This window comes from Rutidosis leptorrhynchoides, chromosome 4 (assembly GCF_046630445.1).
Source record: "Rutidosis leptorrhynchoides isolate AG116_Rl617_1_P2 chromosome 4, CSIRO_AGI_Rlap_v1, whole genome shotgun sequence".
Lineage (NCBI taxonomy): Eukaryota > Viridiplantae > Streptophyta > Magnoliopsida > Asterales > Asteraceae > Rutidosis > Rutidosis leptorrhynchoides.
In genome coordinates, this window is record NC_092336.1 from 355,403,798 (window position 1) to 355,475,886 (window position 72,089).

The following is a 72,089-nucleotide window of genomic DNA, read 5'->3' on the forward strand; positions in this document are numbered from 1 at the left end:
TAAGTCCCACAACCTTGGTCACAAAACGGCTATGTGACACCATCAACACGGTACATAAATCATATACATACATATATAGATATTCCACTCACAATAATCATTATGGACAAGAACGGCTATGTCCCACCACTACGGTCACAAAAACGGCTATGTGACATCATTACTACGGGCAACTATCAATGTGAACAAAATGTCTATATCTCACAACTATGGTCACCAAACGGCTATATCCCACAACTATGGTCACCAAACGGCTATGTGACACCATTTCCACGGGCACATAAATCATATACATACATATATAGATATTCCACTCACCTTGAAGTCTTGAAGAATGCTTCCAAGTAATCCGCAACTCGCCAATGGAAAGTACCTATTCCATTACCACAATTACAATAATACACTTAGAGTGGATTTACAAATCAACCCAATTCGTAAGTGCAATTTCGACCCAAATGCACTTCCAAGCACAAACCGTGCCCAAACTAACCAATAGTCACTAACACAAGTGAGAATGGTCCTAATATGCCAATTAAACCCGAACTCAAGTGTTAAACACGTGTCATACCCATTTTGACCCTTAAACCCTAATTTTGACCCATAAAGGTCAAAATCTCATTCTTTGCAAGTTTTGACACCAAAACACATTTAACTCGGTTTTATACTTCAACTTAATCCATTTTAAGTTTATAAACTTCATTAAATCGCCAATTGGGTCATAATCACCACGAAACCCTAATTTGACCCAAAGTCAAAGTTAGTCAACCAAATAACCCTAAATGGGTTCCAATACTTCCATAATCACTAACTTAAGTGATTTAACTAAATTTCAAGTTCTAAACATGGCCAAATAGTTCACCAACCCGAAATCCGCCAACAATTAACAACAAACCCGATTACTAGCATCACTAAACTCATTTCATCACCTAAAAGGGTTTCACAACAAATTTACTCAAACCCTAACTTGAATATCAAATCAAATAATTGAAACTCGGAGTTTGAGCTTACCAATACTATCACCGCGTAGCCAAGAACGAAAGGAACAACTTTAGAACCCGAGCTTTGGTGAGAAATCGACTCCTTCTTCCCCAAATCAAGCCCTCTCTCTCTAAACCCTTACTCTCTCTCTAAAAATGGTTGAGAGTGTTTTGGTTGGTGAGAATTTGATCCAAACTGATCAAAGGATCAGTTTTGATGACCCTAAACCGACCCCAAGTGAAAAGACCAAAGTACCCTTCATTTAAAGCCTTTAAAAAGGCTGAAAATTGCTTCTGACCCATTCGGCGCGCCGCGCCACTATGTGGAGCGCCGCTCCACTCTGCAGGTCAGATTTCAGAAACTTGTTTTGGCCATAACTTTTTGTCCGTAGCTCCGTTTTCGATGAATCAAATATCGTTGGAAACGTAATAAGATTTTCTTTCCAATGGTAAGGCTTTGAAACATCAACACAAACATTATTTGGGGTTGAAAAGATACGTACACACCTTGGTACTTCAGACCACGTCCCGTTTCCTTCGACGTTCGAGCAAGCGACACGTACATGCTTCGTACACTTCACACACGCATCGTGCACCAAAAATACATTATGTACAATAAATATTTGGGTCTTACAATATGGGTTTGACAAACCCTCATTCAAACGGTTCGCTACCGTTTACGAATGGAATATATTTTCGGGAACAGTGTTGTTCTAGCACTAATTGATGGGGTATTCAACGGACGGAACGTTAAGCTTTGATAATTGGGTGCTCGTGAATATTAACTTTTAGAATGTACTATGGCTTTATCGATGTTGCAAATCTTGTGGTTCAACTTACTATTACTCATTTACTTATTTAAACCTATGATTTCACCAACGTTTTCGTTGACAGATTCTCTATGTTTTTCTCAGGTCCTTGAACTTAGGTGATACATGCTTCCGCTCATACTATTTGATACTTGCGTTGGATGTCGAGTATACTTGCATACGTGGAGCGTCTTTTTGACTACTTTTAATCGTGTCGCACGTGTTTCATACAAACTTTAAACATTGTTATGTACTTGTTATGGAAACTACTTTTGTAAACTTTGAAACACCCTTATTTATGAAATGAATGCGACATACTTTTCGGTCAAACTTTGTTATAAAGACTTACGACCATGTAATGGGACCATACGTAGATAACGCCGTCATTTGACGATTTGTCGGGGTCGCTACAAGTGGTATCAGAGCCTTGGTTGTAGGGATTTAGAGTTCATTGGTGTCAACCCCGAGTCTTAGGGTACATTGGTGAGTCTAGACTACAACCGGCATATAGATTTGACGTAGGAATTACTTGACTATTTGTGCATTTATACTCGAACTCTCTTACTCATATCTACTCTTATCCTATCTAAATCTTGCGTTGTATAATTTAATTGACACGCCACCTTGACTATATGATGTAATGTCGAATGCACATATGAATTAGGGTAATATAATTCCCGGAAATTATATTACGGTGACTCATATGAACACACCGACATTATGACATAAAGAATTTAAGGCGGGTCAAGGATAATTTTCTCTCTATCTTTATCCCATATCACGGTTAGTATTATTTAGAATACTAACCAACGGTATTCTTTTGTTTTGAAGGAACAATGGCTCCTCGTCGTGTACGCCACAACGAAACTCCCGAACAAGCTCTCGAACGGATGATAGCTACCGCCGTAGATGCGGCCATGGCCGGTCACTCTTCCAACAACAATAACAATAACAACAACCACAACAACAACAACAACAATGGGGCCGGTAACTCAAACGAGGGATGCTCCTACAAAGCTTTCATGGGGTGCAAACCTCACACTTATGATGGAACCGGTGGACCGGTTGTGCTTACTCGTTGGTTTGAACAAACCGAGGCTGTCTTTAGCATAAGCGGTTGTCGGGATCAAGACAAGGTCAAATACTCCACCCACACGTTCTCCGGTGTTGCTCTCACCTGGTGGAACACCTATGTTCAATCGGTGGGTACCGATGAAGCTCATGCCCTCTCTTGGGCCGATTTGAAGGAAAAGATGATTGTCGAATACTTTCCGCGCGAAGAAACCCGAAAGCTCGAGGAAGAACTAAGAGCTTTGAAAGCGGTCGGAAACGATCTTAAAGCTTATAATCAACGCTTCGCCGAACTATCCTTGATGTGTCCTAATCTTGTTAACCCCGAATCTCAAAGGATTAAGCTCTACATGCTCGGTCTTCCAAAAATCATCAAACAAGGGGTGATGTCATCCAAACCCGCTACTCATCAAGCCGCTATGAACATGGCTCGTCAATTAATCGAAACGGTTGACGAAATCGTAGTGCCGGCTCCTAAGGCCGAGGACAAGTCGGGTGGCAACAAAAGGAAATGGGAAGCCACTCCATCAACTAACTACAACAACAACACCTTCACCAAAAAGCCCTTCAACAACGACGGCAAAAAGGGTTATGTCGGAAACTTACCTTTGTGCAAAAAGTGCCACAAACATCATTACGGCGAATGTAACAAGCTAATTTGTCACCGTTGCCAAGGAGTTGGTCATAGGGCCAACAATTGCACAAGCACCGCCCCCGTCGCTCGAAAGGGGCCCAATCCTCCAAAAACGGTCACTTGTTACGAATGTGGCCAAACGGGCCATTATAAGAACGAATGCCCGAAAAAGAAAACCAACCCCAACAACCGAGGCCGAGCCTTTAACATCAACACCGAGGAAGCCCGAGATGACAATGAACTAGTCACGGGTACGTTTCTTCTCAACAACACTTATGTTACTTGCTTATTCGATTCGGGTGCCGATAAATGTTTTGTGTCTAAGACTTTGGCTCCTACTCTTTGCACTCCACCACACCCCTTAGATACTACTTATTCTATCGAAGTGGCCGACGGAAAACTCTTAAGTGCCGACACATATTACCGGGGGTGTACTTTGAACATTTTGGGTAAGGAATTTGAAATTGACTTGATACCCATGGAATTAGGGAGTTTTGATGTAATAATCGGTATGAATTGGATGGTCAAAAATAAATCTCACATTCTTTGCGATCTTCACGCAATTCGAATTCCTATCGAGAATGGTGAACCATTGATTGTCTATGGCGACAAAAATTGCACCGGACTCAATCTCGTTTCGTGCCTTAAAGTTCGAAAGCTACTTCGCAAGGGTTGTTTCGCGATTCTTGCTCACGTTAAGAAAGTCGAGGCCAACGAAAAGCGTATCGAGGATGTGCCAATTGTTAGTGACTTTTCCGATGTATTTCCCGACGAATTACCGGGTATTCCACCTCATCGACCGGTTGAATTTCAAATCGATCTTATTCCAGGAGCCGCACCCGTAGCGCGTGCACCGTATAGACTCGCTCCATCCGAATTACAAGAATTACAAAGTCAAATCCAAGAGTTACTTGACCGTGGTTTCATTCAACCTAGCCATTCACCATGGGGCGCTCCGATTTTGTTCGTCAAGAAGAAAGACGGATCCCTACGAATGTGCATTGATTATCGTGAACTAAACAAATTGACGGTTAAGAACCGATATCCTCTTCCTCGCATCGATGACCTCTTTGATCAACTACAAGGTTCTCGTGTATATTCAAAAATCGATCTCCGTTCGGGTTATCATCAACTAAGGGTTAAGGGGGAAGATGTCTCCAAAACCGCTTTCCGGACTCGTTATGGTAGTTATGAGTTCCTTGTCATGCCTTTCGGTCTCACTAACGCACCGGCGGTGTTCATGGATCTCATGAACCGCGTGTGCAAACCTTACCTCGACAAATTCGTTATCGTGTTCATCGATGATATTTTGATCTATTCTAAAAACGAAGAGGAACACAAAGAACATCTCCGACTCGTGCTTGAACTCTTGAGAAAAGAACAACTCTATGCCAAGTTCTCCAAGTGTGAATTTTGGTTGAAAGAAGTTCAATTCCTCGGTCATGTTGTAAGTGATCAAGGCATTAAAGTCGATCCCGCGAAAATCGAAGCCATTAGTAAATGGGAGACTCCTACTACTCCTACTCAAATTCGTCAATTCTTGGGTCTCGCTGGATACTATCGTAAATTCATCAAGGATTTCTCCTTAATCGCTCGCCCTCTAACCGCGTTAACTCACAAGGAACGAAAATTCGTTTGGACATCCGAACAAGAAACCGCTTTTCAAATCTTGAAAACTAAGCTAACCACCGCTCCTATCTTGTCACTTCCCGAAGGCAATGATGATTTTGTTGTATATTGTGATGCCTCGAAAAACGGTTATGGATGCGTATTAATGCAACGAAAGAAAGTCATTGCTTATGCCTCTCGACAACTCAAAGTCCACGAACGAAACTACACGACACATGATCTTGAACTCGGTGCCGTCATCTTTGCACTTAAGTTATGGAGACATCATCTTCTTGGTACCAAAAGTACCATCTTTACCGATCACAAAAGTCTCCAACATATCTTCGATCAAAAGCAACTAAACATGAGACAACGAAGGTGGATTGAGACCTTGAACGATTATAATTGCGAGCTTCGTTATCACCCCGGAAAGGCAAATGTAGTGGCCGATGCCTTAAGTCGAAAGGAAAGAGCGGTGCCTCTTCGTGTCCGAGCTTTAAACATCACCATTCACTCCAACCTTAATAGCCAAATTCGTGTAGCCCAAGAGGAGGCTCTTAAAGACAACAACATCGCACGCGAACTTTTAAACATTCTCGTCTCCCGATTCGAAGTTAAGGAGACCGGACTTCGATATTACGCCGGAAGAATTTGGGTGCCTAGATACGGCGACTTACGAAACCTCATCCTAGACGAAGCCCACAAATCGCGATACTCGATTCATCCCGGCGCCAATAAGATGTACCACGACCTTAAAGAACGATATTGGTGGCCGAACATCAAAAAGGAAGTCGCTACTTACGTTGCCAAATGTTTGACTTGCGCTAAAGTCAAAGCCGAACACCAAAGACCGTCCGGGTTACTTCAACAACCCGAGATCCCGCAATGGAAGTGGGAAAGGATCACGATGGATTTTATCACCAAACTACCAAAAACGTCAGGCGGTTATGATACTATTTGGGTCATTGTCGATCGCCTCACCAAATCCGCGCACTTTCTCGCCATGAAAGAGACCGACAAAATGGAGAAACTTGCACGACTATACATTAAGGAGATTGTAACCCGACACGGTGTACCTTTATCGATTATCTCCGACCGAGATGGTCGCTTCGTTTCTAGATTTTGGCGTACGTTACAAGAAGCGCTGGGAACGCGTTTGGACATGAGCACCGCATATCATCCCCAAACCGATGGGCAAAGTGAACGTACAATACAAACCTTAGAGGATATGTTACGAGCCTGCGTTGTTGATTTTGGAAAAGCTTGGGACAATCACTTACCTCTCGCCGAATTCTCTTACAATAATAGTTATCACGCGAGTATTAAGGCCGCACCTTTTGAAGCGTTATATGGTCGAAAATGTCGCTCTCCTCTTTGTTGGGCCGAAGTGGGTGACGTGCAAATTTCCGGGCCCGACCTCATTCACGAAACCACCGAGAAGATTCTTCAAATCCGAGATAGGCTTCGGACGGCCCGGAGTCGTCAAAAATGCTATACCGACAAAAGACGCAAAGACCTCGAATTTCAAGTCGGTGACCGCGTCATGTTAAAAGTCGCACCTTGGAAAGGTGTCATCCGTTTTGGGAAACGTGGGAAACTAAATCCGCGGTACGTTGGCCCTTTCGAAATCTTAGAACGTGTTGGAACCGTTGCGTATCGTTTGGATCTTCCGCCTCAACTAAGCTCCGTCCATCCTACTTTTCATGTATCTAACTTGAAGAAATGTCTTGCCGAGCCCGATATCGTCGTTCCTCTCGAGGAGCTTACTATTAATGACAAACTTCATTTTGTGGAGGAACCGGTTGAAATTGTGGACTACGTCGAGAAGGAATTAAAACAAAGCCGGATCCCGATTGTTAAGGTTCGTTGGAACGCCAAAAGAGGACCCGAGTTTACTTGGGAAAGAGAAGATCAAATGCGAAAGAAACACCCTCATCTATTCCCGGTTCCGGAAACGTCAGATTCCGAGGAAGGAACAACGACTACTACGCCTACCTAAATTTCGGGACGAAATTTCTTTTAAGGTGTAGGTAATGTAACATCCCGCCTTTTTCCGTTTACTTTTCCGTTTAACTATTTAAGTTCCGTTATATGTTTATAACACATCCCGTTAATATGCGTTGAATTATCTCGTTTAGGTAATTCCCGCACCCGGTTTAAAGTTGAGGGACCAAACTTGCCAAGGGTTGAAACTTTTGACTAGGTCAAAGAGTCAACCCTCATCCTCATCCATTCAATCTCATCTCTTTCACTCTTACTACTTCAACTTTTCTCTCAACTTCCATACAAAGATTCATCATCCAAAATCGAGCTAGCGGTCATCTTGCCAAACAAATTACATATTTGAACTCCTCGTGATCTCCTCTTCGATTCCATACCGACCTCATCAAATTTGGGTAACTTTCTAAAACCACTAATTTTATGTGTTCTTGAGATTTTTGAATTAAAAGGTTGTTAATTAGTGTCTATGGCTCAAGTCTAGTATAATTATGTGATTTGTATGCTTGTTCTTGCCATTTTGGTGTAACTAGTTCATATTGAAAGAATGCTTGCTTAATCTTGAGTTTTAGGTGTTCATATGTTGTTGAATGATGAAAGTTCATGTTTTAATTGTGTTTCTAACATCGCTAGCTTCAAATTGGTATGTAGGTTGACATGGATTAGTTTCATATGCAAGATTGTTGAATTTGTGATTTTGGGTTAGGGTTTGATAGAAGTAAATTGAATTTTTGATGCATTAAATGCTTGTTAATGTTACTTGTAAGTGTTAGGTTGTGTTGTATGCTTAATTACCTTCGAAACGGCATATCGTTCATGTAATTTGGTTGCCAAATCATTAAATTGCAATTTTGACTTGTATGCATTGATTATGGAGCATTAATTGCGGTTTTTGGTTGTTATAAGTGGAAGTTTGATTGATGATATGTGTTTAGTTGCATTCCTCGTCAAAATACCTTTCCAACGATGTATGATAGGCGCTATAAGTGTTTGCGGGTCAAGAGTTGTGTTAGAATTGGTTTTGGCTCGTGCATAGTTTGAAAGACAGAAAAATAGCTGAACTGCAGGTCGCGCGGCGCGCACCATACCCCGCGCGGCGCGCCAAATGGCCTGGACAGATTCTGACCTCCATGTCCCTTTTAACGTGAAATGTTTGACTAGCTACCGACCTCCGATTCACATGAAACTTGTTTTAATATACTTGTATATGAATAATTAGCATGGAAAATTTGTCCGGGACCCGACCCGAACATGTTGACTTTTTCGTTGACTTTGACCCGACCAAGTTTGACTTTTTGTCAAACTTAACCAATTAATTATGCAATCTTCCTAACATGCTTTTATACTTGTATCTTGCATGAAACTTGACAATTTGCTTCACATGCTATATTAATCGAGTCGTATTGAGCCATAGGACTAATTGAACATCTTTGACCCTTCGTGACTATCGTTATTGATACAACCTAATTGTTTAGGTCGAGACTAGCGTTGTTCTTTGCACGTTTACTTGTTGAAGTACTTTTTCACTCTTGCAATCAAAGGTGAGATCATAGTCCCACTTTTACTCTTTTAAACTTACTTTTGGGATGAGAAAACATAAACGATTCTTTTGAACTAAGTGAACACAAGAACAGGAAAACAAACATTCTACATACGAGTTTAGAACGAAAATCCTTAATCCGATTATCATTAGTTACATCAGATGGTGTAAGCGAGAACTTATGTTATATGGCCATATGGGTTTGACAAACCCTCATTCAAACGGTTCGCTACCGTTTACGAATGAAATATATTTTCGGGAACAGTGTTGTTCTAGCACTAATTGATGGGGTATTCAACGGACGGAACGTTAAGCTTTGATAATTGGGTGCTCGTGAATATTAACTTTTAGAATGTACTATGGCTTTATCGATGTTGCAAATCTTGTGGTTCAACTTACTATTACTCATTTACTTATTTAAACCTATAATTTCACCAACATTTTCGTTGACAGATTCTCTATGTTTTTCTCAGGTCCTTGAACTTAGGTGATACATGCTTCCGCTCATACTATTTGATACTTGCGTTGGATGTCGAGTATACTTGCATACGTGGAGCGTCTTTTTGACTACTTTTAATCGTGTCGCACGTGTTTCATACAAACTTTAAACATTGTTATGTACTTGTTATGGAAACTACTTTTGTAAACTTTGAAACACCCTTATTTATGAAATGAATGCGACATACTTTTCGGTCAAACTTTGTTATAAAGACTTACGACCATGTAATGGGACCATACGTAGATAACGCCGTCATTTGACGATTTGTCGGGGTCGCTACAAGAAGGTAGTTGTGATTTCACTAGGCTATATCATTAAGATCTTGTGGTAAGAGCATATGGTGTTTGTGAATTCTTCAAAGGGACATAAGGGTTCATAAGTAGCGGCTTATCGAGGAGCTAGTGTTGTATCCGGACACTCCACCGGGTTTGGGGTATCATAGTGAAGAAAAGTCTCAGTTCTTAGAATTAGGGAGTGGATTAAGGAGGATTAGTTAACATCCTCCCGAACCACTATAAATCTTCGTGTTTGTGCACTTACATTCTTTACATACTTGCATTAACAAACACGTACGCTTCCACACTTAAAACTTATCTCTTAATAGCTAAAGATTTCGAAAAAGTTTTAAGAAACCGTTAAGTAACTATTCACCCCCTCTAGTTACTTACAATGTAAAATACAATGTTTGTGTCCATCCGTACGGATCAAACAGTTTGGAACTGATGCATGAACATTTATACGTATCTATATTGCACCCATACGGATAGGTCGACAGATACTATAAATATAGGGTTTCGGGTTCCAAGTCAAGGTTACATACATATATACAACCCTAGCCGTTTCTTTGTGATCCTAATCGTCCAACATCAAGTTCTAATCCATTTTCAAGCTTTACAAGTAAATTCTATGTAACTCTATGCAATTAATTATTTTCCTTGGTTTTAGCGCCTTGCTAATTCCTTTTTTTATATTTATTTTTTGCACATTAATAAAATTTTAACCGTTAAAAAAAAAATTAAGTTGTCACAAACGATTTAATTTTACCCTAATGTTTTTTTTTTGTTTGGGTTAAAGAAAGAAAACAAAATGAAATATGTATTATTTTATTGGTAGTATATTTTCTTTAAAATTTGAAATAATTTTCCAATTCTCTCTTTTTTAGTTTTTTTTTTTTTCATTTCTTTTCTAAGAAAATTTGAAGTTTCTAAGAGAATAAAGCCCTCTTTCTTTTACAAATTGTGTCAGTACTCGGTACCCACAAAACACACACGCTCTATTTAGGCCGTTACACCCTCCTCCATTCTCTCACTTCTTAAACCCTTTGATAATAGTAGCACCCAATATATATATACACACACACAAAATCTGTTTTTTTTTCTTTAATCTTAATTTCCCTGTATTTTATCCGCCAAATTCAATCGCTGTCAAATACAGGTTGGTTTTTCATTAAAGCTTTAATATTTAATATTCATGTACATATAAACATTTATTCATCAGGGTTTTACTTTATTTATACTGGGTGACTATCTCATTATAGCTTTTTCATCATTTTTATATGGTCATTATAGTTCTTTAGTGTGTATATATATGTATAATATAATAATATAAAATATAAAATATATGCATGTATACAGATGACATGAGTGTAGTTCATGTAAATTTTGTGAATTGTTTTCATTAGATTATCGCTTTTGCTACAGGTTTATGAAAGTAATACTCCATTTGTGTTCAACTGATTATAATAGTGGTTTATTTTGATACAGTGATATTTTTTGTGTTTAGGGTTTAAGTGATTAGGTAGTAGAAAATATGGCTGGGAAATCAAGCCGAGGGAGGAATAAGAAAGGGACGAATCACGCGGCTGCTGCTACGAATAACACGGCCACCGCTAGTGCCAAAAATGCTACAACAGAACAAGTGGTTGTATTGAATGGTCATTCGAAAGAAATTTTGAATTCTGTTGAAGAACCGGACTTAGCAGTTGCAAGCTCTGAGAATCAGGCTAAGCAAGGTGAAGCCATTTATAGCAATTGTTTTTCTAATCATGTTGCTGCTGCACATTTGTATTAGGAATTCATTAAGTTGTATTATTGAGTGAAGATAATGGGGAAATGACAGTACGGTTCTAACACTGAATGCAGGGTAATCATGATATATACTGAACCATGATTTGCTTACAGCTACATTTGTGTATATGTATTGCAATTCTATGCATGTACTTTTTAAATGTGCTCGTGTTTATTGCTTACTTAATTTACTTATAACAATGTATTAATTATTTGAAACATTATTAAGAACATTACTCTGTAACGAATACTCACAGAGTTTCATATTTACGATATGTTCTCTGGCTGGCAGGTGACATTCATCTTTTCCCTGTTCCCGTCAAAACGCAATCTGGTGAAAAGCTCGAGTTGAAAGTATGTTATTCTTGGCTCATTTGCATTAGAGAATTCATGGTTTCAGCTTTAGGTTACAATTGCTAACATTTATCAAATTTTGCAGTTGAGTACGAGTGACTCTGTTATGGACGTGAGACAATTCCTTCTTGATACTCCCAAGACGTCTTTTATACCTGCTATGTTTTATTACTTCACGCTAAGGACGGGTCGACCCATCATTTAGAAGATTACCATGAAATTTCTGAAGTTAGTGATATCACTACCGGAGATTGTTCTCTAGAAATGGTTGCAGGTATATTACATTCTTTTACTTTCATATCTTATGGAGCAATGCATTAGTATTGTAGAGGTGTGCAGGTGGCAAGTTTGACCCATTTAGTTAAGAACTAGTTGTGGAGCCCTCGCTTCGCGCCGGGGGCTCTGTTTTGAATGCGAGTTAAAAAAAAAAAAGTCTTGATCTATTTTGTAAAAAAGAATTTTTTTCGACATCTATTGGTTTTTTTTTTTTTTTTTTAAAAAAGTTAGTTGATCTATTTTGTAAAAAAGAATGTTTTTCGACATCTTTTGGTAGCATTTAATGATTGTTTCTTTTATGAAAGTTGCCTGCTTTATCGTTGAGGAAGAAAAGGAAAAAAAAAAAAAAGTTAGTTGATTTTTTTGGTAAAAAAGAATTTTTTTCGACATCTTTTGGTAACATTGAAGGGTTGGTTCTTTTATGAGAGTTACTTCTTTTATCGTTGGAGACAGGAAAAAAAAGGTGAAATGACGAAAATACCCCTGGTTACTATTGATGAATAGTGCTACAGGGTTTTGTCTATTAGATATATAGATATTGATTGATACTTGATTCTGATGTTGTTTAATTTTAATGGGTCAAATTAAATTAAAATCTTTTTGGTTAAAAATTGATAATTGTTTAATTATTTCTTTTTTTTTTTTTGAAAAGCAAGATAATTTTATTGATAAGGAAATGATACAAAGAGAATTACAACATGAGTAACACTAATTTGAGTGAAACTCGAGGACCTATACTAGATATAAAGTAAGAGACTAACAAGATGTAGAATACCCTGATTTCGGAGCAGTATTATCGAACTTAACATCAATCACCATTACCCTCATCATCTACTAATACATAAAAAGGAATGTTTGTTTCAATTCTATCTTTGGAATATGTCTTATTATTACCTTCACCATCAATGCTCTTCCCTTTATCTCTTTTCCTTAAAACATTATAATTTCGATTTTTCTGGGACTCTACATTCCAATCTGTTTCCTCCACAGCAATATTGTCTTTAATACCATAATTATTCTTAACTGCATTTTGCTTGATACCTTTTGCTTCTGTTGACTGCCATTGACTTTTATTATTATCAAAATTCAACTTATGAAATACCCTTCCTTTCTTACCAACAACTTTAGAGCCGTCCTCAACACACTGGTTATTTAAATCAACTGTTTCACCATCATTGTTGATTTTCAAAGCGTCTTTTAACACTTGTGCAGATACTTCATCTTCTGTTTTAGGCCTAATTTTACAAGTATTAAAAGAGTGCCCAAACTAATGTACAACCGTCTCAGTTATGCGACTAGTATATGATCGAGGCTAAACAAATAACGAAAGATAGTGTGTTAAACCTTCTCGGTTTAATGTTGATGAAACCTTCACGGTCCAATCTTTATTTTATGATAACTTCAAAAAAAAAGTGCTGCCATTCTAACAGCTTACAAGAATATATATAGATATTTTAAAAGAAGATAAGTTATAAACATAAACTTGGAATTTGAAACAACTCTCTTATTTAATGATAATAAAAAGCTTCAACACTTGGTATTCCCACGAGCTGTTAAGTCTTCAATTCCCATCTCAAATTAAATCGGTCCACATCCAAGTCTTAGAAATAAACATTCAAAGTGAGAGGCTCCATCTGCAGCCCACTTTCCAAACAGCCCAGCTGGCCCGTATCTGCATCATCCCCTCCCCCTTTGGAGAGACTCGACCTCGAGTCAAAGTCGTCGATGTCATGAACGTATGGAGAGAGGTCTGCCACATGAAAGGTAGCGGAGACGTTGTAGTGACCCTGAAGATCAATTTTATAGGCATTGCCATTGATGCGTTTCAACACTCGAAACGGACCGTCGGTACGCGGGTTAAGCTTACCATAACGACCCCCAGGGAACCTTTCCTTCCTCAAATGTATCCAAACAAGGTCACCTTCCTGATATACAACTTGCTTTCGCCGCTTATCAACCCGCTGTTTGTACCCAGCATATTGAGCTTCAACACGACCATGTACCTGCTTGTGTAGGGACCTGATTTCACCTGCTCGAACAACCCCATCAGTGGGACCTGTGCAATTAGTAGGATATGGTAACATGTCCAGGGGTGGAACGCAATCTTGTATTTCGCGCTTTGGTGGTAATCCTGGTGGAATGGCATCTGGTAACACATCACAAAATTCGGGTAATAATGGGAGTACCTGTTGTGGGTTGTGTGAACTGTTGTCATTAGTTTCTTCAATGACATGTGCAAAGGTTAGTGAACTGGATTTTGTGGGGAGCTGGAAAGCAGTGTGATTGAGGAGCAATGTTGAATCGTTCAGCTCTGTCTTTCGGGTATCGAGTGGTGCCAAAACAATATTAACCCCATCTTTGTTAAAAGAGTACGTATTTCGATAGCCATCGTGTGTTGTTTTTCGGTCAAATTGCCATGGCCGCCCCAACAATAAATGGCAAGCGTCCATGGGAATTACTTCACACGACACCTCATCATAATATTGTTTACCAATGGAGAATTTAACCAAACAACGCTTGCTAACCTTCACGAAGTTACCACGCTTGAGCCAAGTGAGCTGGTAGGGACGAGGGTGATCTTCGGTTTGGAGTTCTAGCTTGTCAACCATGTCTTTAGAAACTGCATTTTCACAGCTTCCGCCATCGATAATCATGGTACAAACCTTCCCTTTCGCAGTAACTTTGGTACGGAAAATATCATTTCGTAGCCATGAATGTTCGGTAACCTGTTGATCAATAGAATTGCTAAGGGTACGGCGAATAAAAAGCGCCTCTCCCTGATCAGCATATATAACTTCTTCCTGCTCACCAGGGTCCGAATGCACCAATTCAGCTTCCTGATCGAATTGTGGTTCGTATACATCATCCCACACTGTAATGGAACGTTTATTTGGACATTCACGTGCGTAATGTCCCTTTCCCTGACACTTGTAACAGGTTGGAAGCTTGCTAGTAGGTGCGACTTGTGGTGTTGATGCTTGCTTATCCAGCGTTGGTTTTTCATTCGATACAACAGGAGGTTTTAGAGTGGCTGGGGTGCGTACGAATGGTGTTTGAATCTGCCTACGGTTGACTTGTTGTTCGACTTTTAAAGCAAGGCGACAAACATCAGTGTAGGTCCAGTAAGGTTGCAAGGTCACCACATCTGCGATTTCGGGTTTAAGATTGCCCAAAAATCGTGCTATAGTTTGCTCCTCTGGTTCATCAATAGCACATCGCATTCGAAGTTTATCAAACTCATGAATGAATTCCTCAACACCCATGGATCGTTGTTGAAGGTTATGATACTCGATAAAAGCATCTTGTCGGTGGTTTTCAGGTAAGAATTTGTCCCGCATCAACTTTTTCATCTTGTCCCATGTTTCAATTTTGGATTTGCGAGCAAGAGCTCGTTGTCGCTTAACATGGTCCCACCAAAGTGAAGCGTGCTTTCGGAGTTTAAGAGCAACCAGCTTCACTTTTAACTTTTCGGGAATATCCTTGATGTCAAACACGCGTTCCACCGTGCTTAACCAGTCAAGAAAATCATCAGGGTGTGCTGCACCAGTGAACTCTGGGATCTCTACTTTCATCCCGATATTACGTAGGGGATCTTCTCGATGACCCCTTTGGAATCCACGTAACCCATCAGCGAAAGGATTTGTCATGTCAGACTGATCACCAGAGCGCGCTGAATTACTTGCCTCAAAATCATGATCACGGTTGAATTCAAGTTCATTAATTCTTCTTTGCAATCGTTCGATTTCAGCATACGGGTCTTGATATCGATTGCCACCTCGTCCAAAACCACTGCGAGAATTATGTTCAGCCATGCCTGGAATCTGATACCAAATAATGTACAACCTTCTCAGTTATACGACTAGTATATGATCGAGGCTAAACAAATAACGAAAGATAGAGTGTTAAACCTTCTCGGTCCAATCTTTATTTCATGATAACTTCAAAAACAAAAGTGCTGCCATTCTAACAGCTTACAAGAATATATATAGATATTTTAAAAGAAGATAAGTTATAAACATAAACTTGGAATTTGAAACAACTCTCTTATTTAATGATAATAAAAAGCTTCAACACTTGGTATTCCCACGAGCTGTTAAGTCTTCAATTCCCATCTCAAATTAAATCGGTCCACATCCAAGTCTTAGAAATAAACATTCAAAGTGAGAGGCCCCATCTGCAGCCCACTTTCCAAACAGCCCAGCTGGCCCGTATCTGCATCACAAACACTTTGCAATGAGTGCATAAAGGCGGTTTCCATTGATAAGTCACCTCAAGTTTACCCACTTTGGCTGGAAAAGAACCAATCACAGGATAGGAAAATTCGACAAAGCTAGGAAGGTCATCAGCTGCATTGACTTCAGTCAAAACTCTAGCAAAACCTAGTCTTCCACTTTTACTCAAACATCTCTCTGAAGTAACTTTGTCCATCAACATAGGCCTACCAATACCACTAACAAGTTTACCTATACTTCTGCCACTCCATAGTTCAATGGGTATATTGTGAATGCAAATCCAAATTGGAACTTTTTCAGGTTCAATTTTTTCAAGCCAAACCCCAGGTTCCCACTGATTCACGAAAAAAGGAACATTATTAACTAACCATGGACCACTCTCAAGAACCTCCTTCATACCCTTTTCATTTTTAAAATTGCATAAATAAAATCCTGCAACTGTTTTGACGATTTCTTTAAGGTCATACCTCCACCACATTCTCCTTAGATGGGCATTAACAACCCTATAATCCATAGAAGTTCCAATAAAATACCCATATAATTGAAGAGAAAATGCACTACCGCCCTTCTTAACCTCCTCAGCGGAGAAAACTACTCTCTTTTGACCATTAGACATTAAAACAGGAGGAATGAACTCCATTTTTAATTCTTCTTCATCTTTGTTTTGTTTTAAGAAGTCAGTAAAAGTGATGTTTGGATTTACCCATGCTCTTGGGGTTTTAGTATTTGTATTGCCTTGCCCATCACTAGTCTCAACCCCTTCCATTGTTGTAGATTTAATCCCAGAAACAACATTATCTTTATCACCGCTATTATTATCCTGCGTATTCATTAATGTTACATTGCCACCCAATGTAAATTGGGAGAAATCATCAGGAACAACAATTGACTCTCTAATACCATCATTCTTAAATAACTTAACAGCATTCTCAGCAGCAGCCACTAGGTTTACATCAACCTCATTATAACTACCATCTTTTGAACTCTTAAAGAATACAACAGGACTAGCAGAAACAGTCGGTTTAGCAACAGCAATTGTTTCACCAATAGATTTAGCAATAATATCATCGTTACTAACTACAATATCATCAATAGAATGATCAGTTACAGCAGAATTCTTACCATACCCACCTTTCTTCCTGTTACCCTTGCGTTTTTTAATTACTTCAGGGAGTATTTTTTCATTAGCAGGAATAGAAGAATCACCAGCATAAGGAACAAATTGAGCACTCTTCTTTTCTTTAGACGGACCATCCCCAACATCAATCAGCTGGTTCACTTTACCCTTCCTCTTTCTAGAACTATAGGTTTTCAGAATCATCCCCTCTGAATCACGATTATCCTTCCCAGGTTGATCAATTGGCACATCTCCCTCGTTCTTATTTGGCTGATCAACTTCATCTACCATCAGATTGGAACGTACGAAATCATCCATAATCTGAGATGGACGATCCCCATCAGAATCAGATGAAGACACTTCTCCACTTTTAGAAGCCGCATCCGCTGTTCCACGACTAACCGATCGGTTTCGCAAAACCCTAGTAGCAGTCGCCGTTATATCTTGGTACTTTTTCTTCTTCTTGGACACCATGATACACCCAGATCAGCTTCTATGAAGTGGCAATAGCAGCAGATAGCAATAGCAGCAGGTATCTCAGAACTATAACTCAAATTTGAAAGCAACAATTCAGACCAATACTCACCAAGGTTTTGGTCGGAGATCCAAGACAGTCGTACTGGAAGAAAACGGCAGCGAACGGCGGTGGAACAGATGTTCACGCGCCGGCGCGTGGAATACCGGCAGCGGAATTCGGCGGCGCGTGGGATGACAGTGGTGGTCGGAACAGCGTGAAAATTTCAGGGTTTGCAATTCGAGTATGTCTGATTCGATTGGCGGGGGTGGTGAGATGCAAAAATCAAAAGAAAAAAACTAAATAATCGAGTGGTGGGAGGCGGTGAACAGTGGCCAGATGCCCTTTTAGGAGAGAGAAAAATTACTTACTATAATCAGATGCTTGTTTAATTATTTCTAACTTAATATATGACATTTTTGCAGCTTTATATGATGATAGATCAATCAGGGCCCAAGTCAGTCGTACCAGAGACTTACTTTCTCTATCGACACTACACTCATCCTTATCGATATCACTTGCATGGCAACATGAGATGGGGCAAAATGCGACCGCCAATTCAGGAGGTACGTTTGGGCTGTAAATTTGCATTTTATAATTCATTTTTACGATTCAGTTTTCTGACTGATTATCTTAAAAAACATCAAAATAGACCTTTCAAAAATCGAGGTCGCGGAGCTAGAAAATTTGGGTTTCATGGAAGACGTCTCGGGTTCACTTTCGAGCTTGTTATCATCTCCTCCGAAAGAGATTAAATGCGTTGAAACTATTGTGTTTTCCTCATTTAACCCTCCTCCAAGCTACAGAAGGTTTGTTTCTTACGCCTTTTATCATATTTTTTTTCTTTTGTGTAAATTATACAAACTATTAACTATGATTACAAGATTATATCTGTTTAGTTTTCATTTATTTAAGGGGGTTACATGTATCAAAAGTACACATAGTTTCTTAGCATTTTTTACACCTTAGGGATAAATCATAAATGCATAAACTGTTTCTACCCATCAGCTAGTAAATGGGTTGTAATTTCACCGCAAAAGTGAAATATGTTTTCTAGATTTTAGTGATCTATTTTTAATCATACGTTATTTTTAAGTTCAGGCTTGTTGGGGATCTAATCTATCTGGATGTGGTGACACTGGAAGGCAGCAAGTACTGTATAACCGGAACCACAACAACGTTTTATGTTAATTCAAGTTCCGGAAATACCCTTGACCCAAAACCAACTAAAGCTGCTTCTGAATCAACTACCCTTATTGGACTCTTGCAGAAGATTAGCCCCAAATTCAAGAAAGGTGAATGTATCATTTGTCTTTTTCATTACTTTTTATTTATTAAACTGGTAGAAATTTTAGTGTGTTTTTTTTCTTATATTTGATTTGATGTGCTTCTTTAGCTTTTCGTGAAATGTTGGAGCGTAAGGCTTCTGCTCATCCATTTGAAAACATTCAGCCATCGATGCCTCCTAATTCATGGCTGGGATTGTACCCTGTTCTTGGTAATTTAATTGTTTTTGTCTACTTCAAATGCCATTTGTTTATTTATTTATATTTATTTTTATCATGACTAATTATGTTTTTATTGTATGATGCAGATCATAAACGTGATGCAGCTAGAGCAGAAAGTTCACTTACTCTCTCGTTTGGGAGTGAGTTGATAGGCATGCAAAGAGACTGGAACGAGGAACTACAATCCTGTAGAGAGTTTCCTCATGCAACCCCTCAAGAAAGGTTTTTTTATATATTCAATATAGCACAAATCAGCCCATTCACAAGTTGATGGGTCATAATTGTCACCTTTAGTTTTCAGAACAAATGAAATTTAAATTGCTGTATATATGCGATTGTTTCTTTAGGCTTGGATCTGTCAGTTTTTTATTAAGTGGTTGTTACTTATAGGATTTTGAGAGATAGAGCTCTGTATAAGGTATCTTCTGATTTCGTTGATGCTGCAATAAGTGGTGCTATTGGAGTTATCAGTAGATGCATACCACCAATTAATCCAACAGATCCCGAGTGCTTTCACATGTAAGTAGTTATGCATATGTCGGTCATAACTGGTTTTGCATGTATATAAGGTTGTTTGGATTTGCATTTTAGAACTAAATATTTGATTAGTTTGACATAAAGTATAAATAGCCAGGCTTAATATTTATGGATAAACGAAATTTGTTTCTGATTATCTGATTTTAAAATAGTCAAACAATTGGTTTTGGTTTTGGATAGTCAGTTCTATACCAGTTGCCACAGAGTTGATACACAGATATACAATGGTAAATCGATACTGCACTTCACAAACCATTTCTATACTATTCTTTTCATTATCAAAATGTCATTGTTTTTTTTTATTCAAGCAGCTGATTATTTTAACTTCACACTGCAGAAGCACATGTAGACCCTACACACTTTATTCAATTTAATTACTTTTTGATTATCTAATATCACACAATCACACACCCTATTGACCCTTAGACGTTTAACAAAAGGTGACAATCTTGTGTCTGGTTTTAGATACGTTCACAACAACATGTTCTTCAGCTTTGCTGTTGACGCGGATCTCGAGCAGTTGTCTCGAAAGCAGTCGTCAGATTCAAACTTAAATTCTTGTGAAGAAGTGTTGACCAAATTGTCTACCAAGGTCAATGGTGCTGTGGAATCAATTTCTGATGCAGCGTCAGATGCACAGCTGGCAGAGAGTGAACAAGCCACATATGCATCTTCTAACAATGATTTAAAAGCCACAAAAGCGTACCAACAAGCTGATGTTCCTGGGCTGTATAATCTTGCGATGGCTATTGTTGACTATAGAGGTCATAGAGTAGTAGCACAGGTGCACATCTTTTTTTTCTTTTCACTTTTACTAAAATAACATGGTCAATAAAGTTGGTTACGATTGTGGGTTTGGGTAGCGGATCAAAATGGGTTCATGTTGTAATGGATCATTTTTATTACGGGTTGAAATGAGCATGGTCAGGTCGGACCTGTAAACATTATCTACTTTTGTTTAATTTGTTTTTGGAGTAATTAGTATGCTGGTTGTGATTTACAAGATAATATTATTTCTAAAAAGTAGTGGTTGAATCAGTGGCTATTTCAGGATTGGAACTCAATGGGGTTCCAATTTTTTTTTCCAGTACTAGTTCTATATGAATGCTATTTTAGTGATTATTTACCTTTAAAAAACTACAAATCTGAAACATATGTGGGTTCTAGTAGTTAAATTTAGTGGTGTCATATACAATTTAAAGAAAAACTATAAATTCTAAAAATATATGGGGTCATTCAATTAAATTTAGTGGTGTCCTATACAATTTGAAGAGTAATTTGTAGTAAAAATTTTCGAACTAGTGCTGTCCCGTGACCCCACGGGCTTTTACTTGGATTCGCCACTGGGTTGAATAGAATATTTGTGTGCCAAGAATATACTTTGGGCAGCATGCAATCCGTTTGACCTGTTTTTTCGTCTTTCCAAACTTTTTAGTTGACCCGGTTTATTAGCTTGAGATAAAAGACAGCCCAAATCGGCATTTATAAATAGATGGGTTAAGATTCACATTTTCGACCTCTAATGGTCATATTTATATTATATGCTAGTAGTACTCATGACTGTTGGTATAATGCTTATACTATTGATAGTAGTTGGGCTCATACTATACTATATATAGTAATTGTGTTTAGCTTGTTACTGAATTCTTAATCTTATTTATTCCTATTTTGTCCCAGAGTGTTCTGCCAGGAATTTTACAAGGCGATAAATCTGATTCACTTCTGTATGGGTCTGTTGACAATGGCAAGAAGATTTGCTGGAATCAAGATTTTCATGCCAAGGTTTGCAGTTTTTTGGATTATGCCATTCGTTTTAATTTATTTTTGTATATTGTTACACGTGCTAAACCAAATTAATCATTAGGTTTTGGAAGCTTCAAAGCGCCTACGGGTGAAGGAACACAGGGTTCTTGATGGTTCAGGAAACGTTTTTCAAATAGCTGCTCCAGTTGAATGCAAGGGCATTGTTGGAAGTGATGATAGGTAAATATTTGTTAACTATTTTAAGATTACACATGAGATCGTAATCTGGTTAGTCACTTAGTCATTACTTTAGTTTAGGGGGCATAACAAAAAAATCTCTTCAGGAGAAACGTGAGAATCAATACGTTATATTATATCTTGTTATCTATTTTGCACATGTGTATAATATTGGGTATAATTTTCGTGTCTAGGCACTATCTTTTGGACCTGACGAGAGTGACTCCCCGTGATGCAAATTATACAGGAACAAATTCCAAATTTTGTATATTGCGACCTGAATTAATCACTCCCTTTTGTCAGGTTAATTATTTTTGTAAGTTTTTTTTGATATTATTATTTTAAATATTACGGCACGTTACCCTTATAGTTTATACGTGGTATAATTGAAGGCTGAAGCATCCAAGATTTCAAAAGCTAAGATTGAGCCACAGGAAACATCTACAGATTCTTCAAAGGTTGATGATAATGGTGACCAAGAAACTCAAACCAAGACTGCAAAAACTGTACATATCTCATACTCATTAAATGTTCATTATCGATCTAAATCTGAATTATCGATTTGCAATAGTGACTGTTTGCTATGCAGAACGAGTCAGAAAATGATAAAAAGGCTGTTGATGAAGGTGTTGCCAAGACTTATGAGGTGGTTGATAAAACCGACGCTATATGTATTAATTCTAATGTATTTACAGAATTTAAGTTGGCTGGCACACGTGAGGTAACTCTTCAATGTACTTTATTTATTTCTTGTTTTAACACACCGTTAATAGGACTCTTTTACTGTAATTAATTAACAGGAGATTGCTGCTGATGAAGAAAGTGTACGGAACGTGAGTTTGTATCTAAAGGATACTGTGATTCCGAAATTCATACAAGACCTTTGCTCACTCGAAGTTTCACCGATGGATGGCCAGACACTAACTGAAGCACTCCATGCACATGGAATTAACGTTCAATATATCGGCAAAGTAAGATCGGTTAAAAAACCAAAAATCTAATAACATAATATGTATTGATTGACGAATAATCGATTTTTTGATAACTCCTAGGTAGCTGATGGTACGAAGCACCTGCCTCATTTATGGGATCTTTGTTCCAATGAGATTGTCGTTAGATGTGCAAAACACATCCTCAAGGTTAAAATCAAATGAATTATGTGTTTATTAACTGATGGGTAAAACCGTAGTTTCTGTTATTGGTATTTATATAATTTTTTTGTTACACAGGATGTGTTGAGAGATACTGCAGATCATGATATTGGACATGCAGTTGCTCAATTTTTTAATTGTTTATTTGGGGATATTGGCCAGTCCAAATATCAGAAAAAAGGTAAACAAGTAACTTGCGATTTTGATAATTCATTGTAGTATTCTTTGAACAACTGTTGTTTTCCTTGTCATTAATTTCTCTTTCCTCGATTAAAGAAATAATATGAAATTTTAACTGAGCTTAAACAACATGTAACAGGACGTTGTTGCTACTAAAAAACAAGCTTCTTGCATGAGTCTCAGTTCTGAAAGTTTGTGGTCTGATATTCGTGAATTTTCAAAAGCTAAATACAAGGTAACTTAATTGCTGCCCTTCATATAAACATGGTTGCAGCAGCCGATGCGTCGGTTTGGTGACAAAAAGTCGGGTCAAAGTCGGTCAAAAGTTAGAACAAGGTCAGACAAAAAGTCAACTTTTGACTACTAAACAGTATAAGAACACACACACACACACACATATATATATATATATATATATATATATATATATATATATATATATATATATATATATATATATATATATATATATATATATAGTGGTAGGATCAAGGGGCAAGTAACCAATCGGGGGGAAGCGGGGGAAGCAAATTTTGTTTTTTTTTTTTCGTTTTTTGAAAAAACTTTGTTCACGAACATTATAGATTAGATGAAAATATGAACATTTAGTAGAGACACTTTGTGATAAATGTTTTTATTTTGGCGGGAAAACGCTCGAAGAAGTAATATATAACAATTATCGTGTTTTTCGAGCGTATGTTGAGGTTTTAGATATTAGGGTTTAGATATTAGGGTTTATAGGGTTTAGATATTAGGGTTTAGAAATTTAGGGTTTAGGGTTTAGATTTAGGATTTAGATTGAGTTTTTAACACGAACGGTTTAGAGTTTAGGGTTTAGGGTTTAGGGTTTGGTGTTTTGGGTTTATTCCATAAACCCAAAACACCAAACCCTAAACCCTAAACTCTAAATCGGGCTAAATTTTACTTCACAAAACATGAAAAAAAAACGTTAACATTCTTCACGAACAATATTATCTTAGAATGTTATTTTTGTCGATCGTTTTCCCGCCAAAATAATAACATTCATCACAAAGTGTCTTTTCTAAATGTTCATATTTTCATCCAATCTATAATGTTCGTGAATAAAGTTTTTTCAAAAAACGACTTTTTTTTTTTTTTTTGCTTCCCCCCGCTTCCCCCGATTGGTTACTTCCCCATTGATCCTGCCCCTATATATATATATATTTTATTTTCAATTGGCGCCATCCGTGGGACACGTTTTACAAATTAAACCGAAAATTTTTTGTTTCGTGCCATCAAACAAGTAATTCGTCGGTTTAATTTCAATCGTGTTTTTGTTGTGATGATTTGCAGGTGCTTTTTGAAAACGCAATCAATTGATCTGCTTGACAGTCACGATGACAAATGCAAAGCAAACTGGCGTTTCTGCGAACGCTGATGCACTGCCTGGCGATTCGCAGAACGTCGTGATATTTCCGTTACAAACAAATGCTAGTATAACCGCGGGAAAATCGGTTCAAGAACCGATTGCTAAAACATCCACTGTAAATAACGCTAGTGATTCGCAGCCAGAAATCGCTGCTGAGAAAATGATTGCGCGCAGAACTTTGCTGCAAAACCGCGATGAAACAATCGCTGATGGGAAGCGAGTAAAAGTTTTATCTGGAAAATCTAGTCTGCGAACTGACAAAATTGTTGGTACTGCTACTGAGCAGGCTAAGAAAGATGCTAAGTGCAGTCGTGAGTCTCGCATACCGCGCACTTACTTATGGCCATTGAATGATTTAGGATCACAAGTTGATCGCTTAGTTTTTGAGCGTAATGATAGTGATAGTGATAATGCAGAAGATCGCACTCATTTAAATTCTGCATATAAATTCTGCATATAACTCAAAAATTTCGAAGACGCCAATAGAAGAAAGCGAATTTTCTGATGATTCAGACGAAGAGTTTGTTAAAAATGCACATGTTAAGCGAAAGCGACCACTAACACCTTTCCCTCATTATGGAGAAGAGGGTGAAGCATCTGATGCTGCTCGCAGAGAAAATGCCCAAAATTTTTTGGCGGATGCTTTCAGAAGCATTGCGCCAAAATCAATGCAACATAAGTTTGACCAACCAAATTTTTTGCAAGACATGCTTACTAAATTTTGTGCGGATAATACAGATGTTCGCACAAAAAAGGCAACAGAAATCACCACTGCTGCGGACAAGTTTGTCCAGCACATTTCTGATTATCCAATTGTTTCTCCGCCGATCGTGCCGGCAACTCTGGGAGTCTACTCGGGTCTAACCGATCCTTTGGATTTTCTACAACGCTTCGAAGGCGTAGTAAGCACTTATAACTGGGATGAACCAGTCGCGTGTAGAGTGTTCCCCATGGCCTTGCAAGGGTCAGCAAGGGAATGGTTTCATAGTTTGCAATCTCGCAGTATCATTAGCTTTGTAGATTTGCGCGAAATTTTTTTGCTGCAGTTTCAAAATCTATTACCGCAGAAAAAGACACACATAGAATGTCACGATATTAAGCAAGGCAATAAGGAGACTCTAAGCACACTACTTACGCGGTACGTTTACGAGCGCCAAAAAATTCCACGATTGAATGAAGATCAGAAAATTTCTGATTTTTTGCATGCTATTAACTCACAGCGACATCCTACTCTTGTGCGGAGGTTGCGAAGAGATGTCCCACTGATTTTGCAAAAGTTCAACAGGAAACATATGATTATCTCCGCGGTGGAGAGGATAGCAGTATAACCCCTGCGTGTGGATGGGGTAGAGACAAAAGTTGGCGAGATGACAATGACTCTTTTCGCGATGGTAACAGTGATAATTACCGCGGATCAGGTCTTCCGCGGAGAAATGGCGGCGGTGGATACCCGCGAAATGACAGGTTTCAAGGCCAAAATGATAACCATGGATATGGCCGTCGTGATCGCTATTCTACGTGAAAGTGGAGCAATGAATCATTCAACATCATTGAGACGCTAACAAAAACGCCCAAGGAAATTTTGTTGCAAGAAAGAGTTGCTAAGTCTTTTCTTGATCCGCAACCTTTGGGAGAAAATAGCAGGCGCGATAGATCAAAATTTTGTGTTTTCCATGACGATTACGGTCATGACACCAATCGTTGCAGAGATTTGGCGGAATTCATTGCAGAAGCATACGAGCAAGGCAAGCTGGACCATTTAATCGCACAAAACACCGCGAATGCGATTATAATGACTACAGAAGCTAACACCTCGAATGCGTCAAACGCGGTTGAGCGAAAGGCTCCCGCAGTAAAAAATCTGGGGGTAAAAATGGTGAGCAAAAAAGAAAATCAGCGCGGAATCCAGGTGATCAACGTGGTAGAAGTGCAGGGCGAAATGTCGGTACTGCAAATTTCAGAACATATTGTTAGTTGGAAATGTCCCTCTATTACATTTCCACCTGCAAGCTTGACTGCGGATGTTGATAAACCTGTAATGGTTTCATGTCGCATTGCGAATACTGGTATAATGATAATGAAGGTACATGTGGACACTGGTAGCAGTGTCGACGTCATGTACGAACAATGCTTTAGCAAGTTGCCCGCGAACATTCAAGCTTTGATGAAACCTACTGCGGTTTCACTTGCTGGGTTCTCAGGAGAGTCATCCTGGCCCGTTGGCCAGTTGGAATTACAAATGGAGTTAGTTGATGACAGCGACGAGTCGCTAAGGCGCCAAGCTTTATTGAATCTGTACATAATGTTAAATCAATCGCGATTCAATATGATACTTGGGCGCACAGCTTTGCGCATGTTTGGCGCTATACCATCTACCATACATGGTATGCTAAAATTTTCTGCCAACAAGGGCATTGAATAAAATATCAAGTGATCAACCACCCCGACCTGGTCTTGATTGTTAATTAGCATAATTCACCTTTGCGCGGTGTAAAAATCCCTTGGGCAAGATCACAAGTGGAAATTACAAAGGCTTAGGCAAAATGGTAGAGAATCAACAACCTATAAATGAGAGGCCAAGCTCCCTATTTATAGGATTCGAAATATCCGCGGTCTGCGAGTTACTTAACTATCCGCGAAAACTCAGCGGATTAAACCGCGGTCTTGCATTAATGCGAAAACATAACCGCTGTACTTATTTTTAGCGAATATTGCATAGCTTTGCCTTATAATTCGCGTAGTTCTGCCTTTGGCTTTTATCAAATAAAATATACATATACAATGCCATGTAAATGATCAAGTCCCCCTAGTTTATTATGATGCATTTTCGCGAAGCTAATGCATCATGATAAACTCTAAAAATAAAGAAATGCTTCTTAAAATAGTTCGCAAACAATATTTTATATTTTTTACCGCCCATTTATTACCGTTGTTTTTATTAAGCTCAACGCGTAATTACAACGGTAACTTTCGCCAATCTGTCAAATCAGCACGCTGTAACGGCTAGAAATTTACCGTTTACACGTTGCGGTAATTTCAGCCATTTAAATGCAATGATTATCTTTTCAACTTGCTAGCCCTAATTCCAATTATAAATAGCTGGTTATTCCGCATAAAAACTTTACGCCTTTCTCTCCCAATTTCGCATTCAATAGTATTCTGCCAATCACGATCGTACTTTGCAATTAGCCAATCCAACCTTCAATTTCATCAATTCAACCTCCGATTTAGCTTTTCTTATCATCAATGGCTTCCTCTTCATCTATGCACACTCCGGGGGGTTATGTTTCCTATATGACGGAAACAAAACTCCAAACCTTACAAGAGTGGTATCCGCCACTTGCACAATTTGTACCTACCGTACCTTTACCAGAAGAGCGAGCTGACACTCCCCCTAAGGGGATGATCACTGTATACGAGGCTGCCATCTCTCAAGGCAACCTTCGATTTCCTCTTACCACATTTTTTCGTAGTGTCTGCGAATACTATAAGATTGCCATGGCGCAGCTGCATCCGAATGCGATTAATAAAATTGTGCTGTTCGAGATGTACTGCAATGCCACCAACGTACAACCGCTGCTAAACGTGTTTCGCACGTGTAACAGTCTAATTTTATACGATGTGGGATGGTTTTCATTCCGCAGCAAACTGGGTACAATGATTTCGCCAAAAGACTCAATCGGCAACTGGCGCGGTTCTTTCTTTTATATTAACGACACCGCTAATGTGGACAGCAACATACCAAAAACATGGTGTACAGAACTTGACCCCAATCTCAATGAGAAACCTGTACTTGATGATCTTGAGCATGATATTCTCAAGACACTTAAAAACGCAGGCCTAATTTAGCGAGCTTATTCGAATGTACCGCTGTACATCGGCAGAGTTTCAATTCAGTGGCCGTGGAGCGACTATGACGCACTTTTGGTTGACCAGTCAAAAAATGGTATTTCGCTTAAACTTATCGCATAATACTTTTTATACTTTTCACAGCATATTTTTGCTTCACATAACACTATATGTTTATATTTTCGCAGTGATTGCTCTTGACCTTATCATGAGGTCTGCCGATATGAGCAGGATCAGCCCTGCTCGTCGCCTAAAAAATGGCGACGGCGAGATTATACTTATTGATGAGCCAATCATCAACACATGTTATATTACTGGTGGCGAGGACCGCGACAAACGAAAAGTTGCGGAAGGTGCCCCCACTCCACGCAAAAGATGACTTCGGTCTCTTTCTGAACAAGAAACAAGTAAGCGATTGCTAAGTTCGCAGTATTAATTGATTACGCATTTTTCACTTTCGCATAAACTCGCTATATTTATTTATCTTGTTATAGTTGTTCTTTCAGAGTCATCCGCTGAAGCCGCACCGCTCTACAATAATAGGGGGAGCATCCCCGCAGATGTTCTTGAAGAGCCCGAGCGTAAAGATTTATCTCTTCCATCTGACGCAGAAGCGTCTAATCAAGAAGGAGAAGGAGAAGCTGATGCAGAAGAAACCGCGGCCGCAGAACAGGCCAACAAATTATACCACAGACTCTATAAATTTCTCCCCAAGGAGACAAAGGATAAATATCGCAGTTTATCATACCCCGAAGCTGCAAGACAGCGATTGTACAATTGTTATAATGCTCTTTGTCTTACTGTTGACAGCATGGAGCGATTCACCGAAATGTCGGATGAATATGATGAGGCAGTGAAGGCTGCCAACGCTCAGGAGAAAAGAGCGCAAAGAGCTAAAGCAAAGCTTAAAAAGGCAACTGAAGAGATCGCCAGGCTTAATAGAAAGGCGAACACTGCAGAACATGAGTTCGCTCAGCTTGTCAAGTATTTACCCAAGTTCGCGGACAAAGTAATGGATTCAAAACCTGTTACTGAGAAATTTCAGGCGTATGCCCAAGCCGCAAAACTTGCAACACGCTGTGAATGGCATGATCTTTTATGCAAGCTTGGCGACCTTTCTCAACCCCTACCTTCTGACATGGCGAATGAAATATGCGCCACAGACGATGCTCGCGAAGCGCTTGAAAAGGCGAAGAAGGAGGTTGAGAAGGTGAGCATTCCTGCCTTGGAGGAGCTTAGCCAGCGTGACGGCGTTTCGTTCGCAGATATTAAAGCATTAGAGCTTTAAGTTTATTTTAGCTATTTTTTGATGTATGCTCGCAATCTTAAATTGCGTTTTAATGTAATTATTCGCTACGCGTTCGCTCTTAATATCAATCACTTATTTACAATTCGCAGTTGCAACTTCTTTTATTTATATAGCTCTTCACTTTAACATTTATCCATAATTCAGACTTGTCCATTGCAATTTCCGCATTCGCTATTGTGCACATAACAAAGCGTACTTTATGCGAAACAATCTTTTAACATTATGAATCTTCTAAGTCCGACACATCGATCCTTAGGCAAATTTTAGCATTGCGAAGCATCTAAGTGTTGGCAAGATCAGACACTTAAGGAAATTTTATCCTTTCGCAATTATTTTCAAATTAACACAAGTGGGCAATTTCATCACCTGGTTTTTATCAACTTATTCCGCAATGCATTTTTGCATTTTCATAACACTTAAGCAGGCTATGCTTAGCGAAAATCATGCCACCTTATTTAAAATATCCGCAGAACAAACATTAACTTAGTGTTGTAAAAGACAAGTAATTGCATTCTGCGAAATAAGCACTACGCGTGGCCACACGCAGTGTTTTCGCTTTGTAAAGAAACAATTACTAACACTGAAATTAACTTTGCTTTATTCCTTATTATTTCGCATTACAAGATTCGAAACATAAACACAACATATCACGCATTAATGAAATTTGCCATAGTATCTTATTACAACTTTTTACTGCAAATTTTCGCACTATGCAGGGTGAATTGAATGCCCCTCAATACCCATATTTGCACTTGCCATAACCATAGCGCAGAAAGGCTTCACTTCCGCAGAAATCAGCGTACCAATGCCCTTGTTGGCAGAAAATTTTAGCGTACCATGTATGGTAGATGGTATAGCGCCAAACATGCGCAAAGCTGTGCGCCCAAGTATCATATTGAATCGCGATTGATTTCGCATTATGTACAGATTCAATAAAGCTTGGCGCCTTAGCGACTCATCGCTGTCATCAACTAACTCCATTTGTAATTCCAACTGGTTAACGGGCCAGGATGACTCTCCTGAGAACCCAGTAAGTGAAACCGCAGTAGGTTTCATAAGCTTGAATGTTCGCGGGCAACTTGCTAAAGCATTGTTCGTACACGACGTCGACACTGCTACCAGTGTCCACATGTACCTTCATTATCATTATACCAGTATTCGCAATGCGACATGAAACCATTACAGGTTTATCAACATCCGCAGTCAAGCTTGCAGGTGGAAATGTAATAGAGGGACATTTCCAACTAACAATCTGTTCTGAAATTTGCAGTACCGACATTTCGCCCTGCACTTCTACCACGTTGATCACCTGGATTCCGCGCTGATTTTCTTTTTTGCTCACCATTTTTACCCCCAGATTTTTTACTGCGGGAGCCTTTCGCTCAACCGCGTTTGACGCATTCGAGGTGTTAGCTTCTGTAGGCATTATAATCGCATTCGCGGTGTTTTGTGCGATTAAATGGTCCAGCTTTCCTTGCTCGTATGCTTCTGCAATGAATTCCGCCAAATCTCTGCAACGATTGGTGTCATGACCGTAATCGTCATGAAAAACACAAAATTTTGATCTATCGCGCCTGCTATTTTCTCCCAAAGGCTGCGGATCAGGAAAAGACTTAGCAACTCTTTCTTGCAACAAAATTTCCTTGGGCGTTTTTGTTAGCGTCTGAATGATGTTGAATGATTCATTGCTCCACTTTCGCGTAGAATAGCGATCACGGCGGCCATATCCATGGTTATCATTTTGGCCTTGAAACCTGTCATTTCGCGAGTATCCACCGCCGCCATTTCTCCGCGGAAGACCTGATCCGCTGTAATTATCACTGTTACCATCGCGAAAAGAGTCATTGTCATCTCGCCAACTTTTGTCTCTACCCCATCCACACGCAGGGGTTATACTGCTATCCTCTCCACCGCGGAGATAATCATATGTTTCCTGTTGAACTTTTGCAAAAGTCAGCGGGACATCTCTTCGCAACCTCCGCACAAGAGTATGATGTCGCTGTGGGTTAATAGCATGCAAAAAATCAGAAATTTTCTGATCCTCATTCAATCGTGGAATTTTTTGGCACTCGTAAATGTACCGCGTAAGTAGTGCGCTTAGAGTCTCCTTGTTACCTTGCTTAATATCGTGACATTCTATGTGTGTCTTTTTCTGCGGTAATAGATTTTGAAATTGCAGCAAAAATTTTTCGCGCAAATCTACAAAGCCAATGATACTGCGAGATTGCAAACTATGAAACCATTCCCTTGCTGACCCTTGCAAGGCCATGGGGAACACTCTACACGCGACTGATTCATCCCAGTTATAAGTGCTTACTACGCCTTCGAAGCGTTGTAGAAAATCCAAAGGATCGGTTAGACCCGAGTAGACTCCCAGAGTTGCCGGCACGATCGGCGGAGAAACAATTGGATAATCAGAAATGTGCTGGAGAAACTTGTCTGCAGCAGTGGTGATTTCTGTTGCCTTTTTTATGCGAACATCTGTATTATCCGCACAAAATTTAGTAAGCATGTCTTGCAAAAAATTTGGTTGGTCAAACTTATGTTGCATTGATTTTGGCGCTATGCTTCTGAAAGCATCCGCCAAAAAATTTTGGGCATTTTCTCTGCGAGCAACATCAGATGCTTCACCCTCTTCTCCATAATGAGGGAAAGGTGTTGGTGGTCGCTTTCGCTTAACATGTGAATTTTTAACAAACTCTTCCACGCTGTCCGAATCATCAGAAAATTCGCTTTCTTATCTTGGCGTCTTCGCCATTTTTGAGTTATATGCAGAATTTATATGCAGAATTTAAATGAGTGCGATATTCTGCATTATCACTATTACTATCATTACGCTCAAAATCTAAGCGATCAACTTGTGATCCTAAATCATTCAATGGCCATAAGTAAGTGCGCGGTATGCGAGACTCACGACTGCACTTAGCATCTTTCTTAGCCTGCTCAGTAGCAGTACCAACAATTTTGTCAGTTCGCAGGCTAGATTTTTCAGATAAAACTTTTACTCGCTTCCCATCAGCGATTGTTTCATCGCGGTTTTGCAGCAAAGTTCTGCGCGCAATCATTTTCTCAGCAGCGATTTCTGGCTGCGAATCACTAGCGTTATTTACAGTGGATGTTTTAGCAATCGGTTCCTGAACCGATTTTCCCGCGGTTATACTAGCATTTGTTTGCAACAGAAATATCACGACGTTCTGCGAATCGCCAGGCAGTGCATCAGCATTCGCAGAAACGCCAGTTTGCTTTGCATTTGTCGTCGTGACTGTCAAGCAGATCAATTGATTGCGTTTTCAAAAAGCACCTGCAAATCATCACAATAAAAACACGATTGAAATTAAACCGACGAATTACTTGTTTGATGGCACGAAACAAAAAATTTTCTGTTTAATTTGTAAAACTTGTCCCACGGATGGCGCCAATTGATCAATCCTTAATTAGCGATGTTACTTAATTACGGATTGAGTGCAATAAGATTATAATGGAGGATGGAATGTTTGATGATTATTTTGGGCCCCGATGATCGTCTTTCACTTTAACTATCAAGTGATCAACCACCCCGACCCGGTCTTGATTGTTAATTAGCATAATTCACCTTTGCGCGGTGTAAAAATCCCTTGGGCAAGATTACAAGTGGAAATTACAAAGGCTTAGGCAAAATGGCAGAGAATCAACAACCTATAAATGAGAGGCCAAGCTCCCTATTTATAGGATTCGAAATATCCGCGGTCTGCGAGTTACTTAACTATCCGCGGAAACTCAGCGGATTAAACCGCGGTGTTGCATTAATGCGAAAACACAACCGCTGTACTTATTTTCAGCGAATATTGCATAGCTTTGCCTTATAATTCGCGTAGTTCTGCCTTTGGCTTTTAGCAAATAAAATATACATATACAATGCCATATATATATATATATATATATATATATATATATATATATATATATATATATATATATATATATATATATATATATTGTTTAAACTAAAACCATATCATCTTGTATCTAAAATTAATTATTGAAAACTCAATGTTGGTTGACGTCCGTCAACCGACTCGACCTTTTAAGGTCCTGACCGACTTGTCTTTTTCAATCTTGTATATAAACCCTTTATTTTTTCTTTGATTACATTAATGACATTATTATTAATCTTTATTCTCATTTCGCAGTTTGAATTACCAGAGGATGCAAGGTCACGTGTGAAGAAGATTTCAGTTATTCGTAACCTTTGCTTGAAGGTAATTACTTTATTTGTTATTTTATACGATTAATAATATCTGCATTTTCTATGACGATGAAACTGATTGTTCAAATTGATAACAGGTAGGAGTAACCGTAGCTGCGAAGAAGTACGATCTTAGTGCCAAAACACCTTTCGAAACATCAGATATATCGAATCTTCAACCTGTAGTGAAGCATTCAATACCCGTATGCAAAGAAGCAAAGGAGCTGGTGGAAACAGGAAAAGTCCAGTTGGCCGAGGTTTGTAACATCTAATATATCTGATTGGTTCTAGTCAAAACGGGTCAAGATGGCCCAAAACACTTCTTGGTCTTGTTTTAAGTTCTTTTGAATGCAAGTTCTTTAAATATGAGCACATACAAATGATGTAACAAAAATATCTAATATATGAATTAACACACCTTTTGAGATAGTGAACGATGTGTATGTTTGATGATCAAAGTAGAAAAATAAAATAGTACATTGTATAGGATTTTTCTAACGTCAGGCTGTCGTTCATAAAAGTATTGTACATTGTGGCTAACTTTAAAGTGTCGGTTACAATATGTACAACGATGTTATGCATGTTAATGACAGCTCAGAGCCGTCGTTAGAAAAATCCTACTTTATATGGTTTAAACTGTAGGATTGATTATTCTTTATGTAATCTGCTATCACGTTTTTGCAGGGAATGCTTAATGAAGCGTACACTCAATTTACAGATGCTTTTACAATACTTCAGCAGGTATGTTTTGAATCTTTTAGTTTCATGGTGGGTGTAGTTTAAAATCATTTTATGCTCGTTTAGTTGACTTTATATTCTTATTTTTTATTTATTTATATGAAATTCAGGTCACAGGTCCAATGCATCTAGATGTTGCTAACTGCTACCGGTATGATATTTACTCAAACATTAAAAAATATGATATCTTGATTGATTTTTTTTGTAAGTGACCATTTCAAGTTAGTTACTTATGATTAGTTAATTTGGGTTATGTTTTATCGGTAACGGGTAAAATCGGTAAAATCATAATGTTAACTAAAATGGAAACGGGTGAATTGTACATACCATCTTTTAAACTACTCAATATAAAAAATCAGTTTTTGTTTATGTTATTATAGTTTAAGTGACCAAATTTGAACTCTTTATTGTTTTTTTTTTAATTATTATTTTATTTTTATTTGGATAAAAAAGTGTTTACAAGTCGATCCATCCTGAAGGGTACAAAATGGTCCTATTTGACCGACCTTTTTGAGTCTTGCAATTTTTTTTTTTATTAATTTTTTTTCCTTCTGTGATTTTTTCTCCCCTCGTGTAGTAACTTAGCCATGGTTCTTTACCATGCCGGGGACACGGCTGCAGCCATTATGCAGCAGCACAAAGAACTTATTATAAACGAACGGTGCTTTGTCTTGACCACCCAGACACAGCTCACAGGTACCAAATTTTACATCTTTTTTCAACGTTCAATACATCAAAATAAATTCACGTGTCTAAAGTTTTACTTATCTGCAGTTACGGGAACATGGTGTTATTCTATCACGGACTTAACCAATCAGAACTTGCATTGCGATATATGTCACGTGCACTGTTCCTATTAAGCTTGTCATCTGGCCCAGATCATCCTGATGTTACTGCAACTTATATTAATGTTGCAATGATGTATCAAGATATCGGAAAAATGAATACGGCTCTTCGTTATCTACAAGAAGCGTTGAAAAATAACGAGAGGCTTTTGGGTGAAGAACATATTCAAACTGCTGTATGCTATCACGCACTTGCAATCGCCTTTAACTGTGTTGGTGCCTATAAGCTTTCTCATCAGGCATGTTATACACACCTCTAAAAGTTAATAAATTTTGTTTAATTATATTGTTATTTGTTTAACGTCATGAAACATATATATATTGTTTAACAGCATGAAAAGAAGACGTATGATATACTTGTGAAGCAACTTGGTGAGGATGACTCGAGAACTCGTGACTCGCAGAATTGGATGAAAACTTTTAAAGCAAGGGAGGCGCAGGTATAATTACGTTTTGTGTCATTTTGTTGGACGGTTTCTAAATGTAGTGTCAAATATGGTGGCTTGGTAGGTGGATTTGTGGTCAAATACTCACATGTATTTGATGATATATGTGATACAATTAAGACTTTCATGCCATGCAAACTTCACCAACCTCAATCTCATTTACTATAAATAGAGGTATGAGATGGTTCATTTTATTCATCCCAAAATTACAAGATTACTTATATACTAAAAGAAATAATTAGAGAGTTTGTGAGTAATCTCCTAATTACAAGAGATATAAAGATTAGTATTTATCCTTGTAATTAGAGAGAAAGTGTAATTCCTATTTTTCTTATTAGTGAAACGTTTCTTTCCTTGCCCGTGGTTTTTACCCTATTGGGGTTTTCCACGTTAGATCTTGGTGTTCCTTTATTGTCATTATTTCGAGTATTACTAGCGGTTTGCTATAATTCGGTGTCGCTTTTCTCAACAAGTGGTATCAAGAGCTAAGGTTCTAATATCTAGTGTGTATTAATCTACTTATCGTATGCTCTGTGGTTGCCACTGGAGTGGATCGTCCACATCAGAAAATAAGTAAGATTAATTTCACTCGATAAAAGTTCTCGGGTACTATTTCTCAAGAAAAATAATATTGTCGAAAAGAAGATTGTAATTATAGCAATGTCTACGAAATTTGAAATTGAAAAGTTCAACGGGAGTAACTTCTCGTTATGGAAACTAAAGATGAAAGCTATCCTGAGAAAGGATAAGTGTTTGGCGGCCATCAGTGGACGTTCCGCCGAAGTCACTGATGAAAAATGGGAAGAGATAGACGGCCAGGCTATCGCAAATCTTCATCTGGCACTAGCAGATGGCGTTTTGTCTAGCATAGAAGAAAAGAAGACGGCGAAAGAGATTTGGGATCACCTCGTAAAATTGTACGAGACCAAATCACTCCACAACAAGATATTCCTTAAGAGGAAACTTTATGCGCTACACATGAATGAATCTACTTCAGTTAATGAGCACATTAATTCTTTGAATACTCTATTTTCTCAACTCGCTTCATTAAGCTGCAATATAGAGCCAAAAGAACGTGCTGAACTTTTACTTCAGAGTCTACCTGATTCATATGATCAACTCATTATTAACTTAACCAATAATGTTCTCTCGGAGTATCTAGTCTATGATGAAGTTGCGGCTGCTATTCTAGAAGAAGAAAATCGGCGCAATAACAAGGAGGACAAACAGGCCGGTTCACGACAAGTGGAGGCCTTATTGGTGTCAGGAGGGAGATCAACGGAACGTGGCCCAAGTGGGAGTCACAATCACGGTAAACCAAAGTCTAAAAAGAAAAAGACCTATACATGCTACAATTGTGGCAAGAAAGGTCACCTGAAGAAGGATTGTCGAAGTTTAAATAACTCAAATCCTCAAGGAAATATTGCAAGCACTTCAGATGATGGGACTGCTTTGATTAGTGAGGCAGTGGTAGCAAATGAAGGCAGAAAGACATTTGTTGATGTCTGGTTATTTGACTCGGGAGCTACTTTTCACATGACCCCTAGAAGAGAATGGTTCAAACAATATGAACGTATCTCAGGAGGATCTGTATACAGTTGTAATGATCATAAACTAAAGATCATTGGAATTGGAGATATCATTTTGAAGATGCATGATGGTACAGTTCGTACTATTCAAGGTGTGCGACACGTGGAGGGTTTGAAGAAGAACTTATTGTCTTTAGGACAATTGGATGATCTTGGTTGTAAGATGGTGATACATGAGAAGATCATGATAATCAAGAAAGGCGTGGTTGTACTTATGAAAGGAGAAAAGGTGGGTGCTAATTTATACATTCTGAAAGGCGAGACGGTACAGGAATCGGAAGCATCTGTTGCTTCGAATAGTTCAAGTGATAAAGTTGCTATGACATGGCATCAAAAGCTTGGACACATGTCTGAACAAGGTATGAAGATTCTTGTGGAAAGAAATCTTATTCCTGGTCTTACAAAGGTATCGCTACCTTTCTGTGAGCATTGTGTAATCAGCAAGCAGCATCGCCTGAAGTTTAACACATCAAATTCTAGAAGTAAATTGATTCTAGAATTGGTTCACTCTGATGTGTGGCAAGCACCAGTTCAATCCCTAGGAGGAGCAAAGTATTTTGTATCATTTATTGATGATTACACTAGGAGATGTTGGGTGTACCCAATCAAGAGAAAGGCGGATGTGTTTGAAGTTTTCAAAGTTTACAAAGCGCGGGTTGAACTTGAATCTGGTAAAAAGATCAAGTGTTTGAGGACAGATAATGGAGGAGAATACACTGGTGATGAATTTGATAGGTTTTGCAAACAAGAAGGTATCAAAAGTCAGTTCACGACAGCATACACTCCTCAATAAAACGGAGTGGCAGAGCGGATGAACAGAACCTTGTTAGATAGAACAAGGGCGATGTTGGCAACTGCAAGCTTGGGAAAATCATTCTGGGCAGAAGCAGTAAGTACTGCCTGTTACGTGATAAATCGGTCACCATCAACTGCAATTGAGTTGAAATCGCCGATGGAAATGTGGACTGGAAAACCAGTTAATTATTCTGACCTTCATGTATTTGGAAGTCCTGTGTACGCAATGTACAATTCTCAAGAAACGACAAAGTTTGATCTGAAGTCCAGAAAGTGTTTGTTCTTGGGGTATGCTGATGGAGTTAAGGGGTATCGCTTGTGGGACCCCACTGCCCACAAAGTAGTCATCAGCAGAGATGTTGTCTTTACAGAAGACAAAGATCTTGAAGATGTTAGCACTTCAAAAGAAACTATACCGATACAGGTGGGTAATGAATTTCATAAAGATTCTTCTGAAGCAGTACCAGAGCACGATGAAAATCAAGTAGTCGTTGATGAAGCTCCAGCGACTCGTATTTCTAATCGGGAAAGAAAATGTCCAGGGTGGCACTCGGATTATATTATGGAAAGTAATGTTGCATATTGTCTTCTAACAGAGGAAGGAGAGCCAACAACTCTTCGCGAGGCACTAAATCATTCAGATGCATCTCAGTGGATGACAGCTATGCAGGAAGAAATTGAAGCTCTTCATAAAAATAAAACATGGGAACTTGTGACATTGCCGAAAGGTAGAAAACCTATTGAAAATAAATGGGTGTATAAGATCAAGCGAAATGGCGATGATCAAGTGGAGCGGTATCGTGCAAGACTGGTGGTTAAAGGATATGCTCAGAAAGAAGGTACGGACTTTAATGAAATATTTTCTCTTGTGGTTCGACTTACAACAATTCGAGTAGTTCTAGCGATGTGTGCTACATTTGATTTGCATCTAGAGCAGCTAGATGTGAAAACTGCATTTCTTCATGGAAATCTTGAAGAAGAAATTTATATGCTTCAACCAGAAGGTTTTGAACTACAAGGAAAAAAGAACTTGGTTTGCAGGTTAAAGAAATCTCTGTATGGTCTCAAACAGGCGCCGAGATGCTGGTATAAGAGATTTGATTCTTTCATAATGAGCCTTGAATATAACAGACTTTATGCAGACCCTTGTGCATATTTCAAGAGGTTTGGGGACAATGATTTTGTCATTTTGCTGTTATATGTAGACGACATGTTGGTTGCAGGCCCCAACAAAGATCGTATTAATAAGCTGAAGGCTCAATTGGCTAGGGAGTTTGAAATGAAAGACTTGGGTGCCGCAAACAAGATTCTAGGGATGCAAATTCACCGAGACAGAGATAATAGGAAGATTTGGCTTTCTCAAAAGAATTATTTGAAGAAAGTCTTGCAGCGCTTCAATATGCAAGATAGTAAGCCAATCTCAACCCCACTTCCTACTAATCTCAAGTTATCCTCCGTTATGTGTCCTAGCAGTGAATACGAGAGAAAGGAGATGTCTCGCGTACCGTATGCATCAGCAGTGGGAAGTTTAATGTTCGCAATGATATGTACAAGACCAGACATTGCACATGCAGTGGGAGTAGTTAGTCGGTACATGGCGAATCCTGGTAAAGAGCATTGGAATGCGGTAAAGAGGATCCTTAAATACATCAAGGGAACCTTAGATGTTGCATTATGTTATGGGGAACCAGACTTTATTGTCAAAGGGTATGTTGATTCAGATTATGCAGGTGATATCGATAAAAGTAAATCTACCACTGCATATGTTTTCAAACTTTGTGGTGGAACAGTAAGCTGGGTTTCAAAACTGCAGTCAGTTGTGGCAACGTCAACAACAGAAGCAGAATATGTAGCAGCTACTCAAGCTACTAAAGAGGCAGTATGGTTGAAGATGTTGTTGGAAGAACTCGGGCACAAACAGAAGAATATCACTTTATTTTGTGACAACCAGAGTGCCTTGCATCTTGCAAGGAATCCGGCATTTCATTCGAAAATAAAGCATATACGAGTTCAGTATCACTTCGTTCGTGAGAAAGTGGAAGAAGGAACCGTGGATGTGCAGAAAATTCATACTGACGACAATGTGGCCGATTTTCTAACAAAGTCAATCAACCGTGACAAGTTTATTTGGTGCCGTTCCTCATGCGGCCTAGTAGAGACGTAAGCAACATCATTGGCAAGGAAGAATTATCGTGTGAAGATTGATTGAGCTTCAATCGAATCTTCAAGTGGGAGATTGTCAAATATGGTGGCTTGGTAGGTGGATTTGTGGTCAAATACTCACATGTATTTGATGGTATATGTGATACAATTAAGACTTTCATGCCATGCAAACTTCACCAACCTCAATCTCATTTACTATAAATAGAGGTATGAGATGGTTCATTTTATTCATCCCAAAATTACAAGATTACTTATATACTAAAAGAAATAATTAGAGAGTTTGTGAGTAATCTCCTAATTACAAGAGATATAAAGATTAGTATTTATCCTTGTAATTAGAGAGAAAGTGTAATTCCTATTTTTCTTATTAGTGAAACGTTTCTTTCCTTGCCCGTGGTTTTTACCCTATTGGGGTTTTCCACGTTAGATCTTGGTGTTCCTTTATTGTCATTATTTCGAGTATTACTAGCGGTTTGCTATAATTCGGTGTCGCTTTTCTCAACAAGTAGTTTATGTTTTTTCTTAATTAATTGTTATTGATTATTGATAATAATATGATGACAGATGACTACACAAAAGCAGGAAGGACAAGCTGCAAATGTTGTTTCAGCTCAAGCAACAATTGATCTTTTAAAGATACATCAAACCACATCGTCAAAGGTGTTTTAAGATTTTAAGTTATAATTGATCTATTACATTACGTAATACTTGTGGTTGTTACTTTAAAGTTAGTGGTATTTATTAAAAAAGCCTTTTAGAATATTATTTTTTGTAAAACATCTTTTCAAAGTTTTTAAAGGTATTTTTACTTCAAAGTTCAAACTGTGTTGGTGTGTGTACAGGCTCACCCTGATTTGATACAAGCATTCCAAGCAGCATCTGGCGGTGGAGCTTCAGGCAATGGCGGCTGTGACATTAGCGAAATAAGGGAAAAAGCTGCTGCTAGAGCTCTACTAATTCGGCTGATAACTGATCGAATGATGGATGACTAAGGATATTAGTGTATGGGTCATGGTTATGTGCCAACTGTTTTGGCTTTAATACTCAATTAGCGTCATGTCACTGAGTACCTTCAATTATGAATGGGCTTTCAATCAAAAGAGACAACGTGTTCTTATTTCTTCATTACCCCTTATATCTCGATAAAACCACCCGGATCACATTGCTAAGTATAGAACTTGTCAGTTTTCATATCCCTAAGACCCTAATATGTTTCATATCGTCTCACTATAAAATTCATTTATACTCTTTTGGAACTCATCAGACGTTCAAAATTTAGGGCTAGATATAAAATGATGTTCCGTTTCAACCAATAAATTTGGCAAGTCAATTGAAGTAAATCACATGAAATAAATCATTGTATAACGTAATAAATCATAAACAGTTCTAATATAAATATAAAACAAGGATAAAGCATCTTGATATTTAGGTAGAAACATGAAATACATAATAAACTAACTAAACATGTTCTATTATGAAATACTCTATTCGTCCCATAAAAATATACATTATTACTATTTATATGTCTCAAAATAAATATCTTTTACTCAAAATAATAAAAAAACACTAAAGTTCTAATTTCGCTATTTTATATGTGGAAATCGGTAAAACTTTTAATACTGATTTCATCTCTTTCTTACTTTATTTTGGAAGTTAATTAACTACAATGGCTTATTAAATGAAGCGTAAAGTGGACATTTTACTAATCTATTATATAAAAAAAAAAAATTCAAAAATTCATTGGTGGACATTTAATCCGGGACGGAGGAAGCAAGAATTAAACATTAAGATCTTGAATTAGATGCATTAGAGTACCGAATCAAAATTTAATCAAGAACGATACAAAGAAAATAATGAATTCTGAAGTTAAGTATATTTCTAGATTGTAATTTCCAAAGCCATTTAAACAGAAAATAATACAAATTACACGCGTGGTGTACCAATCGCTTCCAGAAAACTTAGAGCACGAGGTGTGCGTGTCTCTTTGCCAAGGTCCATTTCGGTGTCGAAAATGAACTTTGAAATTGATTAAAGTGGGGTGTCGTTCGTTGTCTATTTCGGTGTCAATTTCAAAGTGTGGACCAATAAGAAAATTGAGTAATTTAAAAGAAAGAAAAAAACAAAAGGAACCAGCGTCGGAAGAGGGACGATGGGAGGCGACGTTGGAATCGACGGTGAGGCGACGGTGAGGTGGGGGCGGACAACGTCAATTTGGTCGACGCTGAAATCGACTCCAGGCACTTATGCTGTTACAAAGTCAATAACACTTGTTGATACTAAAATGCGCTGGTACGCAACTGACGCCGTGAAAAACAAATTCTCCCGCCATCACTCAATAAACACAAACATATCCTCTTGGGATCTCGAGCTCTTTTTTCATTTAATATTTTCATCTCATTTTATTAAATTATTTATTATCTGAAGATCAATTATCGAAGTTAACGAAATGGAGTTACCAGTGATCGATCTGGAACCGTATTTAGATATGATCTCCGGCAAATGCAGCGGAGATGACGTCATAAACCCTCAATTGAAAGCCGTTTCTTCTGAAGTCAGTAAAATCCTAAGTGAAACTGGAGCTCTGATAGTTAAAGATGTTGGTGATTTAGGGTTTTAAGAAAACAATTTTCCAATTAATTATTATCATGTACATACATATAATAACAATAACTTTAAGCGGAAGCGTATTAATTATATTGTATTAAATAAATCACCAAAACGGATCCATATGATTCATACGGTTAAATAAATAAATACAACAAACGAGTTTAAAAGATTATACCTTCCTGAAGAACCGGATTGAAGGATGAGAAACCAACAACCAAAAGTATGATTGCCGCTAGGGTAGTCCACACTACACTTCGAACAACGTCAAACGGATGTGCTAGTCCCGTCAAGTAATAATAAATAATCCCAAGGATTATTTATATGTTGAATTGTAAAGAACAGTGGGTTTTGTTAAGTCCGTAGACAAAAAAAAAACCGAAGTAGAATACGTAATATTATAGTTTCAGTCGAAAGCAAATCTTGTGGGTTTATTGTAGTTTTGCGAATCAGAAGAAAAAGACCAAAATAATACTTGGGTTTTATTGTGTTGACAAAAAAGAGAACTAAAGATAATATATATATACTCCAAAAGTCGGTGACCCCAAACCAAGTCCATATTCAATTCCAAATATATTATTTTAATATTATATATAATTTCCTTTCCTGCTTGCAATTTCTTGAAGAGAACGAAAACCAACTAAATCCATTATTTTCTTTGCTTACACGTAAAACTTATTTGACACGAAATTTTATTTAATTAACTAATTAATTAAATACTTTTATTTATTACTTGAATAATATATCACTATATATTATTAATTGACGTCTAGGTGTATAAGTGTGTGACCCCGAAGGCTCAAATGAATTCAGCCATATAGTTATGTGTTGTAGCTTGCGCATAAATCCTACAGACTCCCACTTGTGCACGACACAACACCAAGTAACTATACAAACAATGGTTAGCGTCTAGCAACACGCCATTGTTCCCAAATTCACGTGAGGGTAGTTTCTCAGAACTGCTCATAGTAAGTGTTAAATGTCATTTATCCTTTTGTTTCAGATACTTTAGTTAAACTTGAGACATGGATCATCAGTCTTTCTCATTTGTTTAACAGTTTTGTTTCTCGATTCTCATAAGTGAATTAGATCACCAAACTAATTAAGTATCATCTCAATTACATTTGGGTGCGGCCATACAAATATCTTATTCATTCATCGAGAAGCTCATAAGTATCTAACTCCAAACAGGTTGGAGGAACAAATCCTATCTTGCATACACGTGTCTGTCACGAGCTTTACATTACACCCAATAATGGCTTTTATAACAGCCTTATTCAGGACAGTGTTTAACCATATCAAAGTATAATGCTCCACACATCGAAACCGGCGTGCATCTTAAGTCGAAGGACATTATGACATAACCACTTGCAAGTTTCACTATTGACACCGATCCATGTAGTGAAATCTCGAAGGTTGGGTCATTCCGATATTCATCCTATGAATACATGTGAGTTTGATAGTAACAACATTACACCATATCAAACACTCACATTTGTCTTAGTTTGATGTTACTCCCGTATCATCAATCGACAATGGAAAATTTAGAATAAGTCATTATTCACGGATTTAAACATGCAAATATAGAACACATTTATTATGAATAAAAACGATCATAACACATTATATCAATTCATTACAAATAAAAACTGCTTTCATGTTCCAATTATCCAAACACTAAAATTACGTAAAACTATTAGCTGGTCTAAGCCCAATGTTCCTAGAATGCTCGACGTGCTTGGTACAAGACATTGGCTTTGTGAACGGGTCAGCTAGATTGTCTTCTGTTGAAACCTTTTGAATACGTACGTCACCTCTCTCTATAACTTCACGTATGTAGTGAAATTTTCGAAGGATGTGTTTGGCACCACGTAGAACTCCTGGTTCATTTGCTATTACTATAGCACCAGTATTGTCGCAATACATGTTCATGGGATTATGCTGGGAACAACGCCAAGCCCAGATATGAATTTTCTGATCCAAACAGCTTCCTGAGCAATGCAGCAATGTATTCTGATTTTGTTGTAGACATCGCTGTAGTGCTCTGTTTCGAACTTCTCCAGTCGACTGCACCTCCGTTCATAATGAAAATGTAGCCAGATTGTGATCGACTATCATCTCGATCAGTTTCGAAACTAGCATCAGTGTAACACTTTATGCTCAGTTCATCGAAACCTCCGTAAACTAAGAACATATCTTTAGTATTTCGCAAATACTTCAATATATTCTTTACAGCAGTCCAGTGACAATCACCTGGATTCTGTTGGTATCGGCTTGTCATATTGAGAGCAAAAGAAACATCTGGTCTAGTGCACCTCATAGCATACATGATGGATCCAATAGCTGAAGCATATGGGACTCTAATCATTCGCTTCACCTCTTCGGGTGTAGAGGGGGCTTGAGACTTACTCAATACTACATTTGGTTGCAGAGGAAGACTATCTCGCTTGGAAGCTTCCATCTTAAATCGCTTTAAGATTTTGTTAACATATGCACTTTGACTTAGACCTATTAACCGATTAGATCTATCTCTATAGATCTTGATTCCTAGGATATACGCTGCATCTCCCAGATCTTTCACAGAGAAACATTTTCCAAGCCAGGACTTAACGTCTTGTAGCGTTGGAATATGATTTCCCATGAGTAATATGTCATCAACATATAAGATTAGAAAGACTTTAACGCTCCCACTAGCTCTCATGTACACACATGGTTGGTCAAGGTTTTGTGAGAAACCAAACCCTTTGATTTTCTCATCAAACTTCTTGTTCCAACTCCTTGATGCTTGCTTTAATCCATAAATGGATTTCTGAAGCTTGCATACTTTATTAGGATACTTAGGATTCACAAACCCTTTAGGTTGCACCATATATACGTCCTCGCTAAGGTGACCATTTAGGAATGCGGTTTTGACATCTATTTGCCAAATCTCATAGTCATAGTACGCTGCTACAGCTATGAGTATCCTAATAGCTTTAATGTCCGCCACTGGAGAAAAGGTCTCTTCATAATCAACCCCGTAGGTTTGAGTATAACCTTTTGCTACCAAGCGGGCCTTAAGGGTGTGTACATTTTCGTCCATGTCGGTCTTCTTCTTGAAGATCCATTTACACCCAACAGGCTTGCTGTTTGGTGGGAGATCAATCAAGTGCCAAACTTGATTATCTTTCATGACTGCATCTCGTCATTCATAACATCTTGCCATTTATCAGATTCAGGATCTGACAATGCAGCTTTGTAATTAGCGGGTTCGCCCAGATCCCCTAATTCTAAGTCCTCTGTCGTAACCATAAGGTTTAACCTTTTTGGTGGACGAGAGGTTCTACTAGATCTACGAATGAGACATGCTTCGTCCTGCACCTCGACATTTTCATGTTGCGGCTCAGTACGAATTTCGCTAGTGTCTTCAGAAGGTAATGTATCTTGTTCTTGAATTTCTTCAAGATCTACAATGCTCCCACTTGCTTCTTGTAAGAGGAGACTCTTCTCCAAAAACTCAGCATATCTAGCAATGAAAACCTTGTTTTCTGCTGGATAGTAGAAGTAGTATCCCATCGTTTCCTTTGGGTATCCTACAAAGATACATTTGATAGTTCTGGACTCAAGTTTGTTCGGTGTATCACGTTTCACGTGAGCGTCACAACCCCAGACTTTCAAGTAAGACAGATTTGGGACCTTCCCATGCCATATTTCGTATGGTGTCTTGTTTACCTTCTTGGTTGGAACCATGTTGAGAATGCTTGCAGCAGACTCTAGAGCATATCCCCAAAAGGATACTAGTAGAGTTGTTAGACTCATCATTGATCGAACCATGTCAAGCAAAGTTCGATTTCTCCTTTCTGACACCCCATTACGCTGAGGTGTGTAAGGAGGAGTAAACTGTGAGACAATCCCACGATCTCTCAGATGATCTAAAAACTCTTGACTCATATTTGCCTCCACGGTCGGACCGTAGAACCTTAATGGTCTTTCCGAGTTAATTTTCTACTTCATTTTGAAACGCTTTGAACGTTTCAAATACTTCATGTTTATGTTTAATCAAGTAAACATAACCATATCTACTGAAATCATCAGTAAAAGTAACGAAGTAGGTAGATCCATCTCTAGACATTGTTATAAATGGGCCACATACATCAGTATGAATGAGTCCAAGTAGATCACTCGCCCTTTCAACCTGGTGGGTAAAGGGTTTCTTTGTCATTTTTCCAGATAAACAAGATTCGCATATGTCAAATGACTCATTGCCGATTGACTCAAGAAGCCCATCGTGTTGCAGCTTTGTTATGCGTTTCTTGTTTATATGACCAAGACGACAATGCCGTATGAAATGTCCCGTTCATATTGATCATAAACGTTCCATATTAATTGATTTCGTCGCGAGGTTTTAACCTCTATATGAAACATTTTTCAAAGACTGCATTCATTTTTAAAATAACCATAACCTTTATTTTATCGATAAAGGTTTAAAAAGCATTACGTAGATTATCAAATAATGATAATCTAAAATATACCGTTTACACACGACCATTACATAATGGTTTACAATAAGAATATATTACATCAAAAATAAGTTTCTTGAATGCAGTTTTTACATAATATCATACAAGCATGGACTCCAAATCTTGTCCTTATTTTAGTATGCAACAGCGGAAGCTCTTAATAATCACCTGAGAATAAACATGCTTAAAACATCAACAAAAATGTTGGTGAGTTATAGGTTTAACCTATATATTATCAAATCATAATAATAGACCACAAGATTTCATATTTCAATATACATCCCATACATAGAGATAAAATTCATTCATATGGTGAACACCTGGTAACCGACATTAACAAGATGCATATAAGAATATCCCCTATCATTCCGGGAAATCCTTCGGACATGATAAAAACGAATTCGAAGTACTAAAGCATCTGGTACTTTGGATGGGGTTCGTTAGGCCCAATAGATCTATCTTTAGAATTCGCGTCAATTAGTAGATCGGTTTACTAATTCTTAGGTTACCAAGCAAAAGGGGCATATTCGGCTTCGATTATTCACCCATATAATGTAGTTTCAATTATTTGTGTCTATTTCGTAAAACATTTATAAAACTGTATGTATTCTCATCCCAAAATATTAGATTTTAAAAGTGGGACTATAACTCATTTTCACAGATTTTTACTTCGTCGGAAAGTAAGACTTGGCCACTGGTCGATTCACGAACCTATAACAAATATGTACATATATATCAAAGTATGTTCAAAATATATTTACAACATTTTTAATACGTTTTAATGTTTTAAGTTTATTAAGTCAGCTGTCCTCGTTAGTAACCTACAACTAGTTGTCCACAATTAGATGTACAGAAATAAATCGATATATATTATCTTGAATCAATCCATGACCTAGTGTATACACGTCTCAGGCTAGATCACAACTCAAAGTATATATATTTTTGGAATCAACCTCAACCCTGTATAGCTAACTTCAACATTACTGCATATAGAGTGTCTATGGTTGTTCCAAATAATATATATACATGGGTCGATATGATATGTCAAAATATTTGCATATGTGTCTATGGTATCCCAAGATTACATAATATATTAGAATACATGTATAATACAATATAAGTTAGCTAGGATATGGTTTGTATAGAATTGTTACAATATTTCCCGTAGCTACAACAATCAAAAATATCCAATCTTGTTTTACCCATAACTTCTTCGTTTTAAATCCGATTTGAGTGAATCAAATTGCTATGGCTTCATATTGAACTATATTTTATGAATCTAAACATAAAAAGTATAGGTTTATAGTCAGAAATATAAGTTACAAGTCGTTTTTGTAAAGGTAGTCATTTCAGTCGAAAGAACGACGTCTAGATGACCATTTTGGAAAACATACTTCCACTTTGAGTTTAACCATGATTTTTGGATATAGTTTCATGTTCATAAGAAAAATCATTTTCCTAAAAGAACAACTTTTAAATCAAAGTTTATCATAGTTTTTAATTAACTAACCCAAAACAGCCCGCGGTGTTACTACGACGGCGTATATCCGGTTTTACGGTGTTTTTCGTGTTATCCGGTTTTAAATCATTAAGTTAGCATATCATATAGATATAGAACATGTGTTTAGTTGATTTTAAAAGTCAAGTTAGAAGGATTAACTTTTGTTTGCGAACAAGTATAGAATTAACTAAACTATGTTCTAGTGATTACATGTTCAAATCTTCGAAAAAGATAGTTTTATATGTATGAATCGAATGATGTTATGAACATCATTACTACCTCAAGTTTAGTAGGTAAACCTACTGGAAGTGACAAAAAATGATCTAGCTTCAAAGGATCTTGGATGGCTTGAAAGTTCTTGAAGTAGAATCATGACACGAAAACAAGTTCAAGTAAGATTATCACTCGAATTAAGATAGTTATAGTTATAGGAATTGAATCAAAGTTTGTATATGAGTATTAACTTGATTTAGAATGATATCTTACTGTAAACAACAAAGATTTATTGAGGTTGGATGATCACTTTACAAGATTGGAAGTGAGCTAGTAAACTTGGAAGTATTCTTGATTTTATGAAACTAGAACTTGTAGAATTTATGAAGAACACTTAGAACTTGAAGATGGAACTTGAGAGAGATCAATTAGATGAAGAAAATTGAAGAATGAAAGTGTTTTTAAGTGTTTTTGACTGTTGGTATATGGATTAGATATAAAGGATATGTAATTTTGTTTTCATGTAAATAAGTCATGAATGATTACTAATATTTTTGTAATTTTATGAGATATTTCATGCTAGTTGCCAAATGATGGTTTTCACATGTGTTAGGTGACTCGCATGGGCTGCTAAGAGCTAATCATTGGAGTGTATATACCAATAGTACATACATCTAAAAGCTGTGTATTGTACGAGTACGAATACGGGTGCATACGAGTAAAATTGTTGATGAAACTGAACGAGGATGTAATTGTAAGCATTTTTGTTAAGTAGAAGTATTTTGATAAGTGTCTTGAAGTCTTTCAAAAGTGTATAAATACATATTAAAACACTACATGTATATACATTTTAACTGAGTAGTTAAGTCATCGTTAGTCGTTACATGTAAGTGTTGTTTTGAAACCTTTAGGTTAACGATCATGTTAAATGTTGTTAACCCATTGTTTATTACATCTAAAGAGATGTTAAATTATTACATTATCATGATATTATGATGTATTAATATATCTTAATATGATATATATACAATTAAATGTCGTTACAACGATAATCGTTACATATATGCCTCGTTTCGAAATCATTAAGTTAGTAGTCTTGTTTTACATATGTAGTTCATTGTTAACATACCTAATGATATACTTAATTATCATTTTATCATGTTAAACATAGTGTATCAATATCTTAATATGATTCATATGTAATTAGTAAGACGTTGATATAACGATAATCGTTATATATATCGTTTTCGAGTTTCTTAATTTAATAGGCTCATTTTTATGTATATAACTCATTGTTAAAATACCTAATGAGATACATACTTATCATAATATCATGTTAACTATATATATATCCATATATATGTCATCATATAGTTTTTACAAGTGTTAACGTTCGTGAATCACCGGTCAACTTGGGTGGTTAATTGTCTACATGAAACCTATTTCAATTAATCAAGTCTTAACAAGTTTGATTGCTCAACATGTTGGAAACACTTAATCATGTAAATAACAATTTCATTTAATATATATAAACATGGAAAAGTTCGGGTCACTACAGTACCTACCCGTTAAATAAATTTCGTCCCGAAATTTTAAGCAGTTGGAGGTGTTGACGTATCTTCTGGAAATAATTGCGGGTATTTCTTCTTCAACTAATCTTCTCGTTCCCAGGTGAACTCGGGTCCTCTACAAGCATTCCATCGAACTTTAACAATTTGTATCTTGTTTTTCTTAAGTCTTTTAACCTCACGATCCATTATTTCGACGGGTTTTTCGACGAATTGAAGTTTTTCGTTGATTTGGATTTTGTCTAACGGAATAGTGAGATCTTTTTTAGCAAAACATTTCTTCAAATTTGAGATGTGAAAAGTGTTATGTACAGCCACGAGTTGTTGTGGTAATTCAAGTCGGTAAGCTACTGGTCCGACACGATCAATAATCTTGAATGGTCCAATATACCTTGGATTTAATTTCCCTCGTTTACCAAATCGAACAACGCCTTTCCAAGGTGCAACTTTAAGCATGACCATCTCTCTAATTTCAAATTCTATATCTTTTCTTTTAATATCAGCGTAGCTCTTTTGTCGACTTTGGGCAGTTTTCAACCGTTGTTGAATTTGGATGATCTTCTCGGTAGTTTCTTGTATTATCTCCGGACCCGTAATCTGTCTATCCCCCACTTCACTCCAACAAATCGGAGACCTACACTTTCTACCATAAAGTGCTTCAAACGGCGCCATCTCAATGCTTGTATGGTAGCTGTTGTTGTAGGAAAATTCTGCTAACAGAAGGTGTCGATCCCAACTGTTTTCGAAATCAATAACACATGCTCGTAGCATGTCTTCAAGCATTTGTATCTTCCTTTCGCTCTGCCCATCAGTTTGTGGATGATAAGCAATACTCATGTTTAGACGAGTTCCTAATGCTTGCTGTAATGTCTGCCAAAATCTTGAAATAAATCTGCCATCCCTATCAGAGATAATAGAGATTGGTATTCCATGTCTGGAGACGACTTCCTTCAAATACAGACGTGCTAACTTCTCCATCTTGTCATCTTCTCTTATTAGCAGGAAGTGTGCTGATTTGATGAGACGATCAACTATTACCCAAATAGTATCAAAACCACTTGCAGTCCTTGGCAATTTAGAAATGAAATCCATGGTAATGTTTTTCCATTTCCATTCCGGGATTTCGGGTTGTTGAAGTAGACCTGATGGTTTCTGATGCCCCGCTTTGACCTTAGAACACGTCAAACATTTCCCTACATATTTAGCAATATCGGCTTTCATACCTGGCCACCAAAAATATTTCTTGAGATCCTTGTACATCTTCCTCGTTCCAGGATGTATTGAGTATCTGGTTTTATGAGCTTCTCTAAGTACCATTTCTCTCATATCTCCAAATTTTGGTACCCAAATTATTTCAGCCCTATACCGGGTTCCGTCTTCCCGAATATTAAGATGCTTCTCCGATCCTTTGGGTATTTCATCCTTTAAGTTTTCCTCTTTTAAAACTCCTTGTTGCGCCTCCTTTATTTGAGTAGTAAGGTTAGTGTGAATCATTATATTCATAGATTTTACACGAATGGGTTCTCTGTCCTTTCTGCTCAAGGCGTCGGCTACCACATTTGCCTTCCCTGGGTGGTAACGAATCTCAAAGTCGTAATTATTCAATAATTCATTCCACCTGCGCTGCCTCATGTTCAGTTGTTTCTGATTAAATATGTGTTGAAGACTTTTGTGGTCGGTATATATAATAATTTTGACCCCATATAAGTAGTGCCTCCAAGTCTTTAATGCAAAAACAACTGCACCTAATTCCAAATCATGCGTCGTATAATTCTGTTCGTGAATCTTCAATTGTCTAGATGCATAAGCAATTACTTTCGTTCGTTGCATTAATACACAACCGAGACCTTGCTTTGAGGCATCACAATATATCACAAAATCATCATTCCCTTCAGGTAATGACAATATAGGTGCCGTAGTTAACTTTTTCTTTAACAATTGAAACGCTTTCTCTTGTTCATCTTTCCATTCAAATTTCTTCCCTTTATGCGTTAATGCAGTCAAGGGTGTTGCTATTTTGGAAAAGTCTTGGATGAACCTTCTGTAGTAACCAGCTAGTCCTAAAAACTGGCGTATATGTTTCGGAGTTTTGGGGTTTCCCACTTTTCAACGGTTTCAATCTTTGCTGGATCCACCTGAATACCATCTTTGTTCACTATGTGACAGAGGAATTGAACTTCCTCCAACCAAAATGCACACTTTGAAAACTTAGCGTATAGTTTTTCTTTTCTCAGCAACTCTAGCACTTTTCTCAAATGTTCTTTGTGCTCTTGATCATTCTTTGAGTAAATAAGTATGTCATCGATGAAAACAATGACAAAATTATCAAGATATGGCCCACACACTCGGTTCATGAGGTCCATGAACACAGCTGGTGCGTTTGTCAATCCAAACGGCATAACCATAAACTCGTAATGACCGTAACGCATCCTAAAAGCAGTCTTTGGAATATCATCCTCCTTCACCCGCATTTGATGATATCCAGAACGTAAATCGATCTTCGAATAAACATACCAGCCTTGTAGTTGATCAAATAAGTCGTCAATTCTCGGTAGTGGGTAGCGGTTCTTGATGGTAAGTTTGTTCAACTCTCGGTAGTCGATACACAACCTAAATGTACCATCTTTCTTCTTGACAAACAAAACAGGAGCTCCCCATGGTGATGTGCTTGGTTGAATGAAACCACGCTCTAAAAGTTCCTGTAACTGACTTTGTAATTCTTTCATTTCGCTGGGTGCGAGTCTGTATGGAGCACGAGCTATTGGTGCAGCTCCTGGTACAAGGTCTATTTGAAATTCAACGGATCGATGTGGGGGTAATCCCGGTAATTCTTTCGGAAAATTCTTTTACGACGGGAACATCACTGATGTTCTTATATGTGCTAGAATGATGTAACAACCTTTTCTTATTAGTTTTTGCGCCTTCAAACTACTAATAAGATTTAATTTCGCGTTGTTCTTTTCTCCGTACAACATTAAAGGTTTTCCTTTTTCTCGCATAATGCGAATCGCATTTTTGTAACAAACGACCTCTGCTCTCACCTTTTTCAACCAGTCCATGCCAACGTTTCATCCCCCAGTTTAATTTCTCTCTCCCGACATATTTACTCTGCTGAAATTAATTTACCGTTTGCTAATTCGAGTAAAAATTTACTATCCAAAGGCATCAATGGGCAACTTAATTTAGCACAAAATTCTCTACTCATATAGCTTCTATCCGCACCCGAATCAAATAAAACATAAGAAGATTTATCGTCAATAAGAAACGTACCCGTAACAAGCTCCGGGTCTTCCTGTGCTTTTGCCGCATTAATATTGAAAACTCTTCCACGGCCCTGCCCATTAGTATTCCCCTGATTCAGGCAATTTCTAATAATGTGGCCCGGTTTTCCACATTTATAACAAACAGCATTGGTATTACTTGCTCTGACACTATTCGTTTCGGCATTACTTGTTCCGACATTATTTGTGAAATGTCCCGTTCTTATTGATTAAAAACGTTCCATATTAATTGATTTCGTTGCGAGGTTTTGACCTCTATATGAGACGTTTTTCAAAGACTGCATTCATTTTTAAACAAACCATAACCTTTATTTCATCAATAAAGGTTTAAAAAGCTTTACGTAGATTATCAAATAATGATAATCTAAAATATCCTGTTTACACACGACCATTACATAATGGTTTACAATACAAATATGTTACAACAAAATAAGTTTCTTGAATGCAGTTTTTACACAATATCATACAAGCATGGACTCCAAATCTTGTCCTTATTTAAGTATGCGACAGCGGAAGCTCTTAATAATCACCTGAGAATAAACATGCTTAAAACGTCAACAAAAATGTTGGTGAGTTATAGGTTTAACCTATATATATCAAATCGTAACAATAGACCACAAGATTTCATATTTCAATAAACATCCCATACATAGAGATAAAAATCATTCATATGGTGAACACCTGGTAACCGACAATAACAAGATGCATATATAAGAATATCCCCATCATTCCGGGACACCCTTCGGATATGATATAAATTTCGAAGTACTAAAGCATCCGGTACTTTGGATGGGGTTTGTTAGGCCCAATAGATCTATCTTTAGGATTCGCGTCAATTAGGGTGTCTGTTCCCTAATTCTTAGATTACCAGACTTAATAAAAAGGGGCATATTCGATTTCGATAATTCAACCATAGAATGTAGTTTCACGTACTTGTGTCTATTTTGTAAATCATTTATAAAACCTGCATGTATTCTCATCCCAAAAATATTAGATTTTAAAAGTGGGACTATAACTCACTTTCACATATTTTTACTTCGTCGGGAAGTAAGACTTGGCCACTGGTTGATTCACGAACCTATAACAATATATACATATATATCAAAGTATGTTCAAAATATATTTACAACACTTTTAATATATTTTGATGTTTTAAGTTTATTAAGTCAGCTGTCCTCGTTAGTAACCTACAACTAGTTGTCCACAGTTAGATGTACAGAAATAAATCGATAAATATTATCTTGAATCAATCCACGACCCAGTGTATACGTATCTCAGTATTGATCACAACTCAAACTATATATATTTTGGAATCAACCTCAACCCTGTATAGCTAACTCCAACATTCACATATAGAGTGTCTATGGTTGTTCCGAAATATATATAGATGTGTCGACATGATAGGTCGAAACATTGTATACGTGTCTATGGTATCTCAAGATTACATAATATATAATACAAGTTGATTAAGTTATGGTTGGAATAGATTTGTTACCAATTTTCACGTAGCTAAAATGAGAAAAATTATCCAATCTTGTTTTACCCATAACTTCTTCATTTTAAATCCGTTTTGAGTGAATCAAATTGCTATGGTTTCATATTGAACTCTATTTTATGAATCTAAACAAAAAAAGTATAGGTTTCTAGTCGGAAAAATAAGTTACAAGTCGTTTTTGTAAAGGTAGTCATTTCAGTCGAAAGAACGACGTCTAGATGACCATTTTAGAAAACATACTTCCACTTTGAGTTTAACCATAATTTTTGGATATAGTTTCATGTTCATAATAAAAATCATTTTTTCAGAATAACAACTTTTAAATCAAAGTTTATCATAGTTTTTAATTAACTAACCCAAAACAGCCCGCGGTGTTACTACGACGGCGTAAATCCGGTTTTACGGTGTTTTTCGTGTTTCCAGGTTTTAAATCATTAAGTTAGCATATCATATAGATATAGAACATGTGTTTAGTTGATTTTAAAAGTCAAGTTAGAAGGATTAACTTTTGTTTGCGAACAAGTTTAGAATTAACTAAACTATGTTCTAGTGATTACAAGTTTAAACCTTCGAATAAGATAGCTTTATATGTATGAATCGAATGATGTTATGAACATCATTACTACCTTAAGTTCCTTGGATGAACCTACTGGAAAAGAGAAAAATGGATCTAGCTTCAATGGATCCTTGGATGGCTCAAAGTTCTTGAAGCAAAATCATGACACGAAAACAAGTTCAAGTAAGATCATCACTTGAAATAAGATTGTTATAGTTATAGAAATTGAACCAAAGTTTGAATATGATTATTACCTTGTATTAGAATGATAACCTACTGTAAGAAACAAAGATTTCTTGAGGTTGGATGATCACCTTACAAGATTGGAAGTGAGCTAGCAAACTTGAAAGTATTCTTGATTTTATGAAACTAGAACTTTTGGAATTTATGAAGAACACTTAGAACTTGAAGATAGAACTTGAGAGAGTTCAATTATATGAAGAAAATTGAAGAATGAAAGTGTTTGTAGGTGTTTTTGGTCGTTGGTGTATGGATTAGATATAAAGGATATGTAATTTTGTTTTCATGTAAATAAGTCATGAATGATTACTCATATTTTTGTAATCTTATGAGATATTTCATGCTAGTTGCCAAATGATGGTTCCCACATGTGTTAGGTGACTCACATGGGCTGCTAAGAGCTGATCATTGGAGTGTATATACCAATAGTACATACATCTAAAAGCTGTGTATTGTACGAGTACGAATACGGGTGCATACGAGTAGAATTGTTGATGAAACTGAACGAGAATGTAATTGTAAGCATTTTTGTTAAGTAGAAGTATTTTGATAAGTGTATTGAAGTCTTTCAAAAGTGTATAAATACATATTAAAACACTACATGTATATACATTTTAACTGAGTCGTTAAGTCATCGTTAGTCGTTACATGTAAGTGTTGTTTTGAAACCTTTAGGTTAACGATCTTGTTAAATGTTGTTAACCCAATGTTTATAATATCAAAAGAGATTTTAAATTATTATATTATCATGATATTATGATGTACGAATATCTCTTAATATGATATATATACATTAAATGTCGTTACAACGATAAACGTTACATATATGTCTCGTTTCAAAATCATTAAGTTAGTAGTCTTGTTTTTACATATGTAGTTCATTGTTAATATAATTAATGATATGTTTACTTATCATAATATCATGTTAACTATATATATAACCATATATATGTCATCATATAGTTTTTTTTTACAAGTTTTAACGTTCGTGAATCACCGGTCAACTTGGGTGGTCAATTGTCTATATGAAACCTATTTCAATTAATCAAGTCTTAACAAGTTTGATTGCTTAACATGTTGGAAACATTTAATCATGTAAACATCAATCTCAATTAATATATATAAATATGTAAAAGTTCGGGTCACTACAGTACCTACCCGTTAAATAAATTTCGTCCCGAAATTTTAAGCTGTTGAAGGTGTTGACGAATCTTCTGGAAATAGATGCGGGTATTTCTTCTTCATCTGATCTTCATGCTCCCAGGTGAACTCGGGTCCTCTACGAGCATTCCATCGAACCTTAAGAATTGGTATCTTGTTTTGCTTAAGTCTTTTAACCTCACGATCCATTATTTCGACGGGTTCTTCGATGAATTGGAGTTTTTCGTTGATTTGGATTTCATCTAACGGAATAGTGAGATCTTCTTTAGCAAAACATTTCTTCAAATTCGAGACGTGGAAAGTGTTATGTACAGCCGCGAGTTGTTGAGGTAACTCAAGTCGGTAAGCTACTGGTCCGACACGATCAATAATCTTGAATGGTCCAATATACCTTGGATTTAATTTCCCTCGTTTACCAAATCGAACAACGCCTTTCCAAGGTGAAACTTTAAGCATGACCATCTCTCCAATTTCAAATTCTATATCTTTTCTTTTAATGTCAGCGTAGCTCTTTTGTCGACTTTGGGCGGTTTTCAACCGTTGTTGAATTTGGATGATCTTCTCGGTAGTTTCTTGTATAATCTCCGGACCCGTAATCTGTCTATCCCCCACCTCACTCCAACAAATCGGAGACCTGCACTTTCTACCATAAAGTGCTTCAAACGGCGCCATCTCAATGCTTGAATGGTAGCTGTTGTTGTAGGAAAATTCTGCTAACGGTAGATGTCGATCCCAACTGTTTCCGAAATAAATAACACATGCTCGTAGCATGTCTTCAAGCGTTTGTATCGTCCTTTCGCTCTGCCCATCAGTTTGTGGATGATAGGCAGTACTCATGTCTAGACGAGTTCCTAATGCTTGCTGTAATGTCTGCCAGAATCTTGAAATAAATCTGCCATCCCTATCAGAGATAATAGAGATTGGTATTCCATGTCTGGAGACGACTTCCTTCAAATACAGTCGTGCTAACTTCTCCATCTTGTCATCTTCTCTTATTGGTAGGAAGTGTGCTGATTTGGTGAGACGATCAACTATTACCCAAATAGTATCAAAACCACTTGCAGTCCTTGGCAATTTAGTGATGAAATCCATGGTAATGTTTTCCCATTTACATTCCGGGATTTCGGGTTGTTGAAGTAGACCTGATGGTTTCTGATGCTCAGCTTTGACCTTAGAACACGTCAAACATTCTCCTACGTATTTAGCAACATCGGCTTTCATACCCGGCCACCAAAAATGTTTCTTGAGATCCTTGTACATCTTCCCCGTTCCAGGATGTATTGAGTATCTGGTTTTATGAGCTTCTCTAAGTACCATTTCTCTCATATCTCCAAATTTTGGTACCCAAATCCTTTCAGCCCTATACCGGGTTCCGTCTTCCCGAATATTAAGATGCTTCTCCGATCCTTTGGGTATTTCATCCTTTAAATTTCCCTCTTTTAAAACTCCTTGTTGCGCCTCCTTTATTTGAGTAGTAATGTTATTATGAATCATTATATTCATAGATTTTACTCGAATGGGTTCTCTATCCTTCCTGCTCAAGGCATCGGCTACCACATTTACCTTCCCCGGGTGGTAACGAATCTCAAAATCGTAATCATTCAATAATTCAATCCACCTACGCTGCCTCATATTCAGTTGTTTCTGATTAAATATGTGTTGAAGACTTTTGTGGTCGGTATATATAATACTTTTGACCCCATATAAGTAGTGCCTCCAAGTCTTTAATGCAAAAACAACCGCGCCTAATTCCAAATCATGCGTCGTATAATTTTGTTCGTGAATCTTCAATTGTCTAGACGCATAAGCAATCACCTTCGTTCGTTGCATTAATACACAACCGAGACCTTGCTTTGATGCGTCACAATAAATCACAAAATCATCATTCCCTTCAGGCAATGACAATATAGGTGCCGTAGTTAGCTTTTTCTTCAATAACTGAAACGCTTTCTCTTGTTCATCATTCCATTCAAATTTCTTCCCTTTATGCGTTAATGCAGTCAAGGTTTTTGCTATTCTGGAAAAGTCTTGGATGAACCTTCTGTAGTAACCAGCTAGTCCTAAAAACTGGCGTATGTGTTTCGGAGTTTTTGGGGTTTCCCACTTTTCAACAGTTTCTATCTTTGCCGGATCCACCTTAATACCTTCTTTGTTCACTATGTGACCGAGGAATTGAACTTCTTCCAACCAAAATGCACACTTTGAAAACTTAGCGTACAATTCTTCCTTCCTCAATACTTCTAACACCTTTCTCAAATGTTCACCGTGTTCTTGGTCATTCTTTGAGTAAATAAGTATGTCATCAATGAAAACAATGACAAACTTGTCAAGGTATGGTCCACACACTCGGTTCATAAGGTCCATGAACACAGCTGGTGCATTAGTTAAACCAAACGGCATGACCATAAACTCGTAATGACCGTAACGTGTTCTGAAAGCAGTCTTTGGAATATCATCTTCTTTCACCCGCATTTGATGATACCCGGAACGTAAGTCAATCTTTGAATAAACAGACGAGCCTTGTAGTTGATCAAATAAGTCGTCGATTCTCGGTAGTGGGTGGCGGTTCTTGATGGTAAGTTTGTTCAACTCTCGGTAGTCGATACACAACCTGAATGTACCATCTTTCTTCTTGACAAACAAAACAGGAGCTCCCCACGGTGATGTGCTTGGTCGAATGAAACCACGCTCTAAAAGTTCTTGTAATTGGCTTTGCAGTTCTTTCATCTCGCTGGGTGCGAGTCTGTAAGGAGCACGAGCTATTGGTGCAGCTCCTGGTACAAGATCTATTTGAAATTCAACGGATCGATGTGGGGGTAATCCCGGTAATTCTTTCGGAAATACATCGGGAAATTCTTTTGCAATGGGAACATCATTGATGCTCTTTTCTTCAGTTTGTACTTTCTCGACGTGTGCTAGAACAGCATAGCAACCTTTTCTTATTAGTTTTTGTGCCTTCAAATTACTAATAAGATGTAGCTTCGTGTTGCCCTTTTCTCCGTACACCATTAAGGGTTTTCCTTTTTCTCGTATAATGCGAATTGCATTTTTGTAACAAACGATCTCCGCTTTCACTTCTTTCAACCAGTCCATACCGATTATCACATCAAAACTCCCTAACTCTACTGGTATCAAATCAATCTTAAATGTTTCGCTAACCAGTTTAATTTCTCGATTCCGACATATATTATCTGCTGAAATTAATTTACCATTTGCTAATTCGAGTAAAAATTTACTATCCAAAGGCGTCAATGGACAACTTAATTTAGCACAAAAATCTCTACTCATATAGCTTCTATCCGCACCCGAATCAAATAAAACGTAAGCAGATTTATTGTCAATAAGAAACGTACCCGTAACAAGCTCCGGGTCTTCCTGTGCCTCTACCGCATTAATATTGAAAACTCTTCCACGGCCTTGTCCATTCGTGTTCTCCTGGTTCGGGCAATTTCTAATAATGTGGCCTGGTTTTCCACATTTATAACAAACTACATTGGCATAACTTGCTCCGACACTACTTGCTCCGCCATTACTCGTTCCGACACCATTTGTTCCTTTCGTTCTATTAACCCCTGGTCCGTAGACCTCACACTTCGCCGCTCTATGACCATTTCTTTTACACTTGTTGCAAAATTTGGTGCAGAACCCTGAGTGATTCTTTTCACACCTTTGGCATAGTTGCTTCTGATTGTTGTTGTTGTTGCGGTTATTATTGTTGTTGGGATGATTGTTGTAGTTGCTGCTGTTGTTGTTGTTGTTGTTGTTGGGCCGTTTGTTGTAGTTGCGATTGATGTTGCGATTGTTGGGATAATTGTTGCGATTATTATTGTAATTGCTGTTGTTGTTGTATTGGTGATTCTTATCACCGTTTTCCTCCCACTTTCTTTTGACTTGCTTCACATTGGCCTCTTCAGCAGTCTGTTCTTTAATTCTTTCTTCAATCTGGTTCACTAGTTTGTGAGCCATTCTACATGCCTGTTGTATGGAGGCGGGCTCGTGTGAACTTATATCTTCTTGGATTCTTTCCGGTAATCCTTTCACAAACGCGTCGATCTTCTCTTCCTCATCTTCGAATGCTCCCGGACACAATAGGCACAATTTTGTGAATCGTCTTTCGTACGTGGTAATATCAAATCCTTGGGTTCGTAACCCTCTAAGTTCTGTCTTGAGCTTATTGACCTCGGTTCTGGGACGGTACTTCTCGTTCATCAAGTGCTTGAATGCTGACCACGGTAGTGCGTACGCATCATCTTGTCCCACTTGCTCTAGATAGGTATTCCACCATGTTAACGCAGAACCTGTGAAGGTATGCGTAGCGTACTTCACTTTTTCCTCTTCAGTACACTTACTTATGGCAAACACCGATTCAACCTTCTCGGTCCACCGTTTCAATCCGATCGGTCCTTCGGTTCCATCAAATTCCAAAGGTTTGCAGGCAGTGAATTCTTTGTAGGTGCATCCTACACGATTTCCTGTACTGCTAGATCCAAGGTTATTGTTGGTATGTAGCGCAGCCTGTACTGTGGCTATGTTTGAAGCTAGAAAAGTACGGAATTCCTCTTCATTCATATTCACGGTGTGTCGAGTAGTCGGTGCCATTTCCTTCAAAATAGTTAAATGGAACAAGTTAATCATACAGAATATTAAGAGTAGTTAATAGTATTTCGTAGCATAATATGAACTCATTTATAAAAGCTTTTTCTTCATATTAGCGTTTTATAAGTTTAAATTCGGGTAGTACCTACCCGTTAAGTTCATACTTAGTAGCTAATATACAATTCAACTACTACAATTCTATATGAAAAACTGATTATAATAATATTTCGCGTTCAAACTTTTATACAATATTTTACAAACTTACAATACCGCTTATTTTACATAAAGCATGAAATTTAGCACACAATAACTTTGATACAAGATAGTTGTGAAGACAATTCTAGCTAGTACACAAGTCGTTCAGCAAAGGCAATAAAGACACGTAATTCATACGTCCAGAAACAAGTCATGCATTCTGGTTTTACTAGGACTACTTCCCATCCTTGGTCTTGTGCAACATAACCGTTATGGCCGTTGATAAGACATCGTGTTGTAACGTCATCAAAGGGACGAGGGTTACGTAATGTCCAACAGTCCCGTAATAATCTAAAAACCTCATTTCTTACCCCAATTACAGACTCCGTCACTTGTGGAAACGTTTTGTTTAATAGTTGTAGCCCGATGTTCTTGTTCTCACTTTGGTGAGAAGCGAACATTACTAATCCGTAAGCATAACATGCTTCTTTATGTTGCATGTTAGCCGCTTTTTCTAAATCACGAAGTCCAATATTCGGATATATTGAGTCAAAATAATTTCTTAACCCGTTGCGTAAAATAGCATTTGGGTTCCCCGCAATATATGCGTCAAAGTAAACACATCGTAACTTATGGGTTTCCCAATGTGATATCCCCCATCTTTCAAACGAAAGTCTCTTATAAACCAAGACATTCTTGGAACGTTCTTCGAATGTCTTACAAACTGATCTCGCCTTAAATAGTTGTGCCGAAGAATTCTGGCCGACTCTAGACAAGATTTCATCAATCATGTCTCCGGGTAGGTCTCTTAAAATATTGGGTTGTCTATCCATTTTGTGTTTTTAAACTGTAAAATAGACAAGAGTTAGATTCATAAAAAAAAATACTTATTAATACAAGCAATTTTTACATATATTATAAAGCATAAGAACACTATATTCCATATATTACACCACACGAATACAACTATCTTATTCCGACTCGCTCGTTTCTTCTTCTTCAGTTTTGGTTCGTTTTGCCAAGTTTCTAGGGATATATGATGTTCCCCTAATACGAGCCGTCGTTGTCCACATTGGTTTAGAAAAACCTGGTGGTTTAGAGGTTCCCGGGTCATTGTTACAACTTAAGGACTTCGGGGGTTGACGATACATATAAAGTTCATCGGGGTTGGAATTAGATTTCTCTATTTTTATGCCCTTTCCCTTATTATTTTCTTTTGCCTTTTTAAATTCAGTTGGGGTAATTTCTATAACATCATCGGAATTCTCGTCGGAATCCGATTCATCGGAGAATTGGTAATCCTCCCAATATTTTGCTTCCTTGGCGGAAACACCATTGACCATAATTAACTTTGGTCGGTTGGTTGAGGATTTTCTTTTACTTAACCGTTTTATTATTTCCCCCACCGGTTCTAGTTCTTCATCCGGTTCCGATTCTTCTTCCGGTTCCGATTCTTCTTCCGGTTCCGACTCTTCTTCCGGTTCCTCTTCGGGAACTTGTGAATCAGTCCACAAATCATTCCAATTTACATTTGACTCTTCATTATTATTAGGTGAGTCAATGGGACTTGTTCTAGAGGTAGACATCTATCACATAATATCAAACACGTTAAGAGATTAATATATCACATAATATTCATATGTTAAAAATATATAGTTTCCAACAAAAATGTTAAGCAATCATTTTTAAAGAAAACACGGTCGAAGTCCAGACTCACTAATGCATCCTAACAAACTCGATAAGACACACTAATGCAAATTTTCTGGTTCTCTAAGACCAACGCTCGGATACCAACTGAAATGTCCCGTTCTTATTGATTAAAAACGTTCCATATTAATTGATTTCGTTGCGAGGTTTTGACCTCTATATGAGACGTTTTTCAAAGACTGCATTCATTTTTAAACAAACCATAACCTTTATTTCATCAATAAAGGTTTAAAAAGCTTTACGTAGATTATCAAATAATGATAATCTAAAATATCCTGTTTACACACGACCATTACATAATGGTTTACAATACAAATATGTTACAACAAAATAAGTTTCTTGAATGCAGTTTTTACACAATATCATACAAGCATGGACTCCAAATCTTGTCCTTATTTAAGTATACGACAGCGGAAGCTCTTAATAATCACCTGAGAATAAACATGCTTAAAACATCAACAAAAATGTTGGTGAGTTATAGGTTTAACCTATATATATCAAATCGTAACAATAGACCACAAGATTTCATATTTCAATACACATCCCATACATAGAGATAAAAATCATTCATATGGTGAACACCTGGTAACCGACAATAACAAGATGCATATATAAGAATATCCCCATCATTCCGGGACACCCTTCGGATATGATATAAATTTCGAAGTACTAAAGCATCCGGTACTTTGGATGGGGTTTGTTAGGCCCAATAGATCTATCTTTAGGATTCGCGTCAATTAGGGTGTCTGTTCCCTAATTCTTAGATTACCAGACTTAATAAAAAGGGGCATATTCGATTTCGATAATTCAACCATAGAATGTAGTTTCACGTACTTATGTCTATTTTGTAAATCATTTATAAAACCTGCATGTATTCTCATCCCAAAAATATTAGATTTCAAAAGTGGGACTATAACTCACTTTCACAGATTTTTACTTCGTCGGGAAGTAAGACTTGGCCACTGGTTGATTCACGAACCTATAACAATATATACATATATATAAAAGTATGTTCAAAATATATTTACAACACTTTTAATATATTTTGATGTTTTAAGTTTATTAAGTCAGCTGTCCTCGTTAGTAACCTACAACTAGTTGTCCACAGTTAGATGTACAGAAATAAATCGATAAATATTATCTTGAATCAATCCACGACCCAGTGTATACGTATCTCAGTATTGATCACAACTCAAACTATATATATTTTGGAATCAACCTCAACCCTGTATAGCTAACTCCAACATTCACATATAGAGTGTCTATGGTTGTTCCGAAATATATATAGATGTGTTGACATGATAGGTCGAAACATTGTATATGTGTCTATGGTATCTCAAGATTACATAATATATAATACAAGTTGATTAAGTTATGGTTGGAATAGATTTGTTACCAATTTTCACGTAGCTAAAATGAGAAAAATTATCCAATCTTGTTTTACCCATAACTTCTTCATTTTAAATCCGTTTTGAGTGAATCAAATTGCTATGGTTTCATATTGAACTCTATTTTATGAATCTAAACAAAAAAAGTATAGGTTTCTAGTCAGAAAAATAAGTTACAAGTCGTTTTTGTAAAGGTAGTCATTTCAGTCGAAAGAACGACGTCTAGATGACCATTTTAGAAAACATACTTCCACTTTGAGTTTAACCATAATTTTTGGATATAGTTTCATGTTCATAATAAAAATCATTTTCTCAGAATAACAACTTTTAAATCAAAGTTTATCATAGTTTTTAATTAACTAACCCAAAACAGCCCGCGGTGTTACTACGACGGCGTAAATCCGGTTTTACGGTGTTTTTCGTGTTTCCAGGTTTTAAATCATTAAGTTAGCATATCATATAGATATAGAACATGTGTTTAGTTGATTTTAAAAGTCAATTTAGAAGGATTAACTTTTGTTTGCGAACAAGTTTAGAATTAACTAAACTATGTTCTAGTGATTACAAGTTTAAACCTTCGAATAAGATAGCTTTATATGTATGAATCGAATGATGTTATGAACATCATTACTACCTTAAGTTCCTTGGATGAACCTACTGGAAAACAGAAAAATGGATCTAGCTTCAATGGATCCTTGGATGGCTCAAAGTTCTTGAAGCAAAATCATGACACGAAAACAAGTTCAAGTAAGATCATCACTTGAAATAAGATTGTTATAGTTATAGAAATTGAACCAAAGTTTGAATATGATTATTACCTTGTATTAGAATGATAACCTACTGTAAGAAACAAAGATTTCTTGAGGTTGGATGATCACCTTACAAGATTGGAAGTGAGCTAGCAAACTTGAAAGTATTCTTGATTTTATGAAACTAGAACTTTTGGAATTTATGAAGAACACTTAGAACTTGAAGATAGAACTTGAGAGAGTTCAATTAGATGAAGAAAATTGAAGAATGAAAGTGTTTGTAGGTGTTTTTGGTCGTTGGTGTATGGATTAGATATAAAGGATATGTAATTTTGTTTTCATGTAAATAAGTCATGAATGATTACTCATATTTTTGTAATCTTATGAGATATTTCATGCTAGTTGCCAAATGATGGTTCCCACATGTGTTAGGTGACTCACATGGGCTGCTAAGAGCTGATCATTGGAGTGTATATACCAATAGTACATACATCTAAAAGCTGTGTATTGTACGAGTACGAATACGGGTGCATACGAGTAGAATTGTTGATGAAACTGAACGAGAATGTAATTGTAAGCATTTTTGTTAAGTAGAAGTATTTTGATAAGTGTATTGAAGTCTTTAAAAAGTGTATAAATACATATTAAAACACTACATGTATATACATTTTAACTGAGTCGTTAAGTCATCGTTAGTCGTTACATGTAAGTGTTGTTTTGAAACCTTTAGGTTAACGATCTTGTTAAATGTTGTTAACCCAATGTTTATAATATCAAAAGAGATTTTAAATTATTATATTATCATGATATTATGATGTACGAATATCTCTTAATATGATATATATACATTAAATGTCGTTACAACGATAAACGTTACATATATGTCTCGTTTCAAAATCATTAAGTTAGTAGTCTTGTTTTTACATATGTAGTTCATTGTTAATATAATTAATGATATGTTTACTTATCATAATATCATGTTAACTATATATATAACCATATATATGTCATCATATAGTTTTTTTTTTACAAGTTTTAACGTTCGTGAATCACCGGTCAACTTGGGTGGTCAATTGTCTATATGAAACCTATTTCAATTAATCAAGTCTTAACAAGTTTGATTGCTTAACATGTTGGAAACATTTAATCATGTAAACATCAATCTCAATTAATATATATAAACATGGAAAAGTTCGGGTCACTACAATTTGTTCCTTTAGTTCTAATAAAATTTGGTCCGTAGACCTCACATTTTGTCGCGCTATGACCATTTCTTTTACACCTGTTACAAAATGTCGTGCAAAACCCCTGATGATTTTCTTCACACCTATGACATGGCTGTTTTTGGTTTTTGTTGCCGTTGTTGTTATTGAGGTTGTTGTTGGGATTGTTATTGTTGTTGAAACGGTTGTTGTAGTTTGTTGGGATGTTTGTTGTAGTTATTGTTAGGATTGCGGTTATTGTTGCGATTGTTGTTACGGTTGTTGGGATAGTTGTTGCGATTGTGGTTGTAATTGTTGTTGTTGTTGTTGTACTGGTGACTCTTGTCACCGTTTTCCTCCCACTTCCTCTTGAGTTGTTTCGTGTTGGCTTCTTCGGCCGCCTGCTCTTTAATTCTTCCCTCAATCTGATTTATGAGTTTATGAGCCATTCGAATTGCCTTCTGTATAGAAGCAGGCTCGTGTGAACTCACATCTTCTTGAATCCTTACTGGTAACCCTTTTACAAACGCGTCGATCTTCTCTTCTTCATCTTCGAATGCTCCCGGACACAATAGGTACAACTCTGTGAATCATCGTTCATATGTGGTAATGTCGAACCCATGTGTTCGTAACTCTCTAAGTTCTGCCTTGAGTTTATTGACTTCGTTTCTAGGACGGTACTGCTCGTTCATCAATTGCTTGAATGCCGACCATTGTAGTGCGTAAGCAGCATTTTGTCCTACCTGTTCAAGATAGGTGTTCCACCACGTTAACGCAGTACCTGTGAAGGTATGCGTAGCGTACTTAACTTTGTCCTCTTCAGTACACTTACTTATGGCAAACACTGATTCGACTTTCTAGGTCCACCGTTTCAATCCAATTGGTCCTTCGGTTCCATCAAATTCCAAAGGTTTGCAGGCAGTGAATTCTTTGTAGGAGCATCCTACACGATTTCTTGCACCGTTAGCAGCATTGCTAGATTCAGAGTTATTGTTGGTATGTAGCGCAGCCTGTACTACGGCTATGTTTGCAGCAAGAAAGGTACGAAATTCCTCTTCGCTCATATTCATGGTGTGTCGAGTAGTCGGTGCCATTTCCTTCAAAATAGCCAACTGAATCGAGTTAATCATACATAATATTAAGAGTAGTCAATAGTATTTTGTAGCATAATATGAACTCATTTATAAAAGCTTTTTCTTCATATTAGCGTTTTATAATTTTAAATTCGGGTACTACCTACCCGTTAAGTTCATACTTAGTAGCTAATATACAATTCAACTACTACAATTCCATATGAAAAACTGATTATAATAATATATCTCATACAAATATTCTTCAAACTTACAACTTCGCTATATTACATATAACATGAAATATAGTACACTATGATACAGGACAGTTTTGAAGATGAATCTAGTTAATACGCAAGTTGTGCAGCAAAGGAAATAAAGACACGTAATTCATAAGTCCAGAAACAAGTCATGCATTCTGGTTTTACTAAGACGACTTCCCATCCTTGGTCTTGTGGAAAATAACCGTTATGACAATTGGCTAGGCAGTATGTTGTAATGTCGTCAAAAGGACGAGGGTTTCGTAATGTCCAACAGCCCCGTAATAATCTTAAAACCTTGTTTCTCACCCCAACTACTGAATCCGTCACTTGTGGGAAGGTTTTATTTAAAAGTTGCAATCCGATGTTCTTTTTCTCACTTTGGTAAGAAGCGAACATCACTAACCCGTAAACATAACATGCTTCTTTATGTTGCATGTTAAAAGCTCTTTCTAATTCACGAAATCCTATGTTGGGATATGTTAAGTCAAAATAGGTTCTTAACCCGTAGCGTAAAATTGCATTTGGGTTCCCCGCATTTAATGCTTTAAAGAAAACACGGCGTAACTTACGGTCTCCCCAATGTGATATACCCCACCTATCAAAGGAAAGCCTTTTATAAACTAAGGCATTTCTGGAAAGTCTTTCAAATGTTTGACAAGTTAATTTCGCCATAACTAAATGTGCTGATGAATTCTGACCGACTCTAGACAAGATTTCCTCAATCATATCCTCTGGTAGGTCTTCTAAAATATTCGGTTGTCTACCCTTAACGTCCATTTTGTTTTTATACTGTAAAATAGACAAGGATTAGATTCGTAAAAGATAATTAACAAACAATACAAGCAATTTTTACATAGAACATAAAAGTACAAGCACACTACAATACATATAAAACATAACATGATTACAATACTCTAATCTGAATCAATGGTTTCTTCTTCTTCGGACTTGGTTCGTTTTCCTAATTTTCTAGGAATATATGGTGTTCCTCTAATACGAGCCGCCATTTTCAATAATGGTTTAGAAAAACCTGGTGGTTTAGAGGTTACCGGATCATTGTTACATTTTAGGAAATACGGATGTTGTCGATAAATATAAAGTTCATAGGGGTTGGAATCGGGTTTCTCTATTTTTATACCTTTTCCCTTATTATTTTCTTTCGCTTTATTAAATTGGTTCGAGGTAATTTCTATAACATCATCGGAATCCTCATCGGGATCCGATTCATCGGAAAATTGGTAATCTTCCCAATATTTTGCTTCCTCGGCGGAAACACCATTGACCATTATTAACTTTGGTCCGTTGGTTGAGGATTTTCTTTTATTTAATCGATTTACTGTAGGTATCAATATTTCTTCCTCCGGAACCTCTTCTTCTTCCGGTTCCTCCTCTTCTGGTTCCTCCTCTTCCGGTTCCTCTTCTTCCGGTTCCTCCCCTTCCGGTTCCTCCTCTGCCGGTTCCTCTTCGGGAATTTGTGAATCTTCCCAAAATATATTCGACTCTTCATTATTATTAGGTGAGTCGATGGGATTTGTACTAGAGGTAGACATCTATCACACAATATCAAACACGTTAAGAGATTAATATATCACATAATATTTACATGTTAATAATATATAGTTTCCAACAAAAAAAAGTTAAGCAATCGTTTTTGAAGAAAAATATGGTCGAAGTCCAGACTCACTAATGCATCCTAACAAACTCGGTAAGACACACTAATACAATTTTCTGGTTCTCTAAGACCAACGCTCGGATACCAACTGAAATGTCCCGTTCATATTGATCATAAACGTTCCATATTAATTGATTTCGTCGCGAGGTTTTGACCTCTATATGAGACGTTTTTCAAAGACTGCATTCATTTTTAAAACAAGCATAACCTTTATTTTATCGATAAAGGTTTAAAAAGCATTACGTAGATTATCAAATAATGATAATCTAAAATATACCGTTTACACACGACCATTACATAATGGTTTACAATAAGAATATGTTACATCAAAAATAAGTTTCTTGAATGCAGTTTTTACATAATATCATACAAGCATGGACTCCAAATCTTGTCCTTATTTTAGTATGCAACAGCGGAAGCTCTTAATAATCACCTGAGAATAAACATGCTTAAAACGTCAACAAAAATGTTGGTGAGTTATAGGTTTAACCTATATATTATCAAATCATAATAATTGATGGTATACGAGGTGTATATAAAATAGCTATTATATTTTAGCAGAAAATACTATTAAATACGATACAATTTTACACAAGATATTTATTTATTTAGAGAATGGATATACTTAAACCTTGCTACAACACTTATAGGCAGTGTACCTAATCGTACAGTAGTGTAGTTTTTAGTAAGTCCGGTTCGTTCCACAGGGAAAATCTTTAAATAAAGCTTAACGCTATATTAGTTTAAATTTATAAAAATACAAATATATATATAAGTAATATTATTATTATAAAGGGGGGTTTTTACCGTTTAATGACCGGTTTGTCGATTTTAAAACTTTAGTCGCAGTTAAAACGAAATGTAAAATAATAAATAAATACAAGACTTAAATTAAAGCGTAAAGTAAATAACGATAATGAAATTGCGATAAATAAAAGTGCGATAAAATAAACTTGCGATAATTAAAAAGTACGAAAATTAAAGTGCAATTAAATACAATAACAATAAATAAAATGCGATAATTAGAAGTGCAATTAAATATAAAATAAAGGAAATAAAATAATTATGCTTATTTAAACTTTCGTAATCATGATGTTTGACGTGATGATTTTTAGTTTATTCCCATGGGTTAATTGTCCTTTGTCCTGGATTATTTAATATGTCCGTCTGGTTTTTGTCCATAACAGTCCATCAGTCATAAATATAAAGTGCGAGTGTCCTCGTCAAATTATCCTTATACCTGAAGTTAAATATTCCAACTAATTGGGGACTTAAACTGTAACAAGATTTTAATACTTTGTTTAATAATTACACCAGGATGTCGACTGAGTGTAACCCAAGGTTTTAATATTTTGTTATCAATTATACCAAGTGTCCTTGTACATAATTTCACCCCTGTTTTAATTATTCTAGTGGCTATTAATCCATTCCCGTGTCCGGTTAAATGAACAATTATTCGTACATATAAATACCCCGCCCATCGTGTCCGATCGAGTGTATATGGTAATTTATAGGGACGCCCAATTGTAAATCTTTATATTAACATTAACAAACTATCATTTAGTTAAACAAATATAAAGCCCATTAATAGCCCATAGTCTAATTTCCACAAGTGTCGTTCTTTTGTCCAAACCCCAATTATGGTACAAAGCCCAATTACCCAATTTTAATAATTAGCCCAACATCATGATTACTTCGGATTAAATAAGCATAATAATAACTTAGCTAC

General features: G+C 37.1%; 2 protein-coding genes across 2 annotated transcripts; both read left to right on the top strand.

Annotated features, from left to right (window-relative positions):
• The first annotated feature begins 10,462 nt into the window (after nucleotides 1-10,462).
• Nucleotides 10,463-41,493, top strand: LOC139841783 (clustered mitochondria protein-like). The gene is given in 31 exon segments (XM_071831984.1): nucleotides 10,463-10,570; nucleotides 10,919-11,147; nucleotides 11,495-11,556; nucleotides 11,642-11,699; nucleotides 11,702-11,830; nucleotides 14,391-14,393; nucleotides 18,121-18,261; nucleotides 18,348-18,504; nucleotides 18,797-18,990; nucleotides 19,092-19,425; nucleotides 19,594-19,722; nucleotides 20,206-20,524; nucleotides 21,418-21,522; nucleotides 21,605-21,723; nucleotides 21,915-22,023; nucleotides 22,113-22,226; nucleotides 22,310-22,441; nucleotides 22,521-22,691; nucleotides 22,773-22,859; nucleotides 22,950-23,060; nucleotides 23,191-23,286; nucleotides 33,769-33,837; nucleotides 33,923-34,081; nucleotides 34,509-34,565; nucleotides 34,673-34,713; nucleotides 35,140-35,228; nucleotides 35,231-35,258; nucleotides 35,337-35,646; nucleotides 35,740-35,847; nucleotides 40,965-41,060; nucleotides 41,243-41,493. Coding segments are annotated over 30 exon segments (3,879 nt in total). The 5' UTR covers nucleotides 10,463-10,570; nucleotides 10,919-10,945; the 3' UTR covers nucleotides 41,393-41,493.
• On the top strand, nucleotides 28,602-29,578 carry LOC139904655 (uncharacterized). Its single transcript, XM_071886590.1, has 2 exons — nucleotides 28,602-28,697; nucleotides 28,797-29,578. The coding sequence occupies exon 2, from the start codon at nucleotides 29,102-29,104 to the stop codon at nucleotides 29,576-29,578; it is 477 nt and encodes a 158-aa protein (XP_071742691.1). The 5' UTR covers nucleotides 28,602-28,697; nucleotides 28,797-29,101.
• Nucleotides 41,494-72,089: the final 30,596 nt, after the last annotated feature.

Bases quoted from the DNA above. Each gene is read 5' to 3' on its own strand.
- LOC139904655 (XM_071886590.1), top strand. From the start codon at position 29,102: ATGGAGCGATTCACCGAAATGTCGGATGAATATGATGAGGCAGTGAAG.